Source organism: Rhipicephalus microplus, unplaced genomic scaffold, assembly GCF_043290135.1.
Source record: "Rhipicephalus microplus isolate Deutch F79 unplaced genomic scaffold, USDA_Rmic scaffold_29, whole genome shotgun sequence".
NCBI classification, from domain to species: domain Eukaryota; kingdom Metazoa; phylum Arthropoda; class Arachnida; order Ixodida; family Ixodidae; genus Rhipicephalus; species Rhipicephalus microplus.
This window is the reverse complement of record NW_027464602.1, coordinates 881,095-949,964: the sequence shown is the minus strand read 5'-3', so window position 1 is coordinate 949,964 and position 68,870 is coordinate 881,095.

Genomic DNA, 68,870 nt, shown 5'->3' with positions numbered 1-68,870 from the left:
GAGAGTGGAGCAGTACTGTCTCCGTGGCGCAATTGGCTAGCGCGATCGGCTGTTGACCGAAAGGTTGGAGTTTCGAGCCCTCCTGGGAGTGGTGTGTTGCTTTTTTCTTTGCGCTGATAGCTTTGAAGATATCTTCTGATGGTGGTGAGAGTGGAGCAAGACTGTCTCCGTGGCGCATTGGGCTAGCGTGATCGGCTGTTAACCGAAAGGTTGGAGGTTGGAGCCCACCTGGTGGTGGTGCAGCGCTTTTTTTTCTTTGCGCTGATAGCTTTGAAGATATGTTCTGATGATGGTGAGAGTGGAGCAAGACTTCCTCCGTAGCGCAATGGGCTAGCGCGATCGGCTGTTAACCGAAAGTTTGGAGTTTCCAGCCCTCCCGGGAGTGGTGTGTTGCTTTTTTCTTTGCGGTAATAGCTTTGAAAATATGTTCTGATGGTGGTGAGAGTGGAGCAGGACTGTCTTCGTGGCGCAATTGGCTAGCGCGATCAGCTGTTAACCGAAAGGTTGGAGGTTCGAGCGCAACCGGTGGTGGTGCGGTGCTTTTTTTTTCTTTGAGCTGATAGCTTTGAAGATATGTTCTAATGGTGGTAAGAGTGGAGCAGGACTGTCTCCGTGGCGCCATTGGCTAGCGCGATCGGCAGTTAACCGAAAGGTTGGAGTTTCGAGCCCACCCGGTGGTGGTGCGGTGCTTTTTTTTCTTTGGGCTGATAGCTTTGAAGATATGTTCTTATGGTGGTGAGAGTGGAGCAGGATTGTCTCCGTGGCGCAATTGGCTAGCGCGATCGGCTGTTAACCAAAAGGTCGGAGCTTCGAGCCCACCCAGTGGTGGTGCGGCGCTTTTTTTTTCTATGGGGTGATAGCTTTGAAGATATATTCTAATTGTGGTGAGAGTTGAGCAGGACTTTCTCCGTGGCGCAATTGGCCAGCGCGATCGGCTGTTAACCCAATGGTTGGATGTTCGAGCCCACCCGGTGGTGGTGCGGCGCTTTTTTTTTCTTTGGGCTGATAGCTTTGAAGATATGTTCTTATGGTGGTGAGAGTGGAGCAGGACTGTCTCCGTGGCGCAATTGGCTAGCGCGATCGGCTGTTAACCGAAAAGTTGGAGGTTCGAGCCTACCCGGTGGTTGCGCGGCGCTTTTTTTCTGTGGGCTGATAGCTTTGAAGATATGTTCTGATGGTGGTGAGAGTGGAGCAGGACTGTCTCCGTGGCACAATTGGCTAGCGTGATCGGCTGTTAACCGAAAAGTTGGAGGTTTGAGCCCACCCGGTGGTGGTGCGGCGCTTTTTTTTTCTTTGGGCTGATAGCTTTGAAGATACATTCTGATGGTGGTGAGAGTGCAGCAGGACTGTCTCCGTGGCGCAATTGGCTAGCGTGATCGGCTGTTAACCGGAAAGTTGGAGGTTCGAGCCCACCCGTTGGTGGTGCGGCGCTTTTTTTTCTTTGGGCTGATAGCTTTGAAGATATGTTCTAATGGTGGTAAGAGTGGAGCAGGACTGTCTCCGTTGCGCCATTGGCTAGCGCGATCGGCTGTTAACCGAAAGTTTGGAGTTTCGAGCCCTCCCTGGAGTGGTGTGTTTCTTTTTTCTTTGCGCTGATAGCTTTGAAGATATGTTCTGATGGTGGTGAGAGTGGAGCACGACTGTCTCCTTGGCGCAGCTGGCTAGCGCGATCGGCTGTTAACCGAAAGGTTGGAAGTTCGAGCCCACCCGGTGATCTGGGGCGCTTTTTTTTCTTTGTGCTGATAGCTTTGAAGATATGTTCTGATGGTGGTGAGAGTGGAGCAGGACTGTCTCCGTGGCGCAATTGGCTAGCGTGATCGGCTGTTAACCGGAAAGTTGGAGGTTCGAGTGCACCCATTGGTGGTGTGGTGCTTTTTTTTCTTTGGGCTGATAGCTTTGAAGATATGTTCTAATGGTGGTAAGAGTGGAGCAGGACTGTCTCCGTGGCGCCATTGGCTAGCGCGATCGGCAGTTAACCGAAAGGTTGGAGTTTCGAGCCCACCCGGTGGTGGTGCGGCGCTTTTTTTTCTTTGGGCTGATAGCTTTGAAGATATGTTATGATGGTGGTGAGAGTGAAGCAGGACTGTCTCCGTGGCGCAATTGGCTAGCGTGGTCGGCTGTTAACCGAAAAGTTGGAGGTTCGAGCCCACACGGTGGTGGTGTGGCGCTTTTTTTCTTTGGGCTGATAACTTTGAAGATATGTTCTGATGGTGGTGAGAGGGGAGCAGGAATGTCTCCGTGGCGCAATTCGCTAGCGTGATCGGCTGTTAACCGAACAGTTGGTAGTTTGAGCCCACCCGGTGGTGGTGCGGCGCTTTTTTTTTCTTTGGGTTGATAGCTTTGAAGATATGTTATGATGGTGGTGAGAGTGAAGCAGGACTGTCTCTGTGGCGCAATTGGCTAGCGTGATCGGCTGTTAACCGAAAAGTTGGAGGTTCGAGCCCACCCGGTGGTGGTGCGGCGCTTTTTTTTTCTGTGGGCTGATAGCTTTGAAGATATGTTCTGATGGTGGTGAGAGTGGAGCAGGACTGTCTCCGTGGAGCAATTGGCTAGCGTGATCGGCTGTTAACCGAAAAGTTGGAGGCTCGAGCCCACCCGGTGATGGTGCGGCGCTTTTTTTTCTTTGGGTTCATAGCTTTGAAGATATGTTCTGATGGTGGTGAGAGTAGAGCAGTACTGTCTCCGTGGCGCAATTGGCTAGCGCGATCGGCTGTTGACCCGAAAGATTGGAGTTTCGAGCCCTCCCGGGAGTGGTGTGATGCTTTTTTCTCTGCGCTGATAGCTTTGAACATATGTTCTGATGGTGGTGAGAGTGGAGCAAGACTGTCTCCGTGGCGCAATGGGCTAGCGCGATCGGCTGTTAACCGAAAGGTTGGAGGTTCGAGCGCAACCGGTGGTGGTGCGGCGCTTTTTTTTTCTTTGGGGTGATAGCTCTGAAGAAATGTTCTGACGGTGGTGAGAGTGGAGCACCACTGTCTCCGTGGGGCAATTGGCTAGCGCGATCGGCTGTTAACCGAAAGGTTGGATGTTCGAGCCCACCCGGTGGTGGTGCGGCGCTTTTTTTTCTTTGGGCTGATAGCTTTGAAGATATGTTCTTATGGTGGTGAGAGTGGAGCAGGACTGTCTCCGTGGCGCAATTGGCTAGCGCGATCGGCTGTTAACCGAAAAGTTGGAGGTTCGAGCCTACCCGGTGTTTGCGCGGCGCTTTTTTTCTGTGGGCTGATAGCTTTGAAGATATGTTCTGATGGTGGTGAGAGTGGAGCAGGACTGTCTCCGTGGCACAATTGGCTAGCGTGATCGGCTGTTAACCGAAAAGTTGGAGGTTTGAGCCCACCCGGTGGTGGTGCGGCGCTTTTTTTTCTCTGGGCTGATAGCTTTGAAGATACGTTCTGATGGTGGTGAGAGTGCAGCAGGACTGTCTCCGTGGCGCAATTGGCTAGCGTGATCGGCTGTTAACCGGAAAGTTGGAGGTTCGAGCCCACCCGTTGGTGGTGCGGCGCTTTTTTTCTTTGGGCTGATAGCTTTGAAGATATGTTCTAATGGTGGTAAGAGTGGAGCAGGACTGTCTCCGTTGCGCCATTGGCTAGCGCGATCGGCTGTTAACCGAAAGTTTGGAGTTTCGAGCCCTCCCTGGAGTGGTGTGTTTCTTTTTTCTTTGCGCTGATAGCTTTGAAGATATGTTCTGATGGTGGTGAGAGTGGAGCACGACTGTCTCCTTGGCGCAGCTGGCTAGCGCGATCGGCTGTTAACCGAAAGGTTGGAAGTTCGAGCCCACCCGGTGATCTGGGGCGCTTTTTTTTTCTTTGTGCTGATAGCTTTGAAGATATGTTCTGATGGTGGTGAGAGTGGAGCAGGACTGTCTCCGTGGCGCAATTGGCCAGCGTGATCGGCTGTTAACCGGAAAGTTGGAGGTTCGAGTCCACCCATTGGTGGTGCGGCGCTTTTTTTCTTTGGGCTGATAGCTTTGAAGATATGTTCTAATGGTGGTAAGAGTGGAGCAGGACTGTCTCCGTGCCGCAATTGGCTAGCGCGATCGGCTGTTAACCGAAAAGTTGGAGGTTCGAGCCTACCCAGTGGTTGTGCGGCGCTTTTTTTTCTGTGGGCTGATAGCTTTGAAGAAATGTTCTGCTGGTGGTGAGAGTGGAGCAGGACTGTCTCCGTGTTGCAATTGGCTAGCGCGATTGGCTGTTAACCGAAAGGTTGGAGTTTCGAGCCCACCCGGCGGTGGTGCGGAGCTTTTTTTTCTTTGGGCTGATAGCTTTGAAGATATGTTCTTATGGTGGTGAGAGTGGAGCAGGACTGTCTCCGTGCCGCAATTGGCTAGCGCGATCGGCTGTTAACCGAAAAGTTGGAGGTTCGAGCCTACCCAGTGGTTGTGCGGCGCTTTTTTTTCTGTGGGCTGATAGCTTTGAAGATATGTTCTGATGGTGGTGAGAGTGGAGCAGTACTGTCTCCGTGGCGCAATTGGCTAGCGCGATCGGCTGTTAACCGAAAGGTTGGAGTTTCGAGCCCACCCGGCGGTGGTGCGGCGCTTTTTTTTCATCAGCTTTGAATATATGTTCTGATGATGGTGAGAGTAGAGCAGGACTGTCTTCGTGGCGCAATTGGCTAGCGCGATCGGCTGTTAACCGAAAGGTTGGAGGTTCGAGCCCAACCGGTGGTGGAGCGGCGCTTTTTTTTCTTTGGGGTGATAGCTCTGAAGATATGTTCTGGTGGTGGTGAGAGTGGTGCAGGACTGTCTCCATGGCGCAATTGGCTAGAGCGATGCGCTGTTTACCAAAAGGTCGGAGGTTCGAGCCCATCCGGTGGTGGTATGGCGCTTTTTTTTCTTTGGGCTGATAGCTTTGAAGATATGTTCTGATGGTGCTGAGAGTGGAGCAGTACTGTCTCCGTGGCGCAATTGGCTAGCGCGATCGGCTGTTGACCGAAAGGTTGGAGTTTCGAACCCTCCCGCGAGTGGTGTGTTGCTTTTTTCTTTGCGCTGATAGCTTTGAAGATATCTTCTGATGGTGGTGAGAGTGGAGCAAGACTGTCTCCGTGGCGCATTGGGCTAGCGTGATCGGCTGTTAACCGAAAGGTTGGAGGTTCGAGCCCACCTGGTGGTGGTGCAGCGCTTTTTTTTCTTTGCGCTGATAGCTTTAAAGATATGTTCTGATGATGGATAGAGTGGAGCAAGACTTCCTCCGTAGCGCAATGGGCTAGCGCGATCGGCTGTTAACCGAAAGTTTGGAGTTTCGAGCCCTCCCGGGAGTGGTGTGTTGCTTTTTTCTTTGCGGTAATAGCTTTGAAAATATGTTCTGATGGTGGTGAGAGTGGAGCAGGACTGTCTTCGTGGCGCAATTGGCTAGCGCGATCGGCTGTTAACCGAAAGGTTGGAGGTTCGAGCGCAACCGGTGGTGGTGCGGTGCTTTTTTTTCTTTGGCGTGATAGCTTTGAAGATATGTTCTTATGGTGGTGAGAGTGGAGCAGGATTGTCTCCGTGGCGCAATTGGCTAGCGCGATCGGCTGTTAACCAAAAGGTCGGAGGTTCGAGCCCACCCAGTGGTGGTGCGGCGCTTTTTTTTTCTATGGGGTGATAGCTTTGAAGATATATTCTAATTGTGGTGAGAGTTGAGCAGGACTTTCTCCGTGGCGCAATTGGCCAGCGCGATCGGCTGTTAACCCAAAGGTTGGATGTTCGAGCCCACCCGGTAGTGGTGCGGCGCTTTTTCTTCTTTGGGCTGATAGCTTTGAAGATATGTTCTTATGGTGGTGAGAGTGGAGCAGGACTGTCTCCGTGGCGCAATTGGCTAGCGCGATCGGCTGTTAACCGAAAAGTTGGAGGTTCGAGCCCACCCGGCGCTGGTGCGGCGCTTTTTTTCATCAGCTTTGAATATATGTTCTGATGGTGGTGAGAGTAGAGCAGGACTGTCTTCGTGGCGCAATTGGCTAGCGCGATCGGCTGTTAACCGAAAGGTTGGAGGTTCGAGCCCAACCGGTGGTGGAGCGGCGCTTTTTTTTCTTTGGGGTGATAGCTCTGAAGATAAGTTCTGGTGGTGGTGAGAGTGGTGCAGGACTGTCTCCATGGCGCAAATGGCTAGCGCGATGCGCTTTTTACCAAAAGGTCGGAGGTTCGAGCCCACCCGGTGGTGGTATGGCGCTTTTTTTCTTTGGGCTGATAGCTTTGAAGATATGTTCTGATGGTGGTGAGAGTGGAGCAGTACTGTCTCCGTGGCGCAATTGGCTAGCGCGATCGGCTGTTGACCGAAAGGTTGGAGTTTCGAGCCCTCCCGGGAGTGGTGTGTTGCTTTTTTCTTTGCGCTGATAGCTTTGAAGATATCTTCTGATGGTGGTGAGAGTGGAGCAAGACTGTCTCCGTGGCGCATTGGGCTAGCGTGATCGGCTGTTAACCGAAAGGTTGGAGGTTCGAGCCCACCCGTTGGTGGTGCGGCGCTTTTTTTTCTTTGAGCTCATAGCTTTGAAGATATGTTCTAATGGTGGTAAGAGTGGAGCAGGACTGTCTCCGTTGCGCCATTGGCTAGCGCGATCGGCTGTTAACCGAAAGTTTGGAGTTTCGATCCCTCCCTGGAGTGGTGTGTTTTTTTTTCTTTGCGCTGATAGCTTTGAAGATATGTTCAGATGGTGGTGAGAGTGGAGCACGACTTTCTCCTCGGCGCAGCTGGCTAGCGAGATCGGCTGTTAACCGAAAGGTTGGAAGTTCGAGCCCACCCGGTGATATGGGGCGCTTTTTTTTTCTTTGTGGTGATAGCTTCGAAGATATGTTCTGATGGTGGTGAGAGTGGAGCAGTACTGTCTCCGTGGCGCAATTGGCTAGCGCGATCGGCTGTTAACCGAAAGGTTGGAGTTTCGAGCCCACCCGGCGGTGGTGCGGCGCTTTTTTTTCATCAGCTTTGAATATATGTTCTGATGATGGTGAGAGTAGAGCAGGACTGTCTTCGTGGCGCAATTGGCTAGCGCGATCGGCTGTTAACCGAAAGGTTGGAGGTTCGAGCCCAACCGGTGGTGGAGCGGCGCTTTTTTTTCTTTGGGGTGATAGCTCTGAAGATATGTTCTGGTGGTGGTGAGAGTGGTGCAGGACTGTCTCCATGGCGCAATTGGCTAGAGCGATGCGCTGTTTACCAAAAGGTCGGAGGTTCGAGCCCATCCGGTGGTGGTATGGCGCTTTTTTTTCTTTGGGCTGATAGCTTTGAAGATATGTTCTGATGGTGCTGAGAGTGGAGCAGTACTGTCTCCGTGGCGCAATTGGCTAGCGCGATCGGCTGTTAACCGAAAAGTTGGAGGTTCGAGCCCACCCGGCGCTGGTGCGGCGCTTTTTTTCATCAGCTTTGAATATATGTTCTGATGGTGGTGAGAGTAGAGCAGGACTGTCTTCGTGGCGCAATTGGCTAGCGCGATCGGCTGTTAACCGAAAGGTTGGAGGTTCGAGCCCAACCGGTGGTGGAGCGGCGCTTTTTTTTCTTTGGGGTGATAGCTCTGAAGATAAGTTCTGGTGGTGGTGAGAGTGGTGCAGGACTGTCTCCATGGCGCAAATGGCTAGCGCGATGCGCTTTTTACCAAAAGGTCGGAGGTTCGAGCCCACCCGGTGGTGGTATGGCGCTTTTTTTCTTTGGGCTGATAGCTTTGAAGATATGTTCTGATGGTGGTGAGAGTGGAGCAGTACTGTCTCCGTGGCGCAATTGGCTAGCGCGATCGGCTGTTGACCGAAAGGTTGGAGTTTCGAGCCCTCCCGGGAGTGGTGTGTTGCTTTTTTCTTTGCGCTGATAGCTTTGAAGATATCTTCTGATGGTGGTGAGAGTGGAGCAAGACTGTCTCCGTGGCGCATTGGGCTAGCGTGATCGGCTGTTAACCGAAAGGTTGGAGGTTCGAGCCCACCCGTTGGTGGTGCGGCGCTTTTTTTTCTTTGAGCTCATAGCTTTGAAGATATGTTCTAATGGTGGTAAGAGTGGAGCAGGACTGTCTCCGTTGCGCCATTGGCTAGCGCGATCGGCTGTTAACCGAAAGTTTGGAGTTTCGATCCCTCCCTGGAGTGGTGTGTTTTTTTTTTCTTTGCGCTGATAGCTTTGAAGATATGTTCAGATGGTGGTGAGAGTGGAGCACGACTTTCTCCTCGGCGCAGCTGGCTAGCGCGATCGGCTGTTAACCGAAAGGTTGGAAGTTCGAGCCCACCCGGTGATATGGGGCGCTTTTTTTTTCTTTGTGGTGATAGCTTCGAAGATATGTTCTGATGGTGGTGAGAGTGGAGCAGTACTGTCTCCGTGGCGCAATTGGCTAGCGCGATCGGCTGTTAACCGAAAGGTTGGAGTTTCGAGCCCACCCGGCGGTGGTGCGGCGCTTTTTTTTCATCAGCTTTGAATATATGTTCTGATGATGGTGAGAGTAGAGCAGGACTGTCTTCGTGGCGCAATTGGCTAGCGCGATCGGCTGTTAACCGAAAGGTTGGAGGTTCGAGCCCAACCGGTGGTGGAGCGGCGCTTTTTTTTCTTTGGGGTGATAGCTCTGAAGATATGTTCTGGTGGTGGTGAGAGTGGTGCAGGACTGTCTCCATGGCGCAATTGGCTAGAGCGATGCGCTGTTTACCAAAAGGTCGGAGGTTCGAGCCCATCCGGTGGTGGTATGGCGCTTTTTTTTCTTTGGGCTGATAGCTTTGAAGATATGTTCTGATGGTGCTGAGAGTGGAGCAGTACTGTCTCCGTGGCGCAATTGGCTAGCGCGATCGGCTGTTGACCGAAAGGTTGGAGTTTCGAACCCTCCCGCGAGTGGTGTGTTGCTTTTTTCTTTGCGCTGATAGCTTTGAAGATATCTTCTGATGGTGGTGAGAGTGGAGCAAGACTGTCTCCGTGGCGCATTGGGCTAGCGTGATCGGCTGTTAACCGAAAGGTTGGAGGTTCGAGCCCACCTGGTGGTGGTGCAGCGCTTTTTTTTCTTTGCGCTGATAGCTTTAAAGATATGTTCTGATGATGGATAGAGTGGAGCAAGACTTCCTCCGTAGCGCAATGGGCTTGCGCGATCGGCTGTTAACCGAAAGTTTGGAGTTTCGAGCCCTCCCGGGAGTGGTGTGTTGCTTTTTTCTTTGCGGTAATAGCTTTGAAAATATGTTCTGATGGTGGTGAGAGTGGAGCAGGACTGTCTTCGTGGCGCAATTGGCTAGCGCGATCGGCTGTTAACCGAAAGGTTGGAGGTTCGAGCGCAACCGGTGGTGGTGCGGTGCTTTTTTTTCTTTGGCGTGATAGCTTTGAAGATATGTTCTTATGGTGGTGAGAGTGGAGCAGGATTGTCTCCGTGGCGCAATTGGCTAGCGCGATCGGCTGTTAACCAAAAGGTCGGAGGTTCGAGCCCACCCAGTGGTGGTGCGGCGCTTTTTTTTTCTATGGGGTGATAGCTTTGAAGATATATTCTAATTGTGGTGAGAGTTGAGCAGGACTTTCTCCGTGGCGCAATTGGCCAGCGCGATCGGCTGTTAACCCAAAGGTTGGATGTTCGAGCCCACCCGGTAGTGGTGCGGCGCTTTTTCTTCTTTGGGCTGATAGCTTTGAAGATATGTTCTTATGGTGGTGAGAGTGGAGCAGGACTGTCTCCGTGGCGCAATTGGCTAGCGCGATCGGCTGTTAACCGAAAAGTTGGAGGTTCGAGCCCACCCGGCGCTGGTGCGGCGCTTTTTTTCATCAGCTTTGAATATATGTTCTGATGGTGGTGAGAGTAGAGCAGGACTGTCTTCGTGGCGCAATTGGCTAGCGCGATCGGCTGTTAACCGAAAGGTTGGAGGTTCGAGCCCAACCGGTGGTGGAGCGGCGCTTTTTTTTCTTTGGGGTGATAGCTCTGAAGATAAGTTCTGGTGGTGGTGAGAGTGGTGCAGGACTGTCTCCATGGCGCAAATGGCTAGCGCGATGCGCTTTTTACCAAAAGGTCGGAGGTTCGAGCCCACCCGGTGGTGGTATGGCGCTTTTTTTCTTTGGGCTGATAGCTTTGAAGATATGTTCTGATGGTGGTGAGAGTGGAGCAGTACTGTCTCCGTGGCGCAATTGGCTAGCGCGATCGGCTGTTGACCGAAAGGTTGGAGTTTCGAGCCCTCCCGGGAGTGGTGTGTTGCTTTTTTCTTTGCGCTGATAGCTTTGAAGATATCTTCTGATGGTGGTGAGAGTGGAGCAAGACTGTCTCCGTGGCGCATTGGGCTAGCGTGATCGGCTGTTAACCGAAAGGTTGGAGGTTCGAGCCCACCCGTTGGTGGTGCGGCGCTTTTTTTTCTTTGAGCTCATAGCTTTGAAGATATGTTCTAATGGTGGTAAGAGTGGAGCAGGACTGTCTCCGTTGCGCCATTGGCTAGCGCGATCGGCTGTTAACCGAAAGTTTGGAGTTTCGATCCCTCCCTGGAGTGGTGTGTTTTTTTTTCTTTGCGCTGATAGCTTTGAAGATATGTTCAGATGGTGGTGAGAGTGGAGCACGACTTTCTCCTCGGCGCAGCTGGCTAGCGCGATCGGCTGTTAACCGAAAGGTTGGAAGTTCGAGCCCACCCGGTGATATGGGGCGCTTTTTTTTTCTTTGTGGTGATAGCTTCGAAGATATGTTCTGATGGTGGTGAGAGTGGAGCAGGACTGTCTCCGTGGCGCAATTGGCTAGCGTGATCGGCTGTTAACCGGAAAGTTGGAGGTTCGAGTCCACCCATTGGTGGTGCGGCGCTTTTTTTTTCTTTGGGCTGATAGCTTTGAAGATATGTTGTAATGGTGGTAAGAGTGGAGCAGGACTGTCTCCGTGCCGCAATTGGCTAGCGCGATCGGCTGTTAACCGAAAAGTTGGAGGTTCGAGCATACCCAGTGGTTGTGCGGCGCTTTTTTTTCTGTGGGCTGATAGCTTTGAAGAAATGTTCTGCTGGTGGTGAGAGTGGAGCAGGACTGTCTCCGTGGCGCAATTGGCTAGCGCGATTGGCTGTTAACCGAAAGGTTGGAGTTTCGAGCCCACCCGGCGGTGGTGCGGCGCTTTTTTTTCTTTGGGCTGATAGCTTTGAAGATATGTTCTTATGGTGGTGAGAGTGGAGCAGGACTGTCTCCGTGCCGCAATTGGCTAGCGCGATCGGCTGTTAACCGAAAAGTTGGAGGTTCGAGCCTACCCAGTGGTTGTGCGGCGCTTTTTTTTTCTGTGGGCTGATAGCTTTGAAGAAATGTTCTGCTGGTGGTGAGAGTGGAGCAGGACTGTCTCCGTGGCGCAATTGGCTAGCGCGATTGGCTGTTAACCGAAAGGTTGGAGTTTCAAGCCCACCCGGCGGTGGTGCGGCGCTTTTTTTTCATCAGCTTTGAATATATGTTCTGATGGTGGTGAGAGTAGGGCAGGACTGTCTTCGTGGCGCAATTGGCTAGCGCGATCGGCTGTTAACCGAAAGGTTGGAGGTTCGAGCCCAACCGGTGGTGCAGCGGCGCTTTTTTTTCTTTGGGGTGATAGCTCTGAAGATATGTTCTGGTGGTGGTGAGAGTGGTGCAGGACTGTCTCCATGGCGCAATTGGCTAGCACGATGCGCTGTTTACCAAAAGGTCGGAGGTTCGAGCCCACCCGGTGGTGGTATGGCGCTTTTTTTTCTTTGGGCTGATAGCTTTGAAGATAAGTTCTGATGGTGGTGAGAGTGGAGCAGTACTGTCTCCGTGGCGCAATTGGCTAGCGCGATCGGCTGTTGGCAGAAAGGTTGGAGTTTCGAGCCCTCCCGGGAGTGGTGTGTTGCTTTTTTCTTTGCGCTGATAGCTTTGAAGATATCTTCTGATGGTGGTGAGAGTGGAGCAAGACTGTCTCCGTGGCGCATTGGGCTAGCGTGATCGGCTGTTAACCGAAAGGTTGGAGGTTCGAGCCCACCTGGTGGTGGTGCAGCGCTTTTTTTTCTTTGCGCTGATAGCTTTGAAGATATGTTCTGATGATGGTGAGAGTGGAGCAAGACTTCCTCCGTAGCGCAATGGGCTAGCGCGATCGGCTGTTAACCGAAAGTTTGGAGTTTCGAGCCCTCCCGGGAGTGGTGTGTTGCTTTTTTCTTTGCGGTAATAGCTTTGAAAATATGTTCTGATGGTGGTGAGAGTGGAGCAGGACTGTCTTCGTGGCGCAATTGGCTAGCGCGATCGGCTGTTAACCGAAAGGTTGGAGGTTCGAGCGCAACCGGTGTTGGTGCGGTGCTTTTTTTTCTTTGGCGTGATAGCTTTGAAGATATGTTCTTATGGTGGTGAGAGTGGAGCAGGATTGTCTCCGTGGCGCAATTGGCTAGCGCGATCGGCTGTTAACCAAAAGGTCGGAGGTTCGAGCCCACCCAGTGGTGGTGCGGCGCTTTTTTTTTCTATGGGGTGATAGCTTTGAAGATATATTCTAATTGTGGTGAGAGTTGAGCAGGACTTTCTCCGTGGCGCAATTGGCCAGCGCGATCGGCTGTTAACCCAAAGGTTGGATGTTCGAGCCCACCCGGTGGTGGTGCGGCGCTTTTTTTTCTTTGGGCTGATAGCTTTGAAGATATGTTCTTATGGTGGTGAGAATGGAGCAGGACTGTCTCCGTGGCGCAATTGGCTAGTGCGATCGGCTGTTAACCAAAAAGTTGGAGGTTCGAGCCCACCCGGCGGTGGTGCGGCGCTTTTTTTTCATCAGCTTTGAATATATGTTCTGATGGTGGTGAGAGTAGAGCAGGACTGTCTTCGTGGCGCAATTGGCTAGCGCGATCGGCTGTTAACCGAAAGGTTGGAGGTTCGAGCCCACCCGTTGGTGGTGCGGCGCTTTTTTTTCTTTGGGCTGATAGCTTTGAAGATATGTTCTAATGGTGGTAAGAGTGGAGCAGGACTGTCTCCGTTGCGCCATTGGCTAGCGCGATCGGCTGTTAACCGAAAGTTTGGAGTTTCGAGCCCTCCCTGGAGTGGTGTGTTTCTTTTTTCTTTGCGCTGATAGCTTTGAAGATATGTTCTGATGGTGGTGAGAGTGGAGCACGACTGTCTCCTTGGCGCAGCTGGCTAGCGCGATCGGCTGTTAACCGAAAGGTTGGAAGTTCGAGCCCACCCGGTGATCTGGGGCGCTTTTTTTTTCTTTGTGCTGATAGCTTTGAAGATATGTTCTGATGGTGGTGAGAGTGGAGCAGGACTGTCTCCGTGGCGCAATTGGCTAGCGTGATCGGCTGTTAACCGGAAAGTTGGAGGTTCGAGTCAACCCATTGGTGGTGCGGCGCTTTTTTTTTCTTTGGGCTGATAGCTTTGAAGATATGTTCTAATGGTGGTAAGAGTGGAGCAGGACTGTCTCCGTGCCGCAATTGGCTAGCGCGATCGGCTGTTAACCGAAAAGTTGGAGGTTCGAGCCTACCCAGTGGTTGTGCGGCGCTTTTTTTTCTGTGGGCTGATAGCTTTGAAGAAATGTTCTGCTGGTTGTGAGAGTGGAGCAGGACTGTCTCCGTGGCGCAATTGGCTAGCGCGATTGGCTGTTAACCGAAGGGTTGGAGTTTCGAGCCCACCCGGCGGTGGTGCGGCGCTTTTTTTTTCTTTGGGCTGATAGCTTTGAAGATATGTTCTTATGGTGGTGAGAGTGGAGCAGGACTGTCTCCGTGCCGCAATTGGCTAGCGCGATCGGCTGTTAACCGAAAAGTTGGAGTTTCGAGCCCAGCCGGCGGTGGTGCGGCGCTTTTTTTCATCAGCTTTGAATATATGTTCTGATGGTGGTGAGAGTAGAGCGGGACTGTCTTCGTGGCGCAATTGGCTAGCGCGATCGGCTGTTAACCGAAAGGTTGGAGGTTCGAGCCCAACCGGTGGTGGAGCGGCGCTTTTTTTTCTTTGGGGTGATAGCTCTGAAGATATGTTCTGGTGGTGGTGAGAGTGGTGCAGGACTGTCTCCACGGCGCAATTGGCTAGCACGATGCGCTGTTTACCAAAAGGTCGGAGGTTCGAGCCCACCCGGTGGTGGTATGGCGCTTTTTTTTCTTTGGGCTGATAGCTTTGAAGATATGTTCTGATGGTGGTGAGAGTGGAGCAGTACTGTCTCCGTGGCGCAATTGGCTAGCGCGATCGGCTGTTGACCGAAAGGTTTGAGTTTCGAGCCCTCCCGGGAGTGGTGTGTTGCTTTTTTCTTTGCGCTGATAGCTTTGAAGATATCTTCTGATGGTGGTGAGAGTGGAGCAAGACTGTCTCCGTGGCGCATTGGGCTAGCGTGATCGGCTGTTAACCGAAAGATTGGAGGTTCGAGCCCACCTGGTGGTGGTGCAGCGCTTTTTTTTTCTTTGCGCTGATAGCTTTGAAGATATGTTCTGATGATGGTGAGAGTGCAGCAAGACTTCCTCCGTAGCGCAATGGGCTAGCGCGATCGGCTGTTAACCGAAAGTTTGGAGTTTCGAGCCCTCCCGGGAGTGGTGTGTTGCTTTTTTCTTTGCGGTAATAGCTTTGAAAATATGTTCTGATGGTGGTGAGAGTGGAGCAGGACTGTCTTCGTGGCGCAATTGGCTAGCGCGATCGGCTGTTAACCGAAAGGTTGGAGGTTCGAGCGCAACCGGTGGTGGTGCGGTGCTTTTTTTTCTTTGGCGTGATAGCTTTGAAGATATGTTCTTATGGTGGTGAGAGTGGAGCAGGATTGTCTCCGTGGCGCAATTGGCTAGCGCGATCGGCTGTTAACCAAAAGGTCGGAGGTTCGAGCCCACCCAATGGTGGTGCGGCGCTTTTTTTTTCTATGGGGTGATAGCTTTGAAGATATATTCTAATTGTGGTGAGAGTTGAGCAGGACTTTCTCCGTGGCGCAATTGGCCAGCGCGATCGGCTGTTAACCCAAAGGTTGGATGTTCGAGCCCACCCGGTGGTGGTGCGGCGCTTTTTTTTCTTTGGGCTGATAGCTTTGAAGATATGTTCTTATGGTGGTGAGAATGGAGCAGGACTGTCTCCGTGGCGCAATTGGCTAGCGCGATCGGCTGTTAACCGAAAAGTTGGAGGTTCGAGCCCACCCGGCGGTGGTGCGGCGCTTTTTTTTCATCAGCTTTGAATATATGTTCTGATGGTGGTGAGAGTAGAGCAGGACTGTCTTCGTGGCGCAATTGGCTAGCGCGATCGGCTGTTAACCGAAAGGTTGGAGGTTCGAGCCCACCCGTTGGTGGTGCGGCGCTTTTTTTTCTTTGGGCTGATAGCTTTGAAGATATGTTCTAATGGTGGTAAGAGTGGAGCAGGACTGTCTCCGTTGCGCCATTGGCTAGCGCGATCGGCTGTTAACCGAAAGTTTGGAGTTTCGAGCCCTCCCTGGAGTGGTGTGTTTCTTTTTTCTTTGCGCTGATAGCTTTGAAGATATGTTCTGATGGTGGTGAGAGTGGAGCACGACTGTCTCCTTGGCGCAGCTGGCTAGCGCGATCGGCTGTTAACCGAAAGGTTGGAAGTTCGAGCCCACCCGGTGATCTGGGGCGCTTTTTTTTTCTTTGTGCTGATAGCTTTGAAGATATGTTCTGATGGTGGTGAGAGTGGAGCAGGACTGTCTCCGTGGCGCAATTGGCTAGCGCGATCGGCTGTTAACCGAAAAGTTGGAGGTTCGAGCCTACCCGGTGGTTGCGCGGCGCTTTTTTTCTGTGGGCTGATAGCTTTGAAGATATGTTCTGATGGTGGTGAGAGTGGAGCAGGACTGTCTCCGTGGCACAATTGGCTAGCGTGATCGGCTGTTAACCGAAAAGTTGGAGGTTTGAGCCCACCCGGTGGTGGTGCGGCGCTTTTTTTTCTTTGGGCTGATAGCTTTGAAGATACATTCTGATGGTGGTGAGAGTGCAGCAGGACTGTCTCCGTGGCGCAATTGGCTAGCGTGATCGGCTGTTAACCGGAAAGTTGGAGGTTCGAGCCCACCCGTTGGTGGTGCGGCGCTTTTTTTTCTTTGGGCTGATAGCTTTGAAGATATGTTCTAATGGTGGTAAGAGTGGAGCAGGACTGTCTCCGTTGCGCCATTGGCTAGCGCGATCGGCTGTTAACCGAAAGTTTGGAGTTTCGAGCCCTCCCTGGAGTGGTGTGTTTCTTTTTTCTTTGCGCTGATAGCTTTGAAGATATGTTCTGATGGTGGTGAGAGTGGAGCACGACTGTCTCCTTGGCGCAGCTGGCTAGCGCGATCGGCTGTTAACCGAAAGGTTGGAAGTTCGAGCCCACCCGGTGATCTGGGGCGCTTTTTTTTCTTTGTGCTGATAGCTTTGAAGATATGTTCTGATGGTGGTGAGAGTGGAGCAGGACTGTCTCCGTGGCGCAATTGGCTAGCGTGATCGGCTGTTAACCGGAAAGTTGGAGGTTCGAGTCCACCCATTGGTGGTGTCGCGCTTTTTTTTTCTTTGGGCTGATAGCTTTGAAGATATGTTCTAATGGTGGTAAGAGTGGAGCAGGACTGTCTCCGTGGCGCCATTGGCTAGCGCGATCGGCAGTTAACCGAAAGGTTGGAGTTTCGAGCCCACCCGGTGGTGGTGCGGCGCTTTTTTTTCTTTGGGCTGATAGCTTTGAAGATATGTTATGATGGTGGTGAGAGTGAAGCAGGACTGTCTCCGTGGCGCAATTGGCTAGAGTGGTCGGCTGTTAACCGAAAAGTTGGAGGTTCGAGCCCACACGGTGGTGGTGTGGCGCTTTTTTTCTTTGGGCTGATAACTTTGAAGATATGTTCTGATGGTGGTGAGAGGGGAGCAGGACTGTCTCCGTGGCGCAATTCGCTAGCGTGATCGGCTGTTAACCGAACAGTTGGTAGTTTGAGCCCACCCGGTGGTGGTGCGGCGCTTTTTTTTTCTTTGGGCTGATAGCTTTGAAGATATGTTATGATGGTGGTGAGAGTGAAGCAGGACTGTCTCTGTGGCGCAATTGGCTAGCGTGATCGGCTGTTAACCGAAAAGTTGGAGGTTCGAGCCCACCCGGTGGTGGTGCGGCGCTTTTTTTTTCTGTGGGCTGATAGCTTTGAAGATATGTTCTGATGGTGGTGAGAGTGGAGCAGGACTGTCTCCGTGGCGCATTTGGCTAGCGTGATCGGCTGTTAACCGAAAAGTTGGAGGCTCGAGCCCACCCGGTGATGGTGCGGCGCTTTTTTTTCTTTGGGTTCATAGCTTTGAAGATATGTTCTGATGGTGGTGAGAGTAGAGCAGTACTGTCTCCGTGGCGCAATTGGCTAGCGCGATCGGCTGTTGACCCGAAAGATTGGAGTTTCGAGCCCTCCCGGGAGTCGTGTGATGCTTTTTTCTCTGCGCTGATAGCTTTGAACATATGTTCTGATGGTGGTGAGAGTGGAGCAAGACTGTCTCCGTGGCGCAATGGGCTAGCGCGATCGGCTGTTAACCGAAAGGTTGGAGGTTCAAGCGCAACCGGTGGTGGTGCGGCGCTTTTTTTTTCTTTGGGGTGATAGCTCTGAAGAAATGTTCTGACGGTGGTGAGAGTGGAGCACCACTGTCTCCGTGGGGCAATTGGCTAGCGCGATCGGCTGTTAACCGAAAGGTTGGATGTTCGAGCCCACCCGGTGGTGGTGCGGCGCTTTTTTTTCTTTGGGCTGATAGCTTTGAAGATATGTTCTTATGGTGGTGAGAGTGGAGCAGGACTGTCTCCGTGGCGCAATTGGCTAGCGCGATCAGCTGTTAACCGAAAAGTTGGAAGTTCGAGCCTACCCGGTGGTTGCGCGGCGCTTTTTTTCTGTGGGCTGATTGCTTTGAAGATATGTTCTGATGGTGGTAAGAGTGGAGCAGGACTGTCTCCATGGCGCAATTGGCTAGCGTGATCGGCTGTTAACCGAAAAGTTGGAGGCTCGAGCCCACCCGGTGATGGTGCGGCGCTTTTTTTTCTTTGGGTTCATAGCTTTGAAGATATGTTCTGATGGTGGTGAGAGTAGAGCAGTACTGTCTCCGTGGCGCAATTGGCTAGCGCGATCGGCTGTTGACCCGAAAGATTGGAGTTTCGAGCCCTCCCGGGAGTCGTGTGATGCTTTTTTCTCTGCGCTGATAGCTTTGAACATATGTTCTGATGGTGGTGAGAGTGGAGCAAGACTGTCTCCGTGGCGCAATGGGCTAGCGCGATCGGCTGTTAACCGAAAGGTTGGAGGTTCAAGCGCAACCGGTGGTGGTGCGGCGCTTTTTTTTTCTTTGGGGTGATAGCTCTGAAGAAATGTTCTGACGGTGGTGAGAGTGGAGCACCACTGTCTCCGTGGGGCAATTGGCTAGCGCGATCGGCTGTTTACCAAAAGGTCGGAGGTTCGAGCCCACCCGGTGGTGGTATGGCGCTTTTTTTTTGGGCTGATAGCTGTGAAGATATGTTCTGATGGTGGTGAGAGTGGAGCAGTACTGTCTCCGTGGCGCAATTGGCTAGCGCGATCGGCTGTTGACCGAAAGGTTGGAGTTTCGAGCCCTCCCGGGAGTGGTGTGTTGCTTTTTTCTTTGCGCTGATAGCTTTGAAGATATCTTCTGATGGTGGTGAGAGTGGAGCAAGACTGTCTCCGTGGCGCATTGGGCTAGCGTGATCGGCTGTTAACCGAAAGGTTGGAGGTTCGAGCCCACCTGGTGGTGGTGCAGCGCTTTTTTTTCTTTGCGCTGATAGCTTTGAAGATATGTTCTGATGATGGTGAGAGTGGAGCAAGACTTCCTCCGTAGCGCAATGGGCTAGCGCGATCGGCTGTTAACCGAAAGTTTGGTGTTTCGAGCCCTCCCGGGAGTGGTGTGTTGCTTTTTTCTTTGCGGTAATAGCTTTGAAAATATGTTCTGATGGTGGTGAGAGTGGAGCAGGACTGTCTTCGTGGCGCAATAGGCTAGCGCGATCGGCTGTTAACCGAAAGGTTGGAGGTTCGAGCGCAACCGGTGGTGGTGCGGTGCTTTTTTTTCTTTGGCGTGATAGCTCTGAAGAAATGTTCTGACGGTGGTGAGAGTGGAGCACGACTGTCTCCGTGGGGCAATTGGCTAGCGCGATCGGCTGTTAACTCAAATGTTTGATGTTCGAGCCCACCCGGTGGTGGTGCGGCGCTTTTTTTCTTTGGGCTGATAGCTTTGAAGATATGTTCTTATGGTGGTGAGAGTGGAGCAGGACTGTCTCCGTGGCGCAATTGGCTAGCGCGATCGGCTGTTAACCGAAAAGTTGGAGGTTCGAGCCTACCCGGTGGTTGCGCGGCGCTTTTTTTCTGTGGGCTGATAGCTTTGAGGATATGTTCTGATGGTGGTGAGAGTGGAGCAGGACTGTCTCCGTGGCACAATTGGCTAGCGTGATCGGCTGTTAACCGAAAAGTTGGAGGTTTGAGCCCACCCGGTGGTGGTGCGGCGCTTTTTTTTCTCTGGGCTGATAGCTTTGAAGATACGTTCTGATGATGGTGAGAGTGCAGCAGGACTGTCTCCGTGGCGCAATTGGCTAGCGTGATCGGCTGTTAACCGGAAAGTTGGAGGTTCGAGCCCACCCGCTGGTGGTGCGGCGCTTTTTTTTCTTTGGGCTGATAGCTTTGAAGATATGTTCTAATGGTGGTAAGAGTGGAGCAGGACTGTCTCCGTTGCGCCATTCGCTAGCGCGATCGGCTGTTAACCGAAAGTTTGGAGTTTCGAGCCCTCCCTGGAGTGGTGTGTTTCTTTTTTCTTTGCGCTGATAGCTTTGAAGATATGTTCTGATGGTGGTGAGAGTGGAGCACGACTGTCTCCTTGGCGCAGCTGGCTAGCGCGATCGGCTGTTAACCGAAAGGTTGGAAGTTCGAGCCCACCCGGTGATCTGGGGCGCTTTTTTTTCTTTGTGCTGATAGCTTTGAAGATATGTTCTGATGGTGGTGAGAGTGGAGCAGGACTGTCTCCGTGGCGCAATTGGCTAGCGTGATCGGCTGTTAACCGGAAAGTTGGAGGTTCGAGTCCACCCATTGGTGGTGCGGCGCTTTTTTTTCTTTGGGCTGATAGCTTTGAAGATATGTTCTAATGGTGGTAAGAGTGGAGCAGGACTGTCTCCGTGCCGCAATTGGCTAGCGCGATCGGCTGTTAACCGAAAAGTTGGAGGTTCGAGCCTACCCAGTGGTTGTGCGGCGCTTTTTTTCTGTGGGCTGATAGCTTTGAAGAAATGTTCTGCTGGTGGTGAGAGTGGAGCAGGACTGTCTCCGTGTTGCAATTGGCTAGCGCGATTGGCTGTTAACCGAAAGGTTGGAGTTTCGAGCCCACCCGGCGGTGGTGCGGCGCTTTTTTTTCTTTGGGCTGATAGCTTTGAAGATATGTTCTTATGGTGGTGAGAGTGGAGCAGGACTGTCTTCGTGCCGCAATTGGCTAGCGCGATCGGCTGTTAACCGAAAAGTTGGAGGTTCGAGCCTACCCAGTGGTTGTGCGGCGCTTTTTTTTTCTGTGGGCTGATAGCTTTGAAGATATGTTCTGATGGTGGTGAGAGTGGAGCAGTACTGTCTCCGTGGCGCAATTGGCTAGCGCGATCGGCTGTTAACCGAAAGGTTGGAGTTTCGAGCCCACCCGGCGGTGGTGCGGCGCTTTTTTTTCATCAGCTTTGAATATATGTTCTGATGGTGGTGAGAGTAGAGCAGGACTGTCTTCGTGGCGCAATTGGCTAGCGCGATCGGCTGTTAACCGAAAGGTTGGAGGTTCGAGCCCAACCGGTGGTGGAGCGGCGCTTTTTTTTCTTTGGGGTGATAGCTCTGAAGATATGTTCTGGTGGTGGTGAGAGTGGTGCAGGACTGTCTCCATGGCGCAATTGGCTAGAGCGATGCGCTGTTTACCAAAAGGTCGGAGGTTCGAGCCCATCCGGTGGTGGTATGGCGCTTTTTTTTCTTTGGGCTGATAGCTTTGAAGATATGTTCTGATGGTGGTGAGAGTGGAGCAGTACTGTCTCCGTGGCGCAATTGGCTAGCGCGATCGGCTGTTGACCGAAAGGTTGGAGTTTCGAACCCTCCCGGGAGTGGTGTGTTGCTTTTTTCTTTGCGCTGATAGCTTTGAAGATATCTTCTGATGGTGGTGAGAGTGGAGCAAGACTGTCTCCGTGGCGCATTGGGCTAGCGTGATCGGCTGTTAACCGAAAGGTTGGAGGTTCGAGCCCACCTGGTGGTGGTGCAGCGCTTTTTTTTCTTTGCGCTGATAGCTTTGAAGATATGTTCTGATGATGGATAGAGTGAAGCAAGACTTCCTCCGTAGCGCAATGGGCTAGCGCGATCGGCTGTTAACCGAAAGTTTGGAGTTTCGAGCCCTCCCGGGAGTGGTGTGTTGCTTTTTTCTTTGCGGTAATAGCTTTGAAAATATGTTCTGATGGTGGTGAGAGTGGAGCAGGACTGTCTTCGTGGCGCAATTGGCTAGCGCGATCGGCTGTTAACCGAAAGGTTGGAGGTTCGAGCGCAACCGGTGGTGGTGCGGTGCTTTTTTTTCTTTGGCGTGATAGCTTTGAAGATATGTTCTTATGGTGGTGAGAGTGGAGCAGGATTGTCTCCGTGGCGCAATTGGCTAGCGCGATCGGCTGTTAACCAAAAGGTCGGAGGTTCGAGCCCACCCAGTGGTGGTGCGGCGCTTTTTTTTTCTATAGGGTGATAGCTTTGAAGATATATTCTAATTGTGGTGAGAGTTGAGCAGGACTTTCTCCGTGGCGCAATTGGCCAGCGCGATCGGCTGTTAACCCAAAGGTTGGATGTTCGAGCCCACCCGGTGGTGGTGCGGCGCTTTTTCTTCTTTGGGCTGATAGCTTTGAAGATATGTTCTTATGGTGGTGAGAGTGGAGCAGGACTGTCTCCGTGGCGCAATTGGCTAGCGCGATCGGCTGTTAACCGAAAAGTTGGAGGTTCGAGCCCACCCGGCGGTGGTGCGGCGCTTTTTTTTCATCAGCTTTGAATATATGTTCTGATGGTGGTGAGAGTAGAGCAGGACTGTCTTCGTGGCGCAATTGGCTAGCGCGATCGGCTGTTAACCGAAACGTTGGAGGTTCGAGCGCAACCGGTGGTGGTGCGGCGCTTTTTTTTTCTTTGGGTTCATAGCTTTGAAGATATGTTCTGATGGTGGTGAGAGTAGAGCAGTACTGTCTCCGTGGCGCAATTGGCTAGCGCGATCGGCTGTTGACCCGAAAGATTGGAGTTTCGAGCCCTCCCGGGAGTGGTGTGATGCTTTTTTCTCTGCGCTGATAGCTTTGAACATATGTTCTGATGGTGGTGAGAGTGGAGCAAGACTGTCTCCGTGGCGCAATGGGCTAGCGCGATCGGCTGTTAACCGAAAGGTTGGAGGTTCGAGCGCAACCGGTGGTGGTGCGGCGCTTTTTTTTTCTTTGGGGTGATAGCTCTGAAGAAATGTTCTGACGGTGGTGAGAGTGGAGCACCACTGTCTCCGTGGGGCAATTGGCTAGCGCGATCGGCTGTTAACCGAAAGGTTGGATGTTCGAGCCCACCCGGTGGTGGTGCGGCGCTTTTTTTTCTTTGGGCTGATAGCTTTGAAGATATGTTCTTATGGTGGTGAGAGTGGAGCAGGACTGTCTCCGTGGCGCAATTGGCTAGCGCGATCAGCTGTTAACCGAAAAGTTGGAAGTTCGAGCCTACCCGGTGGTTGCGCGGCGCTTTTTTTCTGTGGGCTGATTGCTTTGAAGATATGTTCTGATGGTGGTAAGAGTGGAGCAGGACTGTCTCCATGGCGCATTGGGCTAGCGTGATCGGCTGTTAACCGAAAGGTTGGAGGTTCGAGCCCACCTGGTGGTGGTGCAGCGCTTTTTTTTCTTTGCGCTGATAGCTTTGAAGATATGTTCTGATGATGGTGACAGTGGAGCAAGACTTCCTCCGTAGCGCAATGGGCTAGCGCGATCGGCTGTTAACCGAAAGTTTGGAGTTTCGAGCCCTCCCGGGAGTGGTGTGTTGCTTTTTTCTTTGCGGTAATAGCTTTGAAAATATGTTCTGATGGTGGTGAGAGTGGAGCAGGACTGTCTTCGTGGCGCAATAGGCTAGCGCGATCGGCTGTTAACCGAAAGGTTGGAGGTTCGAGCGCAACCGGTGGTGGTGCGGTGCTTTTTTTTCTTTGGCGTGATAGCTCTGAAGAAATGTTCAGACGGTGGTGAGAGTGGAGCACGACTGTCTCCGTGGGGCAATTGGCTAGCGCAATCGGCTGTTAACCCAAAGGTTTGATGTTCGAGCCCACCCGGTGGTGGTGCGGCGCTTTTTTTTCTTTGGGCTGATAGCTTTGAAGATATGTTCTTATGGTGGTGAGAGTGGAGCAGGACTGTCTCCGTGGCGCAATTGGCTAGCGCGATCGGCTGTTAACCGAAAAGTTGGAGGTTCGAGCCTACCCGGTGGTTGCGCGGCGCTTTTTTCTGTGGGCTGATAGCTTTGAAGATATGTTCTGATGGTGGTGAGAGTGGAGCAGGACTGTCTGCGTGGCACAATTGGCTAGCGTGATCGGCTGTTAACCGAAAAGTTGGAGGTTTGAGCCCACCCGGTGGTGGTGCGGCGCTTTTTTTTCTCTGGGCTGATAGCTTTGAAGATACGTTCTGATGGTGGTGAGAGTGCAGCAGGACTGTCTCCGTGGCGCAATTGGCTAGCGTGATCGGCTGTTAACCGGAAAGTTGGAGGTTCGAGCCCACCCGTTGGTGGTGCGGCGCTTTTTTTTCTTTGGGCTGATAGCTTTGAAGATATGTTCTAATGGTGGTAAGAGTGGAGCAGGACTGTCTCCGTTGCGCCATTGGCTAGCGCGATCGGCTGTTAACCGAAAGTTTGGAGTTTCGAGCCCTCCCTGGAGTGGTGTGTTTCTTTTTTCTTTGCGCTGATAGCTTTGAAGATATGTTCTGATGGTGGTGAGAGTGGAGCACGACTGTCTCCTTGGCGCAGCTGGCTAGCGCGATCGGCTGTTAACCGAAAGGTTGGAAGTTCGAGCCCACCCGGTGATCTGGGGCGCTTTTTTTTTCTTTGTGCTGATAGCTTTGAAGATATGTTCTGATGGTGGTGAGAGTGGAGCAGGACTGTCTCCGTGGCGCAATTGGCTAGCGTGATCGGCTGTTAACCGGAAAGTTGGAGGTTCGAGTCCACCCATTCGTGGTGCGGCGCTTTTTTTTCTTTGGGCTGATAGCTTTGAAGATATGTTCTAATGGTGGTAAGAGTGGAGCAGGACTGTCTCCGTGCCGCAATTGGCTAGCGCGATCGGCTGTTAACCGAAAAGTTGGAGGTTCGAGCCTACCCAGTGGTTGTGCGGCGCTTTTTTTTCTGTGGGCTGATAGCTTTGAAGAAATGTTCTGCTGGTGGTGAGAGTGGAGCAGGACTGTCTCCGTGTTGCAATTGGCTAGCGCGATTGGCTGTTAACCGAAAGGTTGGAGTTTCGAGCCCACCCGGCGGTGGTGCGGCGCTTTTTTTTCTTTGGGCTGATAGCTTTGAAGATATGTTCTTATGGTGGTGAGAGTGGAGCAGGACTGTCTTCGTGCCGTAATTGGCTAGCGCGATCGGCTGTTAACCGAAAAGTTGGAGGTTCGAGCCTACCCAGTGGTTGTGCGGCGCTTTTTTTTTCTGTGGGCTGATAGCTTTGAAGATATGTTCTGATGGTGGTGAGAGTGGAGCAGTACTGTCTCCGTGGCGCAATTGGCTAGCGCGATCGGCTGTTAACCGAAAGGTTGGAGTTTCGAGCCCACCCGGCGGTGGTGCGGCGCTTTTTTTTCATCAGCTTTGAATATATGTTCTGATGGTGGTGAGAGTAGAGCAGGACTGTCTTCGTGGCGCAATTGGCTAGCGCGATCGGCTGTTAACCGAAAGGTTGGAGGTTCGAGCCCAACCGGTGGTGGAGCGGCGCTTTTTTTTCTTTGGGGTGATAGCTCTGAAGATATGTTCTGGTGGTGGTGAGAGTGGTGCAGGACTGTCTCCATGGCGCAATTGGCTAGAGCGATGCGCTGTTTACCAAAAGGTCGGAGGTTCGAGCCCATCCGGTGGTGGTATGGCGCTTTTTTTTCTTTGGGCTGATAGCTTTGAAGATATGTTCTGATGGTGGTGAGAGTGGAGCAGTACTGTCTCCGTGGCGCAATTGGCTAGCGCGATCGGCTGTTGACCGAAAGGTTGGAGTTTCGAACCCTCCCGGGAGTGGTGTGTTGCTTTTTTCTTTGCGCTGATAGCTTTGAAGATATCTTCTGATGGTGGTGAGAGTGGAGCAAGACTGTCTCCGTGGCGCATTGGGCTAGCGTGATCGGCTGTTAACCGAAAGGTTGGAGGTTCGAGCCCACCTGGTGGTGGTGCAGCGCTTTTTTTTCTTTGCGCTGATAGCTTTGAAGATATGTTCTGATGATGGATAGAGTGAAGCAAGACTTCCTCCGTAGCGCAATGGGCTAGCGCGATCGGCTGTTAACCGAAAGTTTGGAGTTTCGAGCCCTCCCGGGAGTGGTGTGTTGCTTTTTTCTTTGCGGTAATAGCTTTGAAAATATGTTCTGATGGTGGTGAGAGTGGAGCAGGACTGTCTTCGTGGCGCAATTGGCTAGCGCGATCGGCTGTTAACCGAAAGGTTGGAGGTTCGAGCGCAACCGGTGGTGGTGCGGTGCTTTTTTTTCTTTGGCGTGATAGCTTTGAAGATATGTTCTTATGGTGGTGAGAGTGGAGCAGGATTGTCTCCGTGGCGCAATTGGCTAGCGCGATCGGCTGTTAACCAAAAGGTCGGAGGTTCGAGCCCACCCAGTGGTGGTGCGGCGCTTTTTTTTTCTATGGGGTGATAGCTTTGAAGATATATTCTAATTGTGGTGAGAGTTGAGCAGGACTTTCTCCGTGGCGCAATTGGCCAGCGCGATCGGCTGTTAACCCAAAGGTTGGATGTTCGAGCCCACCCGGTGGTGGTGCGGCGCTTTTTCTTCTTTGGGCTGATAGCTTTGAAGATATGTTCTTATGGTGGTGAGAGTGGAGCAGGACTGTCTCCGTGGCGCAATTGGCTAGCGCGATCGGCTGTTAACCGAAAAGTTGGAGGTTCGAGCCCACCCGGCGGTGGTGCGGCGCTTTTTTTTCATCAGCTTTGAATATATGTTCTGATGGTGGTGAGAGTAGAGCAGGACTGTCTTCGTGGCGCAATTGGCTAGCGCGATCGGCTGTTAACCGAAACGTTGGAGGTTCGAGCGCAACCGGTTGTGGTGCGGCGCTTTTTTTTTCTTTGGGTTCATAGCTTTGAAGATATGTTCTGATGGTGGTGAGAGTAGAGCAGTACTGTCTCCGTGGCGCAATTGGCTAGCGCGATCGGCTGTTGACCCGAAAGATTGGAGTTTCGAGCCCTCCCGGGAGTGGTGTGATGCTTTTTTCTCTGCGCTGATAGCTTTGAACATATGTTCTGATGGTGGTGAGAGTGGAGCAAGACTGTCTCCGTGGCGCAATGGGCTAGCGCGATCGGCTGTTAACCGAAAGGTTGGAGGTTCGAGCGCAACCGGTGGTGGTGCGGCGCTTTTTTTTTCTTTGGGGTGATAGCTCTGAAGAAATGTTCTGACGGTGGTGAGAGTGGAGCACCACTGTCTCCGTGGGGCAATTGGCTAGCGCGATCGGCTGTTAACCGAAAGGTTGGAGGTTCGAGCGCAACCGGTGGTGGTGCGGTGCTTTTTTTTCTTTGGCGTGATAGCTTTGAAGATATGTTCTTATGGTGGTGAGAGTGGAGCAGGATTGTCTCCGTGGCGCAATTGGCTAGCGCGATCGGCTGTTAACCAAAAGGTCGGAGGTTCGAGCCCACCCAGTGGTGGTGCGGCGCTTTTTTTTTCTATGGGGTGATAGCTTTGAAGATATATTCTAATTGTGGTGAGAGTTGAGCAGGACTTTCTCCGTGGCGCAATTGGCCAGCGCGATCGGCTGTTAACCCAAAGGTTGGATGTTCGAGCCCACCCGGTGGTGGTGCGGCGCTTTTTCTTCTTTGGGCTGATAGCTTTGAAGATATGTTCTTATGGTGGTGAGAGTGGAGCAGGACTGTCTCCGTGGCGCAATTGGCTAGCGCGATCGGCTGTTAACCGAAAAGTTGGAGGTTCGAGCCCACCCGGCGGTGGTGCGGCGCTTTTTTTTCATCAGCTTTGAATATATGTTCTGATGGTGGTGAGAGTAGAGCAGGACTGTCTTCGTGGCGCAATTGGCTAGCGCGATCGGCTGTTAACCGAAACGTTGGAGGTTCGAGCGCAACCGGTTGTGGTGCGGCGCTTTTTTTTTCTTTGGGTTCATAGCTTTGAAGATATGTTCTGATGGTGGTGAGAGTAGAGCAGTACTGTCTCCGTGGCGCAATTGGCTAGCGCGATCGGCTGTTGACCCGAAAGATTGGAGTTTCGAGCCCTCCCGGGAGTGGTGTGATGCTTTTTTCTCTGCGCTGATAGCTTTGAACATATGTTCTGATGGTGGTGAGAGTGGAGCAAGACTGTCTCCGTGGCGCAATGGGCTAGCGCGATCGGCTGTTAACCGAAAGGTTGGAGGTTCGAGCGCAACCGGTGGTGGTGCGGCGCTTTTTTTTTCTTTGGGGTGATAGCTCTGAAGAAATGTTCTGACGGTGGTGAGAGTGGAGCACCACTGTCTCCGTGGGGCAATTGGCTAGCGCGATCGGCTGTTAACCGAAAGGTTGGATGTTCGAGCCCACCCGGTGGTGGTGCGGCGCTTTTTTTTCTTTGGGCTGATAGCTTTGAAGATATGTTCTTATGGTGGTGAGAGTGGAGCAGGACTGTCTCCGTGGCGCAATTGGCTAGCGCGATCAGCTGTTAACCGAAAAGTTGGAAGTTCGAGCCTACCCGGTGGTTGCGCGGCGCTTTTTTTCTGTGGGCTGATTGCTTTGAAGATATGTTCTGATGGTGGTAAGAGTGGAGCAGGACTGTCTCCATGGCGCATTGGGCTAGCGTGATCGGCTGTTAACCGAAAGGTTGGAGGTTCGAGCCCACCTGGTGGTGGTGCAGCGCTTTTTTTTCTTTGCGCTGATAGCTTTGAAGATATGTTCTGATGATGGTGACAGTGGAGCAAGACTTCCTCCGTAGCGCAATGGGCTAGCGCGATCGGCTGTTAACCGAAAGTTTGGAGTTTCGAGCCCTCCCGGGAGTGGTGTGTTGCTTTTTTCTTTGCGGTAATAGCTTTGAAAATATGTTCTGATGGTGGTGAGAGTGGAGCAGGACTGTCTTCGTGGCGCAATAGGCTAGCGCGATCGGCTGTTAACCGAAAGGTTGGAGGTTCGAGCGCAACCGGTGGTGGTGCGGTGCTTTTTTTTCTTTGGCGTGATAGCTCTGAAGAAATGTTCTGACGGTGGTGAGAGTGGAGCACGACTGTCTCCGTGGGGCAATTGGCTAGCGCAATCGGCTGTTAACCCAAAGGTTTGATGTTCGAGCCCACCCGGTGGTGGTGCGGCGCTTTTTTTTCTTTGGGCTGATAGCTTTGAAGATATGTTCTTATGGTGGTGAGAGTGGAGCAGGACTGTCTCCGTGGCGCAATTGGCTAGCGCGATCGGCTGTTAACCGAAAAGTTGGAGGTTCGAGCCTACCCGGTGGTTGCGCGGCGCTTTTTTCTGTGGGCTGATAGCTTTGAAGATATGTTCTGATGGTGGTGAGAGTGGAGCAGCACTGTCTGCGTGGCACAATTGGCTAGCGTGATCGGCTGTTAACCGAAAAGTTGGAGGTTTGAGCCCACCCGGTGGTGGTGCGGCGCTTTTTTTTCTCTGGGCTGATAGCTTTGAAGATACGTTCTGATGGTGGTGAGAGTGCAGCAGGACTGTCTCCGTGGCGCAATTGGCTAGCGTGATCGGCTGTTAACCGGAAAGTTGGAGGTTCGAGCCCACCCGTTGGTGGTGCGGCGTTTTTTTTTCTTTGGGCTGATAGCTTTGAAGATATGTTCTAAAGGTGGTAAGAGTGGAGCAGGACTGTCTCCGTTGCGCCATTGGCTAGCGCGATCGGCTGTTAACCGAAAGTTTGGAGTTTCGAGCCCTCCCTGGAGTGGTGTGTTTCTTTTTTCTTCGCGCTGATAGCTTTGAAGATATGTTCTGATGGTGGTGAGAGTGGAGCACGACTGTCTCCTTGGCGCAGCTGGCTAGCGCGATCGGCTGTTAACCGAAAGGTTGGAAGTTCGAGCCCACCCGGTGATCTGGGGCGCTTTTTTTTTCTTTGTGCTGATAGCTTTGAAGATATGTTCTGATGGTGGTGAGAGTGGAGCAGGACTGTCTCCGTGGCGCAATTGGCTAGCGTGATCGGCTGTTAACCGGAAAGTTGGAGGTTCGAGTCCACCCATTGGTGGTGCGGCGCTTTTTTTTCTTTGGGCTGATAGCTTTGAAGATATGTTCTAATGGTGGTAAGAGTGGAGCAGGACTGTCTCCGTGCCGCAATTGGCTAGCGCGATCGGCTGTTAACCGAAAAGTTGGAGGTTCGAGCCTACCCAGTGGTTGTGCGGCGCTTTTTTTTCTGTGGGCTGATAGCTTTGAAGAAATGTTCTGCTGGTGGTGAGAGTGGAGCAGGACTGTCTCCGTGTTGCAATTGGCTAGCGCGATTGGCTGTTAACCGAAAGGTTGGAGTTTCGAGCCCACCCGGCGGTGGTGCGGCGCTTTTTTTTCTTTGGGCTGATAGCTTTGAAGATATGTTCTTATGGTGGTGAGAGTGGAGCAGGACTGTCTCCGTGCCGCAATTGGCTAGCGCGATCGGCTGTTAACCGAAAAGTTGGAGGTTCGAGCCTACCCAGTGGTTGCGCGGCGCTTTTTTCTGTGGGCTGATAGCTTTGAAGATATGTTCTGATGGTGGTGAGAGTGGAGCAGGACTGTCTCCGTGGCACAATTGGCTAGCGTGATCGGCTGTTAACCGAAAAGTTGGAGGTTTGAGCCCACCCGGTGGTGGTGCGGCGCTTTTTTTTCTCTGGGCTGATAGCTTTGAAGATACGTTCTGATGGTGGTGAGAGTGCAGCAGGACTGTCTCCGTGGCGCAATTGGCTAGCGTGATCGGCTGTTAACCGGAAAGTTGGAGGTTCGAGCCCACCCGTTGGTGGTGCGGCGCTTTTTTTTCTTTGGGCTGATAGCTTTGAAGATATGTTCTAATGGTGGTAAGAGTGGAGCAGGACTGTCTCCGTTGCGCCATTGGCTAGCGCGATCGGCTGTTAACCGAAAGTTTGGAGTTTCGAGCCCTCCCTGGAGTGGTGTGTTTCTTTTTTCTTTGCGCTGATAGCTTTGAAGATATGTTCTGATGGTGGTGAGAGTGGAGCACGACTGTCTCCTTGGCGCAGCTGGCTAGCGCGATCGGCTGTTAACCGAAAGGTTGGAAGTTCGAGCCCACCCGGTGATCTGGGGCGCTTTTTTTTTCTTTGTGCTGATAGCTTTGAAGATATGTTCTGATGGTGGTGAGAGTGGAGCAGGACTGTCTCCGTGGCGCAATTGGCTAGCGTGATCGGCTGTTAACCGGAAAGTTGGAGGTTCGAGTCCACCCATTGGTGGTGCGGCGCTTTTTTTTCTTTGGGCTGATAGCTTTGAAGATATGTTCTAATGGTGGTAAGAGTGGAGCAGGACTGTCTCCGTGCCGCAATTGGCTAGCGCGATCGGCTGTTAACCGAAAGGTTGGAGGTTCGAGCGCAACCGGTGGTGGTGCGGTGCTTTTTTTTCTTTGGCGTGATAGCTTTGAAGATATGTTCTTATGGTGGTGAGAGTGGAGCAGGATTGTCTCCGTGGCGCAATTGGCTAGCGCGATCGGCTGTTAACCAAAAGGTCGGAGGTTCGAGCCCACCCAGTGGTGGTGCGGCGCTTTTTTTTTCTATGGGGTGATAGCTTTGAAGATATATTCTAATTGTGGTGAGAGTTGAGCAGGACTTTCTCCGTGGCGCAATTGGCCAGCGCGATCGGCTGTTAACCCAAAGGTTGGATGTTCGAGCCCACCCGGTGGTGGTGCGGCGCTTTTTCTTCTTTGGGCTGATAGCTTTGAAGATATGTTCTTATGGTGGTGAGAGTGGAGCAGGACTGTCTCCGTGGCGCAATTGGCTAGCGCGATCGGCTGTTAACCGAAAAGTTGGAGGTTCGAGCCCACCCGGCGGTGGTGCGGCGCTTTTTTTTCATCAGCTTTGAATATATGTTCTGATGGTGGTGAGAGTAGAGCAGGACTGTCTTCGTGGCGCAATTGGCTAGCGCGATCGGCTGTTAACCGAAAGGTTGGAGGTTCGAGCCCAACCGGTGGTGGAGCGGCGCTTTTTTTTCTTTGGGGTGATAGCTCTGAAGATAAGTTCTGGTGGTGGTGAGAGTGGTGCAGGACTGTCTCCATGGCGCAAATGGCTAGCGCGATGCGCTTTTTACCAAAAGGTCGGAGGTTCGAGCCCACCCGGTGGTGGTAGGGCGCTTTTTTTCTTTGGGCTGATAGCTTTGAAGATATGTTCTGATGGTGGTGAGAGTGGAGCAGTACTGTCTCCGTGGCGCAATTGGCTAGCGCGATCGGCTGTTGACCGAAAGGTTGGAGTTTCGAGCCCTCCCGGGAGTGGTGTGTTGCTCTTTTCTTTGCGCTGATAGCTTTGAAGATATCTTCTGATGGTGGTGAGAGTGGAGCAAGACTGTCTCCGTGGCGCATTGGGCTAGCGTGATCGGCTGTTAACCGAAAGGTTGGAGGTTCGAGCCCACCCGTTGGTGGTGCGGCGCTTTTTTTTCTTTGAGCTCATAGCTTTGAAGATATGTTCTAATGGTGGTAAGAGTGGAGCAGGACTGTCTCCGTTGCGCCATTGGCTAGCGCGATCGGCTGTTAACCGAAAGTTTGGAGTTTCGAGCCCTCCCTGGAGTGGTGTGTTTTTTTTTTCTTTGCGCTGATAGCTTTGAAGATATGTTCAGATGGTGGTGAGAGTGGAGCACGACTTTCTCCTTGGCGCAGCTGGCTAGCGCGATCGGCTGTTAACCGAAAGGTTGGAAGTTCGAGCCCACCCGGTGATATGGGGGGCTTTTTTTTTCTTTGTGCTGATAGCTTTGAAGATATGTTCTGATGGTGGTGAGAGTGGAGCAGGACTGTCTCCGTGGCGCAATTGGCTAGCGTGATCGGCTGTTAACCGGAAAGTTGGAGGTTCGAGTCCACCCATTGGTGGTGCGGCGCTTTTTTTTTTGGGCTGATGGCTTTGAAGATATGTTGTAATGGTGGTAAGAGTGGAGCAGGACTGTCTCCGTGCCGCAATTGGCTAGCGCGATCGGCTGTTAACTGAAAAGTTGGAGGTTCGAGCATACCCAGTGGTTGTGCGGCGCTTTTTTTTCTGTGGGTTGATAGCTTTGAAGAAATGTTCTGCTGGTGGTGAGAGTGGAGCAGGACTGTCTCCGTGGCGCAATTGGCTAGCGCGATTGGCTGTTAACCGAAAGGTTGGAGTTTCGAGCCCACCCGGCGGTGGTGCGGCGCTTTTTTTTCTTTGGGCTGATAGCTTTGAAGATATGTTCTTATGGTGGTGAGAGGGGAGCAGGACTGTCTCCGTGCCGCAATTGGCTAGCGCGATCGGCTGTTAACCGAAAAGTTGGAGGTTCGAGCCTACCCAGTGGTTGTGCGGCGCTTTTTTTTCTGTGGGCTGATAGCTTTGAAGAAATGTTCTGCTGGTGGTGAGAGTGGAGCAGGACTGTCTCCGTGGCGCAATTGGCTAGCGCGATTGGCTGTTAACCGAAAGGTTGGAGTTTCAAGCCCACCCGGCGGTGGTGCGGCGCTTTTTTTTCATCAGCTTTGAATATATGTTCTGATGGTGGTGAGAGTAGAGCAGGACTGTCTTCGTGGCGCAATTGGCTAGCGCGATCGGCTGTTAACCGAAAGGTTGGAGGTTCGAGCCCAACCGGTGGTGGAGCGGCGCTTTTTTTTCTTTGGGGTGATAGCTCTGAAGATATGTTCTGGTGGTGGTGAGAGTGGTGCAGGACTGTCTCCATGGCGCAATTGGCTAGCACGATGCGCTGTTTACCAAAAGGTCGGAGGTTCGAGCCCACCCGGTGGTGGTATGGCGCTTTTTTTTTGGGCTGATAGCTTTGAAGATAAGTTCTGATGGTGGTGAGAGTGGAGCAGTACTGTCTCCGTGGCGCAATTGGCTAGCGCGATCGGCTGTTGACAGAAAGGTTGGAGTTTCGAGCCCTCCCGGGAGTGGTGTGTTGCTTTTTTCTTTGCGCTGATAGCTTTGAAGATATCTTCTGATGGTGGTGAGAGTGGAGCAAGACTGTCTCCGTGGCGCATTGGGCTAGCGTGATCGGCTGTTAACCGAAAGGTTGGAGGTTCGAGCCCACCTGGTGGTGGTGCAGCGCTTTTTTTTCTTTGCGCTGATAGCTTTGAAGATATGTTCTGATGATGGTGAGAGTGGAGCAAGACTTCCTCCGTAGCGCAATGGGCTAGCGCGATCGGCTGTTAACCGAAAGTTTGGAGTTTCGAGCCCTCCCGGGAGTGGTGTGTTGCTTTTTTCTTTGCGGTAATAGCTTTGAAAATATGTTCTGATGGTGGTGAGAATGGAGCAGGACTGTCTTCGTGGCGCAATTGGCTAGCGCGATCGGCTGTTAACCGAAAGGTTGGAGGTTCGAGCGCAACCGGTGTTGGTGCGGTGCTTTTTTTTCTTTGGCGTGATAACTTTGAAGATATGTTCTTATGGTGGTGAGAGTGGAGCAGGATTGTCTCCGTGGCGCATTTGGCTAGCGCGATCGGCTGTTAACCAAAAGGTCGGAGGTTCGAGCCCACCCAGTGGTGGTGCGGCGCTTTTTTTTTCTATGGGGTGATAGCTTTGAAGATATATTCTAATTGTGGTGAGAGTTGAGCAGGACTTTCTCCGTGGCGCAATTGGCCAGCGCGATCGGCTGTTAACCCAAAGGTTGGATGTTCGAGCCCACCCGGTGGTGGTGCGGCGCTTTTTTTTCTTTGGGCTGATAGCTTTGAAGATATGTTCTTATGGTGGTGAGAATGGAGCAGGATTGTCTCCGTGGCGCAATTGGCTAGCACGATCGGCTGTTAACCGAAAAGTTGGAGGTTCGAGCCCACCCGGCGGTGGTGCGGCGCTTTTTTTTCATCAGCTTTGAATATATGTTTTGATGGTGGTGAGAGTAGAGCAGGACTGTCTTCGTGGCGCAATTGGCTAGCGCGATCGGCTGTTAACCGAAAGGTTGGAGGTTCGAGCCCACCCGTTGGTGGTGCGGCGCTTTTTTTTTCTTTGGGCTGATAGTTTTGAAGATATGTTCTAATGGTGGTAAGAGTGGAGCAGGACTGTCTCCGTTGCGCCATTGGCTAGCGCGATCGGCTGTTAACCGAAAGTTTGGAGTTTCGAGCCCTCCCTGGAGTGGTGTGTTTCTTTTTTCTTTGCGCTGATAGCTTTGAAGATATGTTCTGATGGTGGTGAGAGTGGAGCACGACTGTCTCCTTGGCGCAGCTGGCTAGCGCGATCGGCTGTTAACCGAAAGGTTGGAAGTTCGAGCCCACCCGGTGATCTGGGGCGCTTTTTTTTTCTTTGTGCTGATAGCTTTGAAGATATGTTCTGATGGTGGTGAGAGTGGAGCAGGACTGTCTCCGTGGCGCAATTGGCTAGCGTGATCGGCTTTTAACCGGAAAGTTGGAGGTTCGAGTCCACCCATTGGTGGTGCGGCGCTTTTTTTTCTTTGGGCTGATAGCTTTGAAGATATGTTCTAATGGTGGTAAGAGTGGAGCAGGACTGTCTCCGTGCCGCAATTGGCTAGCGCGATCGGCTGTTAACTGAAAAGTTGGAGGTTCGAGCCTACCCAGTGGTTGTGCGGCGCTTTTTTTTCTGTGGGCTGATAGGTTTGAAGAAATGTTCTGCTGGTGGTGAGAGTGGAGCAGGACTGTCTCCGTGGCGCAATTGGCTAGCGCGATTGGCTGTTAACCGAAGGGTTGGAGTTTCGAGCCCACCCGGCGGTGGTGCGGCGCTTTTTTTTCTTTGGGCTGATAGCTTTGAAGATATGTTCTTATGGTGGTGAGAGTGGAGCAGGACTGTCTCCGTGCCGCAATTGGCTAGCGCGATCGGCTGTTAACCGAAAAGTTGGAGGTTCGAGCCTACCCAGTGGTTGTGCAGCGCTTTTTTTTCTGTGGGCTGATAGCTTTGAAGAAATGTTCTGCTGGTGGTGAGAGTGGAGCAGGACTGTCTCCGTGGCGCAATTGGCTAGCGCGATTGGCTGTTAACCGAAAGGTTGGAGTTTCGAGCCCAGCCGGCGGTGGTGCGGCGCTTTTTTTTCATCAGCTTTGAATATATGTTCTGATGGTGGTGAGAGTAGAGCGGGACTGTCTTCGTGGCGCAATTGGCTAGCGCGATCGGCTGTTAACCGAAAGGTTGGAGGTTCAAGCCCAACCGGTGGTGGAGCGGCGCTTTTTTTTCTTTGGGGTGATAGCTCTGAAGATATGTTCTGGTGGTGGTGAGAGTGGTGCAGGACTGTCTCCATGGCGCAATTGGCTAGCACGATGCGCTGTTTACCAAAAGGTCGGAGGTTCGAGCCCACCCGGTGGTGGTATGGCGCTTTTTTTTCTTTGGGCTGATAGCTTTGAAGATATGTTCTGATGGTGGTGAGAGTGGAGCAGTACTGTCTCCGTGGCGCAATTGGCTAGCGCGATCGGCTGTTGACCGAAAGGTTGGAGTTTCGAGCCCTCCCGGGAGTGGTGTGTTGCTTTTTTCTTTGCGCTGATAGCTTTGAAGATATCTTCTGATGGTGGTGAGAGTGGAGCAAGACTGTCTCCGTGGCGCATTGGGCTAGCGTGATCGGCTGTTAACCGAAAGATTGGAGGTTCGAGCCCACCTGGTGGTGGTGCAGCGCTTTTTTTTCTTTGCGCTGATAGCTTTGAAGATATGTTCTGATGATGGTGAGAGTGGAGCAAGACTTCCTCCGTAGCGCAATGGGCTAGCGCGATCGGCTGTTAACCGAAAGTTTGGAGTTTCGAGCCCTCCCGGGAGTGGTGTGTTGCTTTTTTCTTTGCGGTAATAGCTTTGAAAATATGTTCTGATGGTGGTGAGAGTGGAGCAGGACTGTCTTCGTGGCGCAATTGGCTAGCGCGATCGGCTGTTAACCGAAAGGTTGGAGGTTCGAGCGCAACCGGTGGTGGTGCGGTGCTTTTTTTTCTTTGGCGTGATAGCTTTGAAGATATGTTCTTATGGTGGTGAGAGTGGAGCAGGATTGTCTCCGTGGCGCAATTGGCTAGCGCGATCGGCTGTTAACCAAAAGGTCGGAGGTTCGAGCCCACCCAGTGGTGGTGCGGCGCTTTTTTTTCTATGGGGTGATAGCTTTGAAGATATATTCTAATTGTGGTGAGAGTTGAGCAGGACTTTCTCCGTGGCGCAATTGGCCAGCGCGATCGGCTGTTAACCCAAAGGTTGGATGTTCGAGCCCACCCGGTGGTGGTGCGGCGCTTTTTTTTCTTTGGGCTGATAGCTTTGAAGATATGTTCTTATGGTGGTGAGAATGGAGCAGGACTGTCTCCGTGGCGCAATTGGCTAGCGCGATCGGCTGTTAACCGAAAAGTTGGAGGTTCGAGCCCACCCGGCGGTGGTGCGGCGCTTTTTTTTCATCAGCTTTGAATATATGTTCTGATGGTGGTGAGAGTAGAGCAGGACTGTCTCCGTGGCGCAATTGGCTAGCGCGATTGGCTGTTAACCGAAGGGTTGGAGTTTCGAGCCCACCCGGCGGTGGTGCGGCGATTTTTTTTTCTTTGGGCTGATAGCTTTGAAGATATGTTCTTATGGTGGTGAGAGTGGAGCAGGACTGTCTCCGTGCCGCAATTGGCTAGCGCGATCGGCTGTTAACCGAAAAGTTGGAGGTTCGAGCCTACCCAGTGGTTGTGCAGCGCTTTTTTTTCTGTGGGCTGATAGCTTTGAAGAAATGTTCTGCTGGTGGTGAGAGTGGAGCAGGACTGTCTCCGTGGCGCAATTGGCTAGCGCGATTGGCTGTTAACCGAAAGGTTGGAGTTTCGAGCCCAGCCGGCGGTGGTGCGGCGCTTTTTTTGCATCAGCTTTGAATATATGTTCTGATGGTGGTGAGAGTAGAGCGGGACTGTCTTCGTGGCGCAATTGGCTAGCGCGATCGGCTGTTAACCGAAAGGTTGGAGGTTCGAGCCCAACCGGTGGTGGAGCGGCGCTTTTTTTCTTTGGGGTGATAGCTCTGAAGATATGTTCTGGTGGTGGTGAGAGTGGTGCAGGACTGTCTCCATGGCGCAATTGGCTAGCACGATGCGCTGTTTACCAAAAGGTCGGAGGTTCGAGCCCACCCGGTGGTGGTATGGCGCTTTTTTTTCTTTGGGCTGATAGCTTTGAAGATATGTTCTGATGGTGGTGAGAGTGGAGCAGTACTGTCTCCGTGGCGCAATTGGCTAGCGCGATCGGCTGTTGACCGAAAGGTTGGAGTTTCGAGCCCTCCCGGGAGTGGTGTGTTGCTTTTTTCTTTGCGCTGATAGCTTTGAAGATATCTTCTGATGGTGGTGAGAGTGGAGCAAGACTGTCTCCGTGGCGCATTGGGCTAGCGTGATCGGCTGTTAACCGAAAGGTTGGAGGTTCGAGCCCACCTGGTGGTGGTGCAGCGCTTTTTTTTCTTTGCGCTGATAGCTTTGAAGATATGTTCTGATGATGGTGAGAGTGGAGCAAGACTTCCTCCGTAGCGCAATGGGCTAGCGCGATCGGCTGTTAACCGAAAGTTTGGAGTTTCGAGCCCTCCCGGGAGTGGTGTGTTGCTTTTTTCTTTGCGGTAATAGCTTTGAAAATATGTTCTGATGGTGGTGAGAGTTGAGCAGGACTGTCTTCGTGGCGCAATTGGCTAGCGCGATCGGCTGTTAACCGAAAGGTTGGAGGTTCGAGCGCAACCGGTGGTGGTGCGGTGCTTTTTTTTCTTTGGCGTGATAGCTTTGAAGATATGTTCTAATTGTGGTGAGAGTTGAGCAGGTCTTTCTCCGTGGCGCAATTGGCCAGCGCGATAAGCTGTTAACCCAAAGGTTGGATGTTCGAGCCCACCCGGTGGTGGTGCGGCGCTTTTTTTTTTCTTTGGGCTGATAGCTTTGAAGATATGTTCTTATGGTGGTGAGAATGGAGCAGGACTGTCTCCGTGGTGCAATTGGCTAGCGCGATCGGCTGTTAACCGAAAAGTTGGAGGTTCGAGCCCACCCGGCGGTGTTGCGGCGCTTTTTTTTCATCAGCTTTGAATATATGTTCTGATGGTGGTGAGAGTAGAGCAGGACTGTCTTCGTGGCGCAATTGGCTAGCGCGATCGGCTGTTAACCGAAAGGTTGGAGGTTCGAGCCCAACCGGTGGTGGAGCGGCGCTTTTTTTTTCTTTGGGGTGATAGCTCTGAAGATATGTTCTGGTGGTGGTGAGAGTGGTGCAGGACTGTCTCCATGGCGCAATTGGCTAGCGCGATGCGCTGTTTACCAAAAGGTCGGAGGTGCGAGCCCACCTGGTGGTGGTATGGCGCTTTTTTTCTTTGGGCTGATAGCTTTGAAGATATGTTCTGATGGTGGTGAGAGTGGAGCAGTACTGTCTCCGTGGCGCAATTGGCTAGCGCGATCGGCTGTTGACCGAAAGGTTGGAGTTTCGAGCCCTCCCGGGAGTGGTGTGTTGCTTTTTTTTTGCGCTGATAGCTTTGAAGATATCTTCTGATGGTGGTGAGAGTGGAGCAAGACTGTCTCCGTGGCGCATTGGGCTACCGTGATCGGCTGTTAACCGAAAGGTTGGAGGTTCGAGCCCACCTGGTGGTGGTGCAGCGCTTTTTTTTCTTTGCGCTGATAGCATTGAAGATATGTTCTGATGATGGTGAGAGTGGAGCAAGACTTCCTACGTAGCGCAATGGGCTAGCGCGATCGGCTGTTAACCGAAAGTTTGGAGTTTCGAGCCCTCCCGGGAGTGGTGTGTTGCTTTTTTCTTTGCGGTAATAGCTTTGAAAATATGTTCTGATGGTGGTGAGAGTGGAGCAGGACTGTCTTCGTGGCGCAATTGGCTAGCGCGATCGGCTGTTAACCAAAAGGTCGGAGGTTCGAGCCCACCCGGTGGTGGTGCGGCGCTTTTTTTTCTTTGGGCTGATAGCTTTGAAGATACATTCTGATGGTGGTGAGAGTGCAGCAGGACTGTCTCCGTGGCGCAAATGGCTAGCGTGATCGGCTGTTAACCGGAAAGTTGGAGGTTTGAGCCCACCCGTTGGTGGTGCGGCGCTTTTTTTTCTTTGGGCTGATAGCTTTGAAGATATGTTCTAATGGTGGTAAGAGTGGAGCAGGACTGTCTCCGTTGCTCCATTGGCTAGCGCGATCGGCTGTTAACCGAAAGTTTGGAGTTTCGAGCCCTCCCTGGAGTGGTGTGTTTCTTTTTTCTTTGCGCTGATAGCTTTGAAGATATGTTCTGATGGTGGTGAGAGTGGAGCACGACTGTCTCCTTGGCGCAGCTGGCTAGCGCGATCGGCTGTTAACCGAAAGGTTGGAAGTTCGAGCCCACCCGGTGATCTGGGGCGCTTTTTTTTTCTTTGTGCTGATAGCTTTGAAGATATGTTCTGATGGTGGTGAGAGTGGAGCAGGACTGTCTCCGTGGCGCAATTGGCTAGCGTGATCGGCTGTTAACCGGAAAGTTGGTGGTTCGAGTCCACCCATTGGTGGTGTGGCGCTTTTTTTTTCTTTGGGCTGATAGCTTTGAAGATATGTTCTAATGGTGGTAAGAGTGGAGCAGGACTGTCTCCGTGGCGCCATTGGCTAGCGCGATCGGCAGTTAACCGAAAGGTTGGAGTTTCGAGCCCACCCGGTGGTGGTGCGGCGCTTTTTTTTCTTTGGGCTGATAGCTTTGAAGATATGTTATGATGGTGGTGAGAGTGAAGCAGGACTGTCTCCGTGGCGCAATTGGCTAGCGTGATCGGCTGTTAACCGAAAAGTTGGAGGTTCGAGCCCACACGGTGGTGGTGTGGCGCTTTTTTTCTGTGGGCTGATAACTTTGAAGATATGTTCTGATGGTGGTGAGAGGGGAGCAGGACTGTCTCCGTGGCGCAATTCGCTAGCGTGATTGGCTGTTAACCGAAAAGTTGGTAGTTTGAGCCCACCCGGTGGTGGTGCGGCGCTTTTTTTTTCTTTGGGCTGATAGCTCTGAAGATATGTTATGATGGTGGTGAGAGTGAAGCAGGACTGTCTCCGTGGCGCAATTGGCTAGCGCGATCGGCTGTTGACCCGAAAGATTGGAGTTTCGAGCCTTCCCGGGAGTGGTGTGATGCTTTTTTCTTTGCGCTGATAGCTTTGAAGATATGTTCTGATGGTGGTGAGAGTGGAGCAAGACTGTCTCCGTGGCGCAATCGGCTAGCGCGATCGGCTGTTAACCGAAAGGTTGGAGGTTCGAGCGCAACCGGTGGTGGTGTGGCGCTTTTTTTTCTTTGGGGTGATATCTCTGAAGAAATGTTCTGACGGTGGTGAGAGTGGAGCACCACTGTCTCCGTGGGGCAATTGGCTAGCGCGATCGGCTGTTAACCGAAAGGTTGGATGTTCGAGCCCACCCGGTGGTGGTGCGTCGCTTTTTTTTCTTTGGGCTGATAGCTTTGAAGATATGTTCTTATGGTGGTGAGAGTGGAGCAGGACTGTCTCCGTGGCGCAATTGGCTAGCGCGATCAGCTGTTAACCGAAAAGTTGGAAGTTCGAGCCTACCCGGTGGTTGTGCGGCGCTTTTTTTCTGTGGGCTGATTGCTTTGAAGATATGTTCTGATGGTGGTAAGAGTGGAGCAGGACTGTCTCCATGGCGCAATTGGCTAGCGCGATGCGCTGTTTACCAAAAGGTCGGAGGTTCGAGCCCACCCGGTGGTGGTATGGCGCTTTTTTTTCTTTGGGCTGATAGCTTTGAAGATATGTTCTGATGGTGGTGAGAGTGGAGCAGTACTGTCTCCGTGGCGCAATTGGCTAGCGCGATCGGCTGTTGACCGAAAGGTTGGAGTTTCGAGCCCTCCCGGGAGTGGTGTGTTGCTTTTTTCTTTGCGCTGATAGCTTTGAAGATATCTTCTGATGGTGGTGAGAGTGGAGCAAGACTGTCTCCGTGGCGCATTGGGCTAGCGTGATCGGCTGTTAACCGAAAGGTTGGAGGTTCGAGCCCACCTGGTGGTGGTGCAGCGCTTTTTTTTTCTTTGCGCTGATAGCTTTGAAGATATGTTCTGATGATGGTGAGAGTGGAGCAAGACTTCCTCCGTAGCGCAATGGGCTAGCGCGATCGGCTGTTAACCGAAAGTTTGGAGTTTCGAGCCCTCCCGGGAGTGGTGTGTTGCTTTTTTCTTTGCGGTAATAGCTTTGAAAATATGTTCTGATGGTGGTGAAAGTTGAGCAGGACTGTCTTCGTGGCGCAATTGGCTAGCGCGATCGGCTGTTAACGGAAAGGTTGGAGGTTCGAGCGCAACCGGTGGTGGTGCGGTGCTTTTTTTTCTTTGGCGTGATAGCTCTGAAGAAATGTTCTGACGGCGGTGAGAGTGGAGCACGACTGTCTCCGTGGGGCAATTGGCTAGCGCGATCGGCTGTTAACCCAAAGGTTGGATGTTCGAGCCCACCCGGTGGTGGTGCGGCGCTTTTTTTTCTTTGGGCTGATAGCTTTGAAGATATGTTCTTATGGTGGTGAGAGTGGAGCAGGACTGTCTCCGTGGCACAATTGGCTAGCGTGATCGGCTGTTAACCGAAAAGTTGGAGGTTTGAGCCCACCCGGTGGTGGTGCGGCGCTTTTTTTTCTTTGGGCTGATAGCTTTGAAGATACGTTCTGATGGTGGTGAGAGTGCAGCAGGACTGTCTCCGTGGCGCAATTGGCTAGCGTGATCGGCTGTTAACCAGAAAGTTGGAGGTTCGAGCCCACCCGTTGGTGGTGCGGCGCTTTTTTTTTCTTTGGGCTGATAGCTTTGAAGATATGTTCTAATGGTGGTAAGTGTGGAGCAGGACTGTCTCCGTTGCGCCATTGGCTAGCGCGATCGGCTGTTAACCGAAAGTTTGGAGTTTTGAGCCCTCCCTGGAGTGGTGTGTTTCTTTTTTCTTTGCGCTGATAGCTTTGAAGATATGTTCTGATGGTGGTGAGAGTGGAGCACGACTGTCTCCTTGGCGCAGCTGGCTAGCGCGATCGGCTGTTAACCGAAAGGTTGGAAGTTCGAGCCCACCCGGTGATCTGGGGCGCTTTTTTTTTCTTTGTGCTGATAGCTTTGAAGATATGTTCTGATGGTGGTGAGAGTGGAGCAGGACTGTCTCCGTGGCGCAATTGGCTAGCGTGATCGGCTGTTAACCGGAAAGTTGGAGGTTCGAGTCCACCCATTGGTGGGGCGGCGCTTTTTTTTTCTTTGGGCTGATAGCTTTGAAGATATGTTCTAATGGTGGTAAGAGTGGAGCAGGACTGTCTCCGTGGCGCCATTGGCTAGCGCGATCGGCAGTTAACCGAAAGGTTGGAGTTTCGAGCCCACCCGGTGGTGGTGCGGCGCTTTTTTTTCTTTGGGCTGATAGCTTTGAAGATATGTTATGATGGTGGTGAGAGTGAAGCAGGACTGTCTCCGTGGCGCAATTGGCTAGCGTGATCGGCTGTTAACCGAAAAGTTGGAGGTTCGAGCCCACACGGTGGTGGTGCGGCGCTTTTTTTCTTTGGGCTGATAACTTTGAAGATATGTTCTGATGGTGGTGAGAGGGGAGCAGGACTGTCTCCGTGGCGCAATTCGCTAGCGTGATCGGCTGTTAACCGAAAAGTTGGTAGTTTGAGCCCACCCGGTGGTGGTGCGGCGCTTTTTTTTCTTTGGGCTGATAGCTTTGAAGATATGTTCTTATGGTGGTGAGAGTGGAGCAGGACTGTCTCCGTGGCACAATTGGCTAGCGTGATCGGCTGTTAACCGAAAATTTGGAGGTTTGAGCCCACCCGGTTGTGGTGCGGCGCTTTTTTTTTGGGCTGATAGCTTTGAAGATACGTTCTGATGGTGGTGAGAGTGCAGCAGGACTGTCTCCGTGGCGCAATTGGCTAGCGTGATCGGCTGTTAACCGGAAAGTTGGAGGTTCGAGCCCACCCGGTGGTGGTGCGGCGCTTTTTTTTTCTGTGGGCTGATAGCTTTGAAGATATGTTCTGATGGTGGTGAGAGTGGAGCAGGACTGTCTTTGTGGCGCAATTGGCTAGCGTGATCGGCTGTTAACCGAAACGTTGGAGGCTCGAGCCCACCCGGTGATGGTGTGGCGCTTTTTTTGGGGGGTTCATAGCTTTGAAGATATGTTCTGATGGTGGTGAGAGTAGAGCAGTACTGTCTCCGTGGCGCAATTGGCTAGCGCGATCGTCTGTTGACCCGAAAGGTTGGAGTTTCGAGCCCTCCCGGGAGTGGTGTGATGCTTTTTTGTTTGCGCTGATAGCTTTGAAGATATGTTCTGATGGTGGTGAGAGTGGAGCAAGACTGTCTCCGTGGCGCAATGGGCTAGCGCGATCGGCTGTTAACCGAAAGGTTGGAGGTTCGAGCGCAACCGGTGGTGGTGCGGCGCTTTTTTTTTCTTTGGGGTGATAGCTCTGAAGAAATGTTCTGACGGTGGTGAGAGTGGAGCACAACTGTCTCCGTGGCGCAATTGGCTAGCGTGATCGGCTGTTAACCGAAAAGTTGGAGGTTCGAGCCCACACGGTGGTGGTGCGGCGCTTTTTTTTCTTTGGGCTGATAACTTTGAAGATATGTTCTGATGGTGGTGAGAGGGGAGCAGGACTGTCTCCGTGGCGCAATTCGCTAGCGTGATCGGCTGTTAACCGAAAAGTTGGTAGTTTGAGCCCACCCGGTGGTGGTGCGGCGCTTTTTTTTCTTTGGGCTGATAGCTTTGAAGATATGTTCTTATGGTGGTGAGAGTGGAGCAGGACTGTCTCCGTGGCACAATTGGCTAGCGTGATCGGCTGTTAACCGAAAAGTTGGAGGTTTGAGCCCACCCGGTGGTGGTGCAGCGCTTTTTTTTCTTTGGGCTGATAGCTTTGAAGATACGTTCTGATGGTGGTGAGAGTGCAGCAGGACTGTCTCCGTGGCGCAATTGGCTAGCGTGATCGGCTGTTAACCGGAAAGTTGGAGGTTCGAGCCCACACGGTGGTGGTGCGGCGCTTTTTTTCTTTGGGCTGATAGCTTTGAATATATGTTCTGATGGTGGTGAGAGTGGAGCAGGACTGTCTCCGTGGCGCAATTCGCTAGCGTGATCGGCTGTTAACCGAAACGTTGGTAGTTTGAGCCCACCCGGTGGTGGTGCGGCGCTTTTTTTTTCTTTGGGCTGATAGCTTTGAAGATATGTTCTGATGGTGGTGAGAGTGGAGCAGGACTGTCTCCGTGGCGCAATTCGCTAGCGTGATCGGCTGTTAACCGAAACGTTGGTAGTTTGAGCCCACCCGGTGGTGGTGCGGCGCTTTTTTTCTGTGGGCTGATAGCTTTGAAGATACATTCTGATGGTGGTGAGAGTGCAGCAGGACTGTCTCCGTGGCGCAAATGGCTAGCGTGATCGGCTGTTAACCGGAAAGTTGGAGGTTTGAGCCCACCCGATGGTGGTGCGGCGCTTTTTTTTCTTTGGGCTGATAGCTTTGAAGGTATGTTCTAATGGTGGTAAGAGTGGAGCAGGACTGTCTCCGTTGCGCCATTGGCTAGCGCGATCGGCTGTTAACCGAAAGTTTGGAGTTTCGAGCCCTCCCTGGAGTGGTGTGTTTCTTTTTTCTTTGCGCTGATAGCTTTGAAGATATGTTCTGATGGTGGTGAGAGTGGAGCACGACTGTCTCCTTGGCGCAGCTGGCTAGCGCGATCGGCTGTTAACCGAAAGGTTGGAAGTTCGAGCCCACCCGGTGATCTGGGGCGCTTTTTTTTTCTTTGTGCTGATAGCTTTGAAGATATGTTCTGATGGTGGTGAGAGTGGAGCAGGACTGTCTCCGTGGCGCAATTGGCTAGCGTGATCGGCTGTTAACCGGAAAGTTGGTGGTTCGAGTCCACCCATTGGTGGTGTGGCGCTTTTTTTTTCTTTGGGCTGATAGCTTTGAAGATATGTTCTAATGGTGGTAAGAGTGGAGCAGGACTGTCTCCGTGGCGCCATTGGCTAGCGCGATCGGCTGTTAACCGAAAGTTTGGAGTTTCGAGCCCTCCCTGGAGTGGTGTGTTTCTTTTTTCTTTGCGCTGATAGCTTTGAAGATATGTTCTGATGGTGGTGAGAGTGGAGCACGACTGTCTCCTTGGCGCAGCTGGCTAGCGCGATCGGCTGTTAACCGAAAGGTTGGAAGTTCGAGCCCACCCGGTGATCTGGGGCGCTTTTTTTTTTCTTTGTGCTGATAGCTTTGAAGATATGTTCTGATGGTGGTGAGAGTGGAGCAGGACTGTCTCCGTGGCGCAATTGGCTAGCGTGATCGGCTGTTAACCGGAAAGTTGGTGGTTCGAGTCCACCCATTGGTGGTGTGGCGCTTTTTTTTTCTTTGGGCTGATAGCTTTGAAGATATGTTCTAATGGTGGTAAGAGTGGAGCAGGACTGTCTCCGTGGCGCCATTGGCTAGCGCGATCGGCAGTTAACCGAAAGGTTGGAGTTTCGAGCCCACCCGGTGGTGGTGCGGCGCTTTTTTTTCTTTGGGCTGATAGCTTTGAAGATATGTTATGATGGTGGTGAGAGTGAAGCAGGACTGTCTCCGTGGCGCAATTGGCTAGCGTGATCGGCTGTTAACCGAAAAGTTGGAGGTTCGAGCCCACACGGTGGTGGTGTGGCGCTTTTTTTCTGTGGGCTGATAACTTTGAAGATATGTTCTGATGGTGGTGAGAGGGGAGCAGGACTGTCTCCGTGGCGCAATTCGCTAGCGTGATTGGCTGTTAACCGAAAAGTTGGTAGTTTGAGCCCACCCGGTGGTGGTGCGGCGCTTTTTTTTTCTTTGGGCTGATAGCTCTGAAGATATGTTATGATGGTGGTGAGAGTGAAGCAGGACTGTCTCCGTGGCGCAATTGGCTAGCGCGATCGGCTGTTGACCCGAAAGATTGGAGTTTCGAGCCTTCCCGGGAGTGGTGTGATGCTTTTTTCTTTGCGCTGATAGCTTTGAAGATATGTTCTGATGGTGGTGAGAGTGGAGCAAGACTGTCTCCGTGGCGCAATCGGCTAGCGCGATCGGCTGTTAACCGAAAGGTTGGAGGTTCGAGCGCAACCGGTGGTGGTGTGGCGCTTTTTTTTCTTTGGGGTGATATCTCTGAAGAAATGTTCTGACGGTGGTGAGAGTGGAGCACCACTGTCTCCGTGGGGCAATTGGCTAGCGCGATCGGCTGTTAACCGAAAGGTTGGATGTTCGAGCCCACCCGGTGGTGGTGCGTCGCTTTTTTTTCTTTGGGCTGATAGCTTTGAAGATATGTTCTTATGGTGGTGAGAGTGGAGCAGGACTGTCTCCGTGGCGCAATTGGCTAGCGCGATCAGCTGTTAACCGAAAAGTTGGAAGTTCGAGCCTACCCGGTGGTTGTGCGGCGCTTTTTTTCTGTGGGCTGATTGCTTTGAAGATATGTTCTGATGGTGGTAAGAGTGGAGCAGGACTGTCTCCATGGCGCAATTGGCTAGCGCGATGCGCTGTTTACCAAAAGGTCGGAGGTTCGAGCCCACCCGGTGGTGGTATGGCGCTTTTTTTTCTTTGGGCTGATAGCTTTGAAGATATGTTCTGATGGTGGTGAGAGTGGAGCAGTACTGTCTCCGTGGCGCAATTGGCTAGCGCGATCGGCTGTTGACCGAAAGGTTGGAGTTTCGAGCCCTCCCGGGAGTGGTGTGTTGCTTTTTTCTTTGCGCTGATAGCTTTGAAGATATCTTCTGATGGTGGTGAGAGTGGAGCAAGACTGTCTCCGTGGCGCATTGGGCTAGCGTGATCGGCTGTTAACCGAAAGGTTGGAGGTTCGAGCCCACCTGGTGGTGGTGCAGCGCTTTTTTTTTCTTTGCGCTGATAGCTTTGAAGATATGTTCTGATGATGGTGAGAGTGGAGCAAGACTTCCTCCGTAGCGCAATGGGCTAGCGCGATCGGCTGTTAACCGAAAGTTTGGAGTTTCGAGCCCTCCCGGGAGTGGTGTGTTGCTTTTTTCTTTGCGGTAATAGCTTTGAAAATATGTTCTGATGGTGGTGAAAGTTGAGCAGGACTGTCTTCGTGGCGCAATTGGCTAGCGCGATCGGCTGTTAACGGAAAGGTTGGAGGTTCGAGCGCAACCGGTGGTGGTGCGGTGCTTTTTTTTCTTTGGCGTGATAGCTCTGAAGAAATGTTCTGACGGCGGTGAGAGTGGAGCACGACTGTCTCCGTGGGGCAATTGGCTAGCGCGATCGGCTGTTAACCCAAAGGTTGGATGTTCGAGCCCACCCGGTGGTGGTGCGGCGCTTTTTTTTCTTTGGGCTGATAGCTTTGAAGATATGTTCTTATGGTGGTGAGAGTGGAGCAGGACTGTCTCCGTGGCACAATTGGCTAGCGTGATCGGCTGTTAACCGAAAAGTTGGAGGTTTGAGCCCACCCGGTGGTGGTGCGGCGCTTTTTTTTCTTTGGGCTGATAGCTTTGAAGATACGTTCTGATGGTGGTGAGAGTGCAGCAGGACTGTCTCCGTGGCGCAATTGGCTAGCGTGATCGGCTGTTAACCAGAAAGTTGGAGGTTCGAGCCCACCCGTTGGTGGTGCGGCGCTTTTTTTTTCTTTGGGCTGATAGCTTTGAAGATATGTTCTAATGGTGGTAAGTGTGGAGCAGGACTGTCTCCGTTGCGCCATTGGCTAGCGCGATCGGCTGTTAACCGAAAGTTTGGAGTTTCGAGCCCTCCCTGGAGTGGTGTGTTTCTTTTTTCTTTGCGCTGATAGCTTTGAAGATATGTTCTGATGGTGGTGAGAGTGGAGCACGACTGTCTCCTTGGCGCAGCTGGCTAGCGCGATCGGCTGTTAACCGAAAGGTTGGAAGTTCGAGCCCACCCGGTGATCTGGGGCGCTTTTTTTTTCTTTGTGCTGATAGCTTTGAAGATATGTTCTGATGGTGGTGAGAGTGGAGCAGGACTGTCTCCGTGGCGCAATTGGCTAGCGTGATCGGCTGTTAACCGGAAAGTTGGAGGTTCGAGTCCACCCATTGGTGGGGCGGCGCTTTTTTTTTCTTTGGGCTGATAGCTTTGAAGATATGTTCTAATGGTGGTAAGAGTGGAGCAGGACTGTCTCCGTGGCGCCATTGGCTAGCGCGATCGGCAGTTAACCGAAAGGTTGGAGTTTCGAGCCCACCCGGTGGTGGTGCGGCGCTTTTTTTTCTTTGGGCTGATAGCTTTGAAGATATGTTATGATGGTGGTGAGAGTGAAGCAGGACTGTCTCCGTGGCGCAATTGGCTAGCGTGATCGGCTGTTAACCGAAAAGTTGGAGGTTCGAGCCCACACGGTGGTGGTGCGGCGCTTTTTTTTCTTTGGGCTGATAACTTTGAAGATATGTTCTGATGGTGGTGAGAGGGGAGCAGGACTGTCTCCGTGGCGCAATTCGCTAGCGTGATCGGCTGTTAACCGAAAAGTTGGTAGTTTGAGCCCACCCGGTGGTGGTGCGGCGCTTTTTTTTCTTTGGGCTGATAGCTTTGAAGATATGTTCTTATGGTGGTGAGAGTGGAGCAGGACTGTCTCCGTGGCACAATTGGCTAGCGTGATCGGCTGTTAACCGAAAATTTGGAGGTTTGAGCCCACCCGGTGGTGGTGCGGCGCTTTTTTTTTTGGGCTGATAGCTTTGAAGATACGTTCTGATGGTGGTGAGAGTGCAGCAGGACTGTCTCCGTGGCGCAATTGGCTAGCGTGATCGGCTGTTAACCGGAAAGTTGGAGGTTCGAGCCCACCCGGTGGTGGTGCGGCGCTTTTTTTTTCTGTGGGCTGATAGCTTTGAAGATATGTTCTGATGGTGGTGAGAGTGGAGCAGGACTGTCTTTGTGGCGCAATTGGCTAGCGTGATCGGCTGTTAACCGAAACGTTGGAGGCTCGAGCCCAACCGGTGATGGTGTGGCGCTTTTTTTGGGGGGTTCATAGCTTTGAAGATATGTTCTGATGGTGGTGAGAGTAGAGCAGTACTGTCTCCGTGGCGCAATTGGCTAGCGCGATCGTCTGTTGACCCGAAAGGTTGGAGTTTCGAGCCCTCCCGGGAGTGGTGTGATGCTTTTTTGTTTGCGCTGATAGCTTTGAAGATATGTTCTGATGGTGGTGAGAGTGGAGCAAGACTGTCTCCGTGGCGCAATGGGCTAGCGCGATCGGCTGTTAACCGAAAGGTTGGAGGTTCGAGCGCAACCGGTGGTGGTGCGGCGCTTTTTTTTTCTTTGGGGTGATAGCTCTGAAGAAATGTTCTGACGGTGGTGAGAGTGGAGCACAACTGTCTCCGTGGCGCAATTGGCTAGCGTGATCGGCTGTTAACCGAAAAGTTGGAGGTTCGAGCCCACACGGTGGTGGTGCGGCGCTTTTTTTTCTTTGGGCTGATAACTTTGAAGATATGTTCTGATGGTGGTGAGAGGGGAGCAGGACTGTCTCCGTGGCGCAATTCGCTAGCGTGATCGGCTGTTAACCGAAAAGTTGGTAGTTTGAGCCCACCAGGTGGTGGTGCGGCGCTTTTTTTTCTTTGGGCTGATAGCTTTGAAGATATGTTCTTATGGTGGTGAGAGTGGAGCAGGACTGTCTCCGTGGCACAATTGGCTAGCGTGATCGGCTGTTAACCGAAAAGTTGGAGGTTTGAGCCCACCCGGTGGTGGTGCGGCGCTTTTTTTTCTTTGGGCTGATAGCTTTGAAGATACGTTCTGATGGTGGTGAGAGTGCAGCAGGACTGTCTCCGTGGCGCAATTGGCTAGCGTGATCGGCTGTTAACCGGAAAGTTGGAGGTTCGAGCCCACACGGTGGTGGTGCGGCGCTTTTTTTCTTTGGGCTGATAGCTTTGAATATATGTTCTGATGGTGGTGAGAGTGGAGCAGGACTGTCTCCGTGGCGCAATTCGCTAGCGTGATCGGCTGTTAACCGAAACGTTGGTAGTTTGAGCCCACCCGGTGGTGGTGCGGCGCTTTTTTTTTCTTTGGGCTGATAGCTTTGAAGATATGTTATGATGGTGGTGAGAGTGAAGCAGGACTGTCTCCGTGGCGCAATTGGCTAGCGTGATCGGCTGTTAACCGAAAAGTTGGAGGTTCAAGCCCACCCGGTGGTGGTGCGGCGCTTTTTTTCTGTGGGCTGATAGCTTTGAAGATACATTCTGATGGTGGTGAGAGTGCAGCAGGACTGTCTCCGTGGCGCAAATGGCTAGCGTGATCGGCTGTTAACCGGAAAGTTGGAGGTTTGAGCCCACCCGATGGTGGTGCGGCGCTTTTTTTTCTTTGGGCTGATAGCTTTGAAGGTATGTTCTAATGGTGGTAAGAGTGGAGCAGGACTGTCTCCGTTGCGCCATTGGCTAGCGCGATCGGCTGTTAACCGAAAGTTTGGAGTTTCGAGCCCTCCCTGGAGTGGTGTGTTTCTTTTTTCTTTGCGCTGATAGCTTTGAAGATATGTTCTGATGGTGGTGAGAGTGGAGCACGACTGTCTCCTTGGCGCAGCTGGCTAGCGCGATCGGCTGTTAACCGAAAGGTTGGAAGTTCGAGCCCACCCGGTGATCTGGGGCGCTTTTTTTTTCTTTGTGCTGATAGCTTTGAAGATATGTTCTGATGGTGGTGAGAGTGGAGCAGGACTGTCTCCGTGGCGCAATTGGCTAGCGTGATCGGCTGTTAACCGGAAAGTTGGTGGTTCGAGTCCACCCATTGGTGGTGTGGCGCTTTTTTTTTCTTTGGGCTGATAGCTTTGAAGATATGTTCTAATGGTGGTAAGAGTGGAGCAGGACTGTCTCCGTGGCGCCATTGGCTAGCGCGATCGGCTGTTAACCGAAAGTTTGGAGTTTCGAGCCCTCCCTGGAGTGGTGTGTTTCTTTTTTCTTTGCGCTGATAGCTTTGAAGATATGTTCTGATGGTGGTGAGAGTGGAGCACGACTGTCTCCTTGGCGCAGCTGGCTAGCGCGATCGGCTGTTAACCGAAAGGTTGGAAGTTCGAGCCCACCCGGTGATCTGGGGCGCTTTTTTTTTTCTTTGTGCTGATAGCTTTGAAGATATGTTCTGATGGTGGTGAGAGTGGAGCAGGACTGTCTCCGTGGCGCAATTGGCTAGCGTGATCGGCTGTTAACCGGAAAGTTGGTGGTTCGAGTCCACCCATTGGTGGTGTGGCGCTTTTTTTTTCTTTGGGCTGATAGCTTTGAAGATATGTTCTAATGGTGGTAAGAGTGGAGCAGGACTGTCTCCGTGGCGCCATTGGCTAGCGCGATCGGCAGTTAACCGAAAGGTTGGAGTTTCGAGCCCACCCGGTGGTGGTGCGGCGCTTTTTTTTCTTTGGGCTGATAGCTTTGAAGATATGTTATGATGGTGGTGAGAGTGAAGCAGGACTGTCTCCGTGGCGCAATTGGCTAGCGTGATCGGCTGTTAACCGAAAAGTTGGAGGTTCGAGCCCACACGGTGGTGGTGTGGCGCTTTTTTTCTGTGGGCTGATAACTTTGAAGATATGTTCTGATGGTGGTGAGAGGGGAGCAGGACTGTCTCCGTGGCGCAATTCGCTAGCGTGATTGGCTGTTAACCGAAAAGTTGGTAGTTTGAGCCCACCCGGTGGTGGTGCGGCGCTTTTTTTTTCTTTGGGCTGATAGCTCTGAAGATATGTTATGATGGTGGTGAGAGTGAAGCAGGACTGTCTCCGTGGCGCAATTGGCTAGCGCGATCGGCTGTTGACCCGAAAGATTGGAGTTTCGAGCCTTCCCGGGAGTGGTGTGATGCTTTTTTCTTTGCGCTGATAGCTTTGAAGATATGTTCTGATGGTGGTGAGAGTGGAGCAAGACTGTCTCCGTGGCGCAATCGGCTAGCGCGATCGGCTGTTAACCGAAAGGTTGGAGGTTCGAGCGCAACCGGTGGTGGTGTGGCGCTTTTTTTTCTTTGGGGTGATAGCTCTGAAGAAATGTTCTGACGGTGGTGAGAGTGGAGCACCACTGTCTCCGTGGGGCAATTGGCTAGCGCGATCGGCTGTTAACCGAAAGGTTGGATGTTCGAGCCCACCCGGTGGTGGTGCGGCGCTTTTTTTTCTTTGGGCTGATAGCTTTGAAGATATGTTCTTATGGTGGTGAGAGTGGAGCAGGACTGTCTCCGTGGCGCAATTGGCTAGCGCGATCAGCTGTTAACCGAAAAGTTGGAAGTTCGAGCCTACCCGGTGGTTGTGCGGCGCTTTTTTTCTGTGGGCTGATTGCTTTGAAGATATGTTCTGATGGTGGTAACAGTGGAGCAGGACTGTCTCCATGGCGCAATTGGCTAGCGCGATGCGCTGTTTATCAAAAGGTCGGAGGTTCGAGCCCACCCGGTGGTGGTATGGCGCTTTTTTTTCTTTGGGCTGATAGCTTTGAAGATATGTTCTGATGGTGGTGAGAGTGGAGCAGTACTGTCTCCGTGGCGCAATTGGCTAGCTCGATCGGCTGTTGACCGAAAGGTTGGAGTTTCGAGCCCTCCCGGGAGTGGTGTGTTGCTTTTTTCTTTGCGCTGATAGCTTTGAAGATATCTTCTGATGGTGGTGAGAGTGGAGCAAGACTGTCTCCGTGGCGCATTGGGCTAGCGTGATCGGCTGTTAACCGAAAGGTTGGAGGTTCGAGCCCACCTGGTGGTGGTGCAGCGCTTTTTTTTTCTTTGCGCTGATAGCTTTGAAGATATGTTCTGATGATGGTGAGTGTGGAGCAAGACTTCCTCCGTAGCGCAATGGGCTAGCGCGATCGGCTGTTAACCGAAAGTTTGGAGTTTCGAGCCCTCCTGGGAGTGGTGTGTTGCTTTTTTCTTTGCGGTAATAGCTTTGAAAATATGTTCTGATGGTGGTGAAAGTTGAGCAGGACTGTCTTCGTGGCGCAATTGGCTAGCGCGATCGGGTGTTAACGGAAAGGTTGGAGGTTCGAGCGCAACCGGTGGTGGTGCGGTGCTTTTTTTTCTTTGGCGTGATAGCTCTGAAGAAATGTTCTGACGGCGGTGAGAGTGGAGCACGACTGTCTCCGTGGGGCAATTGGCTAGCGCGATCGGCTGTTAACCCAAAGGTTGGATGTTCGAGCCCACCCGGTGGTGGTGCGGCGCTTTTTTTTCTTTGGGCTGATAGCTTTGAAGATATGTTCTTATGGTGGTGAGAGTGGAGCAGGACTGTCTCCGTGGCACAATTGGCTAGCGTGATCGGCTGTTAACCGAAAAGTTGGAGGTTTGAGCCCACCCGGTGGTGGTGCGGCGCTTTTTTTTCTTTGGGCTGATAGCTTTGAAGATACGTTCTGATGGTGGTGAGAGTGCAGCAGGACTGTCTCCGTGGCGCAATTGGCTAGCGTGATCGGCTGTTAACCAGAAAGTTGGAGGTTCGAGCCCACCCGTTGGTGGTGCGGCGCTTTTTTTTTCTTTGGGCTGATAGCTTTGAAGATATGTTCTAATGGTGGTAAGAGTGGAGCAGGACTGTCTCCGTTGCGCCATTGGCTAGCGCGATCGGCTGTTAACCGAAAGTTTGGAGTTTTGAGCCCTCCCTGGAGTGGTGTGTTTCTTTTTTCTTTGCGCTGATAGCTTTGAAGATATGTTCTGATGGTGGTGAGAGTGGAGCACGACTGTCTCCTTGGCGCAGCTGGCTAGCGCGATCGGCTGTTAACCGAAAGGTTGGAAGTTCGAGCCCACCCGGTGATCTGGGGCGCTTTTTTTTTCTTTGTGCTGATAGCTTTGAAGATATGTTCTGATGGTGGTGAGAGTGGAGCAGGACTGTCTCCGTGGCGCAATTGGCTAGCGTGATCGGCTGTTAACCGGAAAGTTGGAGGTTCGAGTCCACCCATTGGTGGGGCGGCGCTTTTTTTTTCTTTGGGCTGATAGCTTTGAAGATATGTTCTAATGGTGGTAAGAGTGGAGCAGGACTGTCTCCGTGGCGCCATTGGCTAGCGCGATCGGCAGTTAACCGAAAGGTTGGAGTTTCGAGCCCACCCGGTGGTGGTGCGGCGCTTTTTTTTCTTTGGGCTGATAGCTTTGAAGATATGTTATGATGGTGGTGAGAGTGAAGCAGGACTGTCTCCGTGGCGCAATTGGCTAGCGTGATCGGCTGTTAACCGAAAAGTTGGAGGTTCGAGCCCACACGGTGGTGGTGCGGCGCTTTTTTTTCTTTGGGCTGATAACTTTGAAGATATGTTCTGATGGTGGTGAGAGGGGAGCAGGACTGTCTCCGTGGCGCAATTCGCTAGCGTGATCGGCTGTTAACCGAAAAGTTGGTAGTTTGAGCCCACCCGGTGGTGGTGCGGCGCTTTTTTTTCTTTGGGCTGATAGCTTTGAAGATATGTTCTTATGGTGGTGAGAGTGGAGCAGGACTGTCTCCGTGGCACAATTGGCTAGCGTGATCGGCTGTTAACCGAAAAGTTGGAGGTTTGAGCCCACCCGGTGGTGGTGCGGCGCTTTTTTTTCTTTGGGCTGATAGCTTTGAAGATACGTTCTGATGGTGGTGAGAGTGCAGCAGGACTGTCTCCGTGGCGCAATTGGCTAGCGTGATCGGCTGTTAACCGGAAAGTTGGAGGTTCGAGCCCACCCGGTGGTGGTGCGGCGCTTTTTTTTTCTGTGGGCTGATAGCTTTGAAGATATGTTCTGATGGTGGTGAGAGTGGAGCAGGACTGTTTTTGTGGCGCAATTGGCTAGCGTGATCGGCTGTTAACCGAAACGTTGGAGGCTCGAGCCCACCCGGTGATGGTGTGGCGCTTTTTTTGGGGGGTTCATAGCTTTGAAGATATGTTCTGATGGTGGTGAGAGTAGAGCAGTACTGTCTCCGTGGCGCAATTGGCTAGCGCGATCGTCTGTTGACCCGAAAGGTTGGAGTTTCGAGCCCTCCCGGGAGTGGTGTGATGCTTTTTTGTTTGCGCTGATAGCTTTGAAGATATGTTCTGATGGTGGTGAGAGTGGAGCAAGACTGTCTCCGTGGCGCAATGGGCTAGCGCGATCGGCTGTTAACCGAAAGGTTGGAGGTTCGAGCGCAACCGGTGGTGGTGCGGCGCTTTTTTTTTCTTTGGGGTGATAGCTCTGAAGAAATGTTCTGACGGTGGTGAGAGTGGAGCACAACTGTCTCCGTGGGGCAATTGGCTAGCGCGATCGGCTGTTAACCAAAAGGTTGGATGTTCGAGCCCACCCGGTGGTGGTGCGGCGCTTTTTTTTTCTTTGGGCTGATAGCTTTGAAGATATGTTCTTATGGTGGTGAGAGTGGAGCAGGACTGTCTCCGTGGCGCAATTGGCTAGCGCGATCAGCTGTTAACCGAAAAGTTGGAAGTTCGAGCCTACCCGGTGGTGGTGCGGCGCTTTTTTTTCTTTGGGCTGATAGCTTTGAAGATATGGTATGATGGTGGTGAGAGTGAAGCAGGACTGTCTCCGTGGCGCAATTGGCTAGCGTGATCGGCTGTTAACCGAAAAGTTGGAGGTTCGAGCCCACACGGTGGTGGTGCGGCGCTTTTTTTCTTTGGGCTGATAGCTTTGAATATATGTTCTGATGGTGGTGAGAGTGGAGCAGGACTGTCTCCGTGGCGCAATTCGCTAGCGTGATCGGCTGTTAACCGAAACGTTGGTAGTTTGAGCCCACCCGGTGGTGGTGCGGCGCTTTTTTTTTCTTTGGGCTGATAGCTTTGAAGATATGTTATGATGGTGGTGAGAGTGAAGCAGGACTGTCTCCGTGGCGCAATTGGCTAGCGTGATCGGCTGTTAACCGAAAAGTTGGAGGTTCGAGCCCACCCGGTGGTGGTGCGGCGCTTTTTTTTCTGTGGGCTGATAGCTTTGAAGATACATTCTGATGGTGGTGAGAGTGCAGCAGGACTGTCTCCGTGGCGCAAATGGCTAGCGTGATCGGCTGTTAACCGGAAAGTTGGAGGTTTGAGCCCACCCGATGGTGGTGCGGCGCTTTTTTTTCTTTGGGCTGATAGCTTTGAAGATATGTTCTAATGGTGGTAAGAGTGGAGCAGGACTGTCTCCGTTGCGCCATTGGCTAGCGCGATCGGCTGTTAACCGAAAGTTTGGAGTTTCGAGCCCTCCCTGGAGTGGTGTGTTTCTTTTTTCTTTGCGCTGATAGCTTTGAAGATATGTTCTGATGGTGGTGAGAGTGGAGCACGACTGTCTCCTTGGCGCAGCTGGCTAGCGCGATCGGCTGTTAACCGAAAGGTTGGAAGTTCGAGCCCACCCGGTGATCTGGGGCGCTTTTTTTTTTCTTTGTGCTGATAGCTTTGAAGATATGTTCTGATGGTGGTGAGAGTGGAGCAGGACTGTCTCCGTGGCGCAATTGGCTAGCGTGATCGGCTGTTAACCGGAAAGTTGGTGGTTCGAGTCCACCCATTGGTGGTGTGGCGCTTTTTTTTTCTTTGGGCTGATAGCTTTGAAGATATGTTCTAATGGTGGTAAGAGTGGAGCAGGACTGTCTCCGTGGCGCCATTGGCTAGCGCGATCGGCAGTTAACCGAAAGGTTGGAGTTTCGAGCCCACCCGGTGGTGGTGCGGCGCTTTTTTTTCTTTGGGCTGATAGCTTTGAAGATATGTTATGATGGTGGTGAGAGTGAAGCAGGACTGTCTCCGTGGCGCAATTGGCTAGCGTGATCGGCTGTTAACCGAAAAGTTGGAGGTTCGAGCCCACACGGTGGTGGTGTGGCGCTTTTTTTCTGTGGGCTGATAACTTTGAAGATATGTTCTGATGGTGGTGAGAGGGGAGCAGGACTGTCTCCGTGGCGCAATTCGCTAGCGTGATTGGCTGTTAACCGAAAAGTTGGTAGTTTGAGCCCACCCGGTGGTGGTGCGGCGCTTTTTTTTTCTTTGGGCTGATAGCTTTGAAGATATGTTATGATGGTGGTGAGAGTGAAGCAGGACTGTCTCCGTGGCGCAATTGGCTAGCGCGATCGGCTGTTGACCCGAAAGATTGGAGTTTCGAGCCTTCCCGGGAGTGGTGTGATGCTTTTTTCTTTGCGCTGATAGCTTTGAAGATATGTTCTGATGGTGGTGAGAGTGGAGCAAGACTGTCTCCGTGGCGCAATCGGCTAGCGCGATCGGCTGTTAACCGAAAGGTTGGAGGTTCGAGCGCAACCGGTGGTGGTGTGGCGCTTTTTTTTTCTTTGGGGTGATAGCTCTGAAGAAATGTTCTGACGGTGGTGAGAGTGGAGCACCACTGTCTCCGTGGGGCAATTGGCTAGCGCGATCGGCTGTTAACCGAAAGGTTGGATGTTCGAGCCCACCCGGTGGTGGTGCGGCGCTTTTTTTTCTTTGGGCTGATAGCTTTGAAGATATGTTCTTATGGTGGTGAGAGTGGAGCAGGACTGTCTCCGTGGCGCAATTGGCTAGCGCGATCAGCTGTTAACCGAAAAGTTGGAAGTTCGAGCCTACCCGGTGGTTGTGCGGCGCTTTTTTCTGTGGGCTGATTGCTTTGAAGATATGTTCTGATGGTGGTAAGAGTGGAGCAGGACTGTCTCCATGGCGCAATTGGCTAGCGCGATGCGCTGTTTACCAAAAGGTCGGAGGTTCGAGCCCACCCGGTGGTGGTATGGCGCTTTTTTTTCTTTGGGCTGATAGCTTTGAAGATATGTTCTGATGGTGGTGAGAGTGGAGCAGTACTGTCTCCGTGGCGCAATTGGCTAGCGCGATCGGCTGTTGACCGAAAGGTTGGAGTTTCGAGCCCTCCCGGGAGTGGTGTGTTGCTTTTTTCTTTGCGCTGATAGCTTTGAAGATATCTTCTGATGGTGGTGAGAGTGGAGCAAGACTGTCTCCGTGGCGCATTGGGCTAGCGTGATCGGCTGTTAACCGAAAGGTTGGAGGTTCGAGCCCACCTGGTGGTGGTGCAGCGTTTTTTTTTTCTTTGCGCTGATAGCTTTGAAGATATGTTCTGATGATGGTGAGAGTGGAGCAAGACTTCCTCCGTAGCGCAATGGGCTAGCGCGATCGGCTGTTAACCGAAAGTTTGGAGTTTCGAGCCCTCCCGGGAGTGGTGTGTTCCTTTTTTCTTTGCGGTAATAGCTTTGAAAATATGTTCTGATGGTGGTGAAAGTTGAGCAGGACTGTCTTCGTGGCGCAATTGGCTAGCGCGATCGGCTGTTAACCGAAAGGTTGGAGGTTCGAGCGCAACCGGTGGTGGTGCGGTGCTTTTTTTTCTTTGGCGTGATAGCTCTGAAGAAATGTTCTGACGGCGGTGAGAGTGGAGCACGACTGTCTCCGTGGGGCAATTGGCTAGCGCGATCGGCTGTTAACCCAAAGGTTGGATGTTCGAGCCCACCCGGTGGTGGTGCGGCGCTTTTTTTTCTTTGGGCTGATAGCTTTGAAGATATGTTCTTATGGTGCTGAGAGTGGAGCAGGACTGTCTCCGTGGCACAATTGGCTAGCGTGATCGGCTGTTAACCGAAAAGTTGGAGGTTTGAGCCCACCCGGTGGTGGTGCGGCGCTTTTTTTTCTTTGGGCTGATAGCTTTGAAGATACGTTCTGATGGTGGTGAGAGTGCAGCAGGACTGTCTCCGTGGCGCAATTGGCTAGCGTGATCGGCTGTTAACCAGAAAGTTGGAGGTTCGAGCCCACCCGTTGGTGGTGCGGCGCTTTTTTTTTCTTTGGGCTGATAGCTTTGAAGATATGTTCTAATGGTGGTAAGAGTGGAATAGGACTGTCTCCGTTGCGCCATTGGCTAGCGCGATCGGCTGTTAACCGAAAGTTTGGAGTTTTGAGCCCTCCCTGGAGTGGTGTGTTTCTTTTTTCTTTGCGCTGATAGCTTTAAAGATATGTTCTGATGGTGGTGAGAGTGGAGCACGACTGTCTCCTTGGCGCAGCTGGCTAGCGCGATCGGCTGTTAACCGAAAGGTTGGAAGTTCGAGCCCACCCGGTGATCTGGGGCGCTTTTTTTTTCTTTGTGCTGATAGCTTTGAAGATATGTTCTGATGGTGGTGAGAGTGGAGCAGGACTGTCTCCGTGGCGCAATTGGCTAGCGTGATCGGCTGTTAACCGGAAAGTTGGAGGTTCGAGTCCACCCATTGGTGGGGCGGCGCTTTTTTTTTCTTTGGGCTGATAGCTTTGAAGATATGTTCTAATGGTGGTAAGAGTGGAGCAGGACTGTCTCCGTGGCGCCATTGGCTAGCGCGATCGGCAGTTAACCGAAAGGTTGGAGTTTCGAGCCCACCCGGTGGTGGTGCGGCGCTTTTTTTTCTTTGGGCTGATAGCTTTGAAGATATTTTATGATGGTGGTGAGAGTGAAGCAGGACTGTCTCCGTGGCGCAATTGGCTAGCGTGATCGGCTGTTAACCGAAAAGTTGGAGGTTCGAGCCCACACGGTGGTGGTGCGGCGCTTTTTTTTCTTTGGGCTGATAACTTTGAAGATATGTTCTGATGGTGGTGAGAGGGGAGCAGGACTGTCTCCGTGGCGCAATTCGCTAGCGTGATCGGCTGTTAACCGAAAAGTTGGTAGTTTGAGCCCACCCGGTGGTGGTGCGGCGCTTTTTTTTCTTTGGGCTGATAGCTTTGAAGATATGTTCTTATGGTGGTGAGAGTGGAGCAGGACTGTCTCCGTGGCACAATTGGCTAGCGTGATCGGCTGTTAACCGAAAAGTTGGAGGTTTGAGCCCACCCGGTGGTGGTGCGGCGCTTTTTTTTCTTTGGGCTGATAGCTTTGAAGATACGTTCTGATGGTGGTGAGAGTGCAGCAGGACTGTCTCCGTGGCGCAATTGGCTAGCGTGATCGGCTGTTAACCGGAAAGTTGGAGGTTCGAGCCCACCCGGTGGTGGTGCGGCGCTTTTTTTTTCTGTGGGCTGATAGCTTTGAAGATATGTTCTGATGGTGGTGAGAGTGGAGCAGGACTGTCTTTGTGGCGCAATTGGCTAGCGTGATCGGCTGTTAACCGAAACGTTGGAGGCTCGAGCCCACCCGGTGATGGTGTGGCGCTTTTTTTGGGGGGTTCATAGCTTTGAAGATATGTTCTGATGGTGGTGAGAGTAGAGCAGTACTGTCTCCGTGGCGCAATTGGCTAGCGCGATCGTCTGTTGACCCGAAAGGTTGGAGTTTCGAGCCCTCCCTGGAGTGGTGTGATGCTTTTTTGTTTGCGCTGATAGCTTTGAAGATATGTTCTGATGGTGGTGAGAGTGGAGCAAGACTGTCTCCGTGGCGCAATGGGCTAGCGCGATCGGCTGTTAACCGAAAGGTTGGAGGTTCGAGCGCAACCGGTGGTGGTGCGGCGCTTTTTTTTTCTTTGGGGTGATAGCTCTGAAGAAATGTTCTGACGGTGGTGAGAGTGGAGCACCACTGTCTCCGTGGGGCAATTGGCTAGCGCGATCGGCTGTTAACCAAAAGGTTGGATGTTCGAGCCCACCCGGTGGAGGTGCGGCGCTTTTTTTTCTTTGGGCTGATAGCTTTGAAGATATGTTCTTATGGTGGTGAGAGTGGAGCAGGACTGTCTCCGTGGCGCAATTGGCTAGCGCGATCAGCTGTTAACCGAAAAGTTGGAAGTTCGAGCCTACCCGGTGGTTGCGCGGCGCTTTTTTTCTGTGGGCTGATTGCTTTGAAGATATGTTCTGATGGTGGTAAGAGTGGAGCAGGACTGTCTCCGTGGCGCCATTGGCTAGCGCGATCGGCAGTTAACCGAAAGGTTGGAGTTTCGAGCCTACCCGGTGGTGGTGCGGCGCTTTTTTTTTCTTTGGGCTGATAGCTTTGAAGATATGGTATGATGGTGGTGAGAGTGAAGCAGGACTGTCTCCGTGGCGCAATTGGCTAGCGTGATCGGCTGTTAACCGAAAAGTTGGAGGTTCGAGCCCACACGGTGGTGGTGCGGCGCTTTTTTTCTTTGGGCTGATAGCTTTGAATATATGTTCTGATGGTGGTGAGAGTGGAGCAGGACTGTCTCCGTGGCGCAATTCGCTAGCGTGATCGGCTGTTAACCGAAACGTTGGTAGTTTGAGCCCACCCGGTGGTGGTGCGGCGCTTTTTTTTTTCTTTGGGCTGATAGCTTTGAAGATATGTTATGATGGTGGTGAGAGTGAAGCAGGACTGTCTCCGTGGCGCAAATGGCTAGCGTGATCGGCTGTTAACCGGAAAGTTGGAGGTTTGAGCCCACCCGATGGTGGTGCGGCGCTTTTTTTTCTTTGGGCTGATAGCTTTGAAGGTATGTTCTAATGGTGGTAAGAGTGGAGCAGGACTGTCTCCGTTGCGCCATTGGCTAGCGCGATCGGCTGTTAACCGAAAGTTTGGAGTTTCGAGCCCTCCCTGGAGTGGTGTGTTTCTTTTTTCTTTGCGCTGATAGCTTTTAAGATATGTTCTGATGGTGGTGAGAGTGGAGCACGACTGTCTCCTTGGCGCAGCTGGCTAGCGCGATCGGCTGTTAACCGAAAGGTTGGAAGTTCGAGCCCACCCGGTGATCTGGGGCGCTTTTTTTTCTTTGTGCTGATAGCTTTGAAGATATGTTCTGATGGTGGTGAGAGTGGAGCAGGACTGTCTCCGTGGCGCAATTGGCTAGCGTGATCGGCTGTTAACCGGAAAGTTGGTGGTTCGAGTCCACCCATTGGTGGTGTGGCGCTTTTTTTTTCTTTGGGCTGATAGCTTTGAAGATATGTTCTAATGGTGGTAAGAGTGGAGCAGGACTGTCTCCGTGGCGCCATTGGCTAGCGCGATCGGCTGTTAACCGAAAGTTTGGAGTTTCGAGCCCTCCCTGGAGTGGTGTGTTTCTTTTTTCTTTGCGCTGATAGCTTTGAAGATATGTTCTGATGGTGGTGAGAGTGGAGCACGACTGTCTCCTTGGCGCAGCTGGCTAGCGCGATCGGCTGTTAACCGAAAGGTTGGAAGTTCGAGCCCACCCGGTGATCTGGGGCGCTTTTTTTTTTCTTTGTGCTGATAGCTTTGAAGATATGTTCTGATGGTGGTGAGAGTGGAGCAGGACTGTCTCCGTGGCGCAATTGGCTAGCGTGATCGGCTGTTAACCGGAAAGTTGGTGGTTCGAGTCCACCCATTGGTGTTGTGGCGCTTTTTTTTTCTTTGGGCTGATAGCTTTGAAGATATGTTCTAATGGTGGTAAGAGTGGAGCAGGACTGTCTCCGTGGCGCCATTGGCTAGCGCGATCGGCAGTTAACCGAAAGGTTGGAGTTTCGAGCCCACCCGGTGGTGGTGCGGCGCTTTTTTTTCTTTGGGCTGATAGCTTTGAAGATATGTTATGATGGTGGTGAGAGTGAAGCAGGACTGTCTCCGTGGCGCAATTGGCTAGCGTGATCGGCTGTTAACCGAAAAGTTGGAGGTTCGAGCCCACACGGTGGTGGTGTGGCGCTTTTTTTCTGTGGGCTGATAACTTTGAAGATATGTTCTGATGGTGGTGAGAGGGGAGCAGGACTGTCTCCGTGGCGCAATTCGCTAGCGTGATTGGCTGTTAACCGAAAAGTTGGTAGCTTGAGCCCACCCGGTGGTGGTGCGGCGCTTTTTTTTTCTTTGGGCTGATAGCTCTGAAGATATGTTATGATGGTGGTGAGAGTGAAGCAGGACTGTCTCCGTGGCGCAATTGGCTAGCGCGATCGGCTGTTGACCCGAAAGATTGGAGTTTCGAGCCTTCCCGGGAGTGGTGTGATGCTTTTTTCTTTGCGCTGATAGCTTTGAAGATATGTTCTGATGGTGGTGAGAGTGGAGCAAGACTGTCTCCGTGGCGCAATCGGCTAGCGCGATCGGCTGTTAACCGAAAGGTTGGAGGTTCGAGCGCAACCGGTGGTGGTGTGGCGCTTTTTTTTTCTTTGGGGTGATAGCTCTGAAGAAATGTTCTGACGGGGGTGAGAGTGGAGCACCACTGTCTCCGTGGGGCAATTGGCTAGCGCGATCGGCTGTTAACCGAAAGGTTGGATGTTCGAGCCCACCCGGTGGTGGTGCGGCGCTTTTTTTTCTTTGGGCTGATAGCTTTGAAGATATGTTCTTATGGTGGTGAGAGTGGAGCAGGACTGTCTCCGTGGCGCAATTGGCTAGCGCGATCAGCTGTTAACCGAAAAGTTGGAAGTTCGAGCCTACCCGGTGGTTGTGCGGCGCTTTTTTTCTGTGGGCTGATTGCTTTGAAGATATGTTCTGATGGTGGTAAGAGTGGAGCAGGACTGTCTCCATGGCGCAATTGGCTAGCGCGATGCGCTGTTTACCAAAAGGTCGGAGGTTCGAGCCCACCCGGTGGTGGTATGGCGCTTTTTTTTCTTTGGGCTGATAGCTTTGAAGATATGTTCTGATGGTGGTGAGAGTGGAGCAGTACTGTCTCCGTGGCGCAATTGGCTAGCGCGATCGGCTGTTGACCGAAAGGTTGGAGTTTCGAGCCCTCCCGGGAGTGGTGTGTTGCTTTTTTCTTTGCGCTGATAGCTTTGAAGATATCTTCTGATGGTGGTGAGAGTGGAGCAAGACTGTCTCCGTGGCGCATTGGGCTAGCGTGATCGGCTGTTAACCGAAAGGTTGGAGGTTCGAGCCCACCTGGTGGTGGTGCAGCGCTTTTTTTTTCTTTGCGCTGATAGCTTTGAAGATATGTTCTGATGATGGTGAGAGTGGAGCAAGACTTCCTCCGTAGCGCAATGGGCTAGCGCGATCGGCTGTTAACCGAAAGTTTGGAGTTTCGAGCCCTCCCGGGAGTGGTGTGTTGCTTTTTTCTTTGCGGTAATAGCTTTGAAAATATGTTCTGATGGTGGTGAAAGTTGAGCAGGACTGTCTTCGTGGCGCAATTGGCTAGCGCGATCGGCTGTTAACGGAAAGGTTGGAGGTTCGAGCGCAACCGGTGGTGGTGCGGTGCTTTTTTTTCTTTGGCGTGATAGCTCTGAAGAAATGTTCTGACGGCGGTGAGAGTGGAGCACGACTGTCTCCGTGGGGCAATTGGCTAGCGCGATCGGCTGTTAACCCAAAGGTTGGATGTTCGTGCCCACCCGGTGGTGGTGCGGCGCTTTTTTTTCTTTGGGCTGATAGCTTTGAAGATATGTTCTTATGGTGGTGAGAGTGGAGCAGGACTGTCTCCGTGGCACAATTGGCTAGCGTGATCGGCTGTTAACCGAAAAGTTGGAGGTTTGAGCCCACCCGGTGGTGGTGCGGCGCTTTTTTTTCTTTGGGCTGATAGCTTTGAAGATACGTTCTGATGGTGGTGAGAGTGCAGCAGGACTGTCTCCGTGGCGCAATTGGCTAGCGTGATCGGCTGTTAACCAGAAAGTTGGAGGTTCGAGCCCACCCGTTGGTGGTGCGGCGCTTTTTTTTTCTTTGGGCTGATAGCTTTGAAGATATGTTCTAATGGTGGTAAGAGTGGAGCAGGACTGTCTCCGTTGCGCCATTGGCTAGCGCGATCGGCTGTTAACCGAAAGTTTGGAGTTTTGAGCCCTCCCTGGAGTGGTGTGTTTCTTTTTTCTTTGCGCTGAGAGCTTTGAAGATATGTTCTGATGGTGGTGAGAGTGGAGCACGACTGTCTCCTTGGCGCAGCTGGCTAGCGCGATCGGCTGTTAACCGAAAGGTTGGAAGTTCGAGCGCACCCGGTGATCTGGGGCGCTTTTTTTTCTTTGTGCTGATAGCTTTGAAGATATGTTCTGATGGTGGTGAGAGTGGAGCAGGACTGTCTCCGTGGCGCAATTGGCTAGCGTGATCGGCTGTTAACCGGAAAGTTGGAGGTTCGAGTCCACCCATTGGTGGGGCGGCGCTTTTTTTTTCTTTGGGCTGATAGCTTTGAAGATATGTTCTAATGGTGGTAAGAGTGGAGCAGGACTGTCTCCGTGGCGCCATTGGCTAGCGCGATCGGCAGTTAACCGAAAGGTTGGAGTTTCGAGCCCACCCGGTGGTGGTGCGGCGCTTTTTTTTCTTTGGGCTGATAGCTTTGAAGATATGTTATGATGGTGGTGAGTGTGAAGCAGGACTGTCTCCGTGGCGCAATTGGCTAGCGTGATCGGCTGTTAACCGAAAAGTTGGAGGTTCGAGCCCACACGGTGGTGGTGCGGCGCTTTTTTTTCTTTGGGCTGATAACTTTGAAGATATGTTCTGATGGTGGTGAGAGGGGAGCAGGACTGTCTCCGTGGCGCAATTGGCTAGCGCGATCGGCTGTTGACCGAAAGGTTGGAGTTTCGAGCCTACCCGGTGGTTGTGCGGCGCTTTTTTTCTGTGGGCTGATTGCTTTGAAGATATGTTCTGATGGTGGTAAGAGTGGAGCAGGACTGTCTCCATGGCGCAATTGGCTAGCGCGATGCGCTGTTTACCAAAAGGTCGGAGGTTCGAGCCCACCCGGTGGTGGTATGGCGCTTTTTTTTCTTTGGGCTGATAGCTTTGAAGATATGTTCTGATGGTGGTGAGAGTGAAGCAGTACTGTCTCCGTGGCGCAATTGGCTAGCGCGATCGGCTGTTGACCGAAAGGTTGGAGTTTCGAGCCCTCCCGGGAGTGGTGTGTTGCTTTTTTCTTTGCGCTGATAGCTTTGAAGATATCTTCTGATGGTGGTGAGAGTGGAGCAAGACTGTCTCCGTGGCGCATTGGGCTAGCGTGATCGGCTGTTAACCGAAAGGTTGGAGGTTCGAGCCCACCTGGTGGTGGTGCAGCGCTTTTTTTTTCTTTGCGCTGATAGCTTTGAAGATATGTTCTGATGATGGTGAGAGTGGAGCAAGACTTCCTCCGTAGCGCAATGGGCTAGCGCGATCGGCTGTTAACCGAAAGTTTGGAGTTTCGAGCCCTCCCGGGAGTGGTGTGTTGCTTTTTTCTTTGCGGTAATAGCTTTGAAAATATGTTCTGATGGTGGTGAAAGTTGAGCAGGACTGTCTTCGTGGCGCAATTGGCTAGCGCGATCGGCTGTTAACGGAAAGGTTGGAGGTTCGAGCGCAACCGGTGGTGGTGCGGTGCTTTTTTTTCTTTGGCGTGATAGCTCTGAAGAAATGTTCTGACGGCGGTGAGAGTGGAGCACGACTGTCTCCGTGGGGCAATTGGCTAGCGCGATCGGCTGTTAACCCAAAGGTTGGATGTTCGTGCCCACCCGGTGGTGGTGCGGCGCTTTTTTTTCTTTGGGCTGATAGCTTTGAAGATATGTTCTTATGGTGGTGAGAGTGGAGCAGGACTGTCTCCGTGGCACAATTGGCTAGCGTGATCGGCTGTTAACCGAAAAGTTGGAGGTTTGAGCCCACCCGGTGGTGGTGCGGCGCTTTTTTTTCTTTGGGCTGATAGCTTTGAAGATACGTTCTGATGGTGGTGAGAGTGCAGCAGGACTGTCTCCGTGGCGCAATTGGCTAGCGTGATCGGCTGTTAACCAGAAAGTTGGAGGTTCGAGCCCACCCGTTGGTGGTGCGGCGCTTTTTTTTTCTTTGGGCTGATAGCTTTGAAGATATGTTCTAATGGTGGTAAGAGTGGAGCAGGACTGTCTCCGTTGCGCCATTGGCTAGCGCGATCGGCTGTTAACCGAAAGTTTGGAGTTTTGAGCCCTCCCTGGAGTGGTGTGTTTCTTTTTTCTTTGCGCTGATAGCTTTGAAGATATGTTCTGATGGTGGTGAGAGTGGAGCACGACTGTCTCCTTGGCGCAGCTGGCTAGCGCGATCGGCTGTTAACCGAAAGGTTGGAAGTTCGAGCGCACCCGGTGATCTGGGGCGCTTTTTTTTTCTTTGTGCTGATAGCTTTGAAGATATGTTCTGATGGTGGTGAGAGTGGAGCAGGACTGTCTCCGTGGCGCAATTGGCTAGCGTGATCGGCTGTTAACCGGAAAGTTGGAGGTTCGAGTCCACCCATTGGTGGGGCGGCGCTTTTTTTTTCTTTGGGCTGATAGCTTTGAAGATATGTTCTAATGGTGGTAAGAGTGGAGCAGGACTGTCTCCGTGGCGCCATTGGCTAGCGCGATCGGCAGTTAACCGAAAGGTTGGAGTTTCGAGCCCACCCGGTGGTGGTGCGGCGCTTTTTTTTCTTTGGGCTGATAGCTTTGAAGATATGTTATGATGGTGGTGAGAGTGAAGCAGGACTGTCTCCGTGGCGCAATTGGCTAGCGTGATCGGCTGTTAACCGAAAAGTTGGAGGTTCGAGCCCACACGGTGGTGGTGCGGCGCTTTTTTTTCTTTGGGCTGATAACTTTGAAGATATGTTCTGATGGTGGTGAGAGGGGAGCAGGACTGTCTCCGTGGCGCAATTCGCTAGCGTGATCGGCTGTTAACCGAAAAGTTGGTAGTTTGAGCCCACCCGGTGGTGGTGCGGCGCTTTTTTTTCTTTGGGCTGATAGCTTTGAAGATATGTTCTTATGGTGGTGAGAGTGGAGCAGGACTGTCTCCGTGGCACAATTGGCTAGCGTGATCGGCTGTTAACCGAAAAGTTGGAGGTTTGAGCCCACCCGGTGGTGGTGCGGCGCTTTTTTTTCTTTGGGCTGATAGCTTTGAAGATACGTTCTGATGGTGGTGAGAGTGCAGCAGGACTGTCTCCGTGGCGCAATTGGCTAGCGTGATCGGCTGTTAACCGGAAAGTTGGAGGTTCGAGCCCACCCGGTGGTGGTGCGGCGCTTTTTTTTTCTGTGGGCTGATAGCTTTGAAGATATGTTCTGATGGTGGTGAGAGTGGAGCAGGACTGTTTTTGTGGCGCAATTGGCTAGCGTGATCGGCTGTTAACCGAAACGTTGGAGGCTCGAGCCCACCCGGTGATGGTGTGGCGCTTTTTTTGGGGGGTTCATAGCTTTGAAGATATGTTCTGATGGTGGTGAGAGTAGAGCAGTACTGTCTCCGTGGCGCAATTGGCTAGCGCGATCGTCTGTTGACCCGAAAGGTTGGAGTTTCGAGCCCTCCCGGGAGTGGTGTGATGCTTTTTTGTTTGCGCTGATAGCTTTGAAGATATGTTCTGATGGTGGTGAGAGTGGAGCAAGACTGTCTCCGTGGCGCAATGGGCTAGCGCGATCGGCTGTTAACCGAAAGGTTGGAGGTTCGAGCGCAACCGGTGGTGGTGCGGCGCTTTTTTTTTCTTTGGGGTGATAGCTCTGAAGAAATGTTCTGACGGTGGTGAGAGTGGAGCACAACTGTCTCCGTGGGGCAATTGGCTAGCGCGATCGGCTGTTAACCAAAAGGTTGGATGTTCGAGCCCACCCGGTGGTGGTGCGGCGCTTTTTTTTTCTTTGGGCTGATAGCTTTGAAGATATGTTCTTATGGTGGTGAGAGTGGAGCAGGACTGTCTCCGTGGCGCAATTGGCTAGCGCGATCAGCTGTTAACCGAAAAGTTGGAAGTTCGAGCCTACCCGGTGGTTGCGCGGCGCTTTTTTTCTGTGGGCTGATTGCTTTGAAGATATGTTCTGATGGTGGTAAGAGTGGAGCAGGACTGTCTCCGTGGCGCCATTGGCTAGCGCAATCGGCAGTTAACCGAAAGGTTGGAGTTTCGAGCCTACCCGGTGGTGGTGCGGCGCTTTTTTTTCTTTGGGCTGATAGCTTTGAAGATATGGTATGATGGTGGTGAGAGTGAAGCAGGACTGTCTCCGTGGCGCAATTGGCTAGCGTGATCGGCTGTTAACCGAAAAGTTGGAGGTTCGAGCCCACACGGTGGTGGTGCGGCGCTTTTTTTCTTTGGGCTGATAGCTTTGAATATATGTTCTGATGGTGGTGAGAGTGGAGCAGGACTGTCTCCGTGGCGCAATTCGCTAGCGTGATCGGCTGTTAACCGAAACGTTGGTAGTTTGAGCCCACCCGGTGGTGGTGCGGCGCTTTTTTTTTCTTTGGGCTGATAGCTTTGAAGATATGTTATGATGGTGGTGAGAGTGACGCAGGACTGTCTCCGTGGCGCAATTGGCTAGCGTGATCGGCTGTTAACCGAAAAGTTGGAGGTTTGAGCCCACCCGATGGTGGTGCGGCGCTTTTTTTTCTTTGGGCTGATAGCTTTGAAGATATGTTCTAATGGTGGTAAGAGTGGAGCAGGACTGTCTCCGTTGCGCCATTGGCTAGCGCGATCGGCTGTTAACCGAAAGTTTGGAGTTTTGAGCCCTCCCTGGAGTGGTGTGTTTCTTTTTTCTTTGCGCTGATAGCTTTGAAGATATGTTCTGATGGTGGTGAGAGTGGAGCACGACTGTCTCCTTGGCGCAGCTGGCTAGCGCGATCGGCTGTTAACCGAAAGGTTGGAAGTTCGAGCGCACCCGGTGATCTGGGGCGCTTTTTTTTCTTTGTGCTGATAGCTTTGAAGATATGTTCTGATGGTGGTGAGAGTGGAGCAGGACTGTCTCCGTGGCGCAATTGGCTAGCGTGATCGGCTGTTAACCGGAAAGTTGGAGGTTCGA